Source organism: Chlamydotis macqueenii, chromosome W, assembly GCF_036417535.1.
Source record: "Chlamydotis macqueenii isolate bChlMac1 chromosome W, bChlMac1.mat, whole genome shotgun sequence".
Lineage (NCBI taxonomy): Eukaryota > Metazoa > Chordata > Aves > Otidiformes > Otididae > Chlamydotis > Chlamydotis macqueenii.
Genome location: NC_141592.1, coordinates 46638707 through 46710795, shown reverse-complemented (window position 1 = coordinate 46710795; position 72089 = coordinate 46638707). Strand labels below are relative to the sequence as shown.

Below are 72089 nucleotides of genomic sequence, written 5' to 3'. Positions count from 1 at the left end.
CTCGCTGTTCAGTGCTGCTCTGGTACTCTCTGTCTTGGGCTGATATTATGGTAATTGCAGGCTTGGGTACAAAAAGAGGGATTCAAATGGGACTAAGAGGAGATTGTAAAGTAGATTATAGGAATCTGCCTGGTTATTTGAAACGTGCCTTAAAATGTAGCACACAATATTTTAAATCTGAAAGGTTCTGGGTGGACATTGTGTTCTCCGCAGTTTGATCCGGGCTTTTCCCTCTGCAGTGCTGCAGGGAGAGTGATGGAGCTGCTTGAGCAGGGCACGTGGATGGCATGTCTCCTGGGTGATGGATGTAGTGCATTGGACAGGACTTCTTTTTGCTTTTTTTTAAGTGAATTATGGACTCTGCAAGATGCCTCCTATCTGAAGCTCTGCTTTAGGCAACGGAGGCGCATGTGAGCGTGGTGGGACATGGGCGCTTGCGCAGCTAAGCCGTCAGGATGGAGGTTTGTGAGCATGATAAACCTAAACTGGTGCAAAACCATCATTCTCTTTGCAGTGTCTTATCTTTTAAATTATTACATTATGTCTAGTGCATCCTGTAGACCAGGAATAAAACTCATACCTGCAATCTTGGAAGGTCAGACTTGCCAGGAAACCAGTCTCTGACTAGCCATCTGAGTTTCTTTACATAAGTGTGTGCTTGTGTATGTATAGACATATATAGGCTTACATATTTTTTTTAAATTGAATTATTTATTCTTAAACCAAACTAAATTAAAATCACATCATAGAAAAGTGAGAATAATAATGCAGATGTGCATATTATTTTAATTTCTCTGGTTTTCTTTCAATGAGAGTGTCTTCTGTGGGAGTAAGAAAATCAAACAGGTAAAACTTTCTCTGTGAAAGATTGCTTGGAAACAGTTGATGTGACTTGCAACATCACTGAGAAAAAATATGCTGAGTAAATAATTTGCTGGAGCCACTGAGCAGTTGCTGCTGTGTGAGCTTGTCTGGTGTTTGGTGGTGTCCTGGTTTCAGCAGGGATGGAGTTAATTTTCTTCTCAGTAGCTGGTGTGTTTTGGATTTTGTGTGTGAAGAATGTTGATAAAAACACTCTGATGATATGAGTTGTTGTTAATGAGACCAAGGACACTGTCTGGCTTTCCAAGTCTCGTTAACGTCTCATTAACGTGCAGATGCGGGAAGCTGGGCGAAAGACAGACAGAATAATTGATCCAAACTGGCCAAAGAGAGTATTCCATGCCATAAACGTCATGCTCAGTATATAAGTGGGGGTTGCCCATGGGAGGGGGCATTCTGTTCGGACATTCTTTTCTGGCATCCATTCCATTCGGGTATCCGTTCAGGCACCCTTGGCATCCTTTTCTTCTCTCTTCCTTGCTGGCATCGTTCCCTCTACCTTGCTAGCTTGCTCTCCCCCTTTGCTTGCTGCTCGGTGTTGTTCCTGTGATCGCTGCTCAGGACGGGCTGTGTCAGTCATTCGGACATCGGGTATTGAGAAATCATACATTGTTCATTTTGTATATTTTGTATATATTAATATCCTTATATTCTGTTAGCTTTGTAGTTTTTAGTATTTTTAGTAAACTGTTTTTATCTCAACCCACGAGTTTTCCTTTCTTCCCAATTTCTCTCCCCCGTCCTGCTGGATAGGGGGAGGGTGAATAAGAAACTGTGTGGTGATCCAGGCTAAACCACCACAGGTGGAGAGTCATCTCCAAGTTTTGCAAGAGTGGCTTCATTTTCATGCTTTTATATATGGCTGTGGGATAATCTTCTTGCAGTTTGTGTGGCAGAGCAGAACTTGATTAGCTGACTCTAATTAAACTGCTTCTTTGAGATCAGACACTGCACTGGGGTAATAAACCCTTCAGAAAAAGTGTTGCTGAAATGGTGCTTGAGACTTTTTTTGGGGCCACAGGCAAATAGTACAAACTTGGAGTGAGTATGTGAGTGGGCTGGTAGTGTCAGCTTCTCCCTTGCTGTGGGATTTCAAATTGCAGCGGTCCTCCGAGAGCAAACATTTTGTCCTTTTCGTGAGGACCTGGATAAGGTAGGCTGCAAGATGTCCCATGTTTTTATAGGACAATCGGAGCAAGGACATAATCAGGAAGCACGAAGTCACCTTGGATAGCTCTTCTCCAGTGCAGAAGGCAAGGTCATATATATATATATATATATATAAACACAGAAATATACACATATATACTTGTGGTGGTTTAGCCCGGATCACCACACAGTTTCTTACTCACCCTCCCCCTACCCAGTGGGACGGGGGAGAGAAATTGGGAAGAAAGGAAAACTCGTGGGTTGAGATAAAAACAGTTTACTAAAAATACTAAAAACTGCAAAGCTAACAGGATATAAGGATATTAATATATACAAAATATACAAAATGAACAATGTACAATTTCTCACCACCCAATGTCTGAATGACCGACGCAGCCCGTCCTGAGCAGCGATCACAGGAACAACACCGAGCAGCAAGCAAAGGGGGAGAGCAAGCTAGCAAGGTAGAGGGAACGATGCCAGCAAGCAAGAGAGAAGAAAAGGATGCCAAGGGTGCCCGCAAAGAATGCCCGACAAGAATGTCCGAACAGAATGCCCCCTCCCATGGGCAACCCCCACTTATATACTGAGCATGACGTTTATGGCATGGAATACTCTCTTTGGCCAGTTTGGATCAATTATTCTGTCTGTCTTTCGCCCAGCTTCCCACATCTGCACGTTAATGAGACGTTAACGAGACTTGGAAAGCCAGACAGTGTCCTTAGTTTCATTCACAGCAACTCGTATCATCAGAATGTTTTTATCAACATTCTTCACACATGAAATCCAAAACACACCAGCTACTGAGAAGAAAATTAACTCCATCCCTGCTGAAACCAGGACAATACTATATAATATAAAATGTATAAAATGTGTATATTTTAGCTTTATTTGTGGTCCAGAGCACACTGGGAAGATGCAGTGGAGGTGACTGAATGGGATTGAGTAGATGGCAAGGAATAAAGGCACAAAATCTAAGATTCTCTGTTAAATGAGAAAAAAAAATGAGGCAATTAGGTTTTTAATTCTCTAGGCTTCTAGTATACCATTGCTGTATAGAGACAGGGTGCTGGGGCAGAACTTAGACATTTGCTGGTGTAGTGAAGTTGTCCTGTGCTTTCTTGCCTACCTCGAGCTGGTAGTGTCCATGAGATGGGACTGGAGGCATCGTCACAGGTGGCTGTAAAGCTCTTCTGCATCCTGTGTCTAGTGTTGTCCTGGCATCAGGAAATGCCTATTTAAAAAAAAAAAAAAAAGGAGACAGGGGAGGGGGAAATCCATGGGTGGGCGGGGCAAAGGGCTGCAGGGGTGTATAACAAGATCTGATCCCTTTTTTGAGAAAAAATAGTTGGCAAAGCATCTGAACACTTACTATGATTAGGGCATGTGTTAAAACTCCCCTTTAAATGAAAAGTTCACCCAAAAAGGATGCTTTGCAGCAAGTTGTTTTGCAAAGAGTTACTTTGCAGCACTTGCATGTAAAACAGCTTAAAAAAAGGCAAGTGGTTAAAATTCATGTATGACAGCCTCTAATTTTTCGGGTGACCAGCTCTTTAGAAACTCCCTGCATACCTAGTATGAGCCTAAGTGCACTCAGTTCATTGAAACAATATTGTTTGGGGCAAAATACACAGAATGAAGTTGATTTGCTCCAAGTGCTGCTACTGGAGGTGATGGAGTAAAATATTGGGGTGGTAGAAGGATGGATCGTTTAGTGATTGCTAATAGCTGAGACTGTGTGGTTGCAAGCAATTTGTGCTTTGGGACATGCATTCCCTGCAGGGCAATGCAATGGTCTTCTCCTCTGGTCTTGCTCTCCATCCTCCTGATGCTACCTGGTGAGGTGCACTGAGTGTTGAGTGTTTACACCTTTGGGTGCTGTAGAAGGCATTTGCGCATTTGCGCTCCTGAAAGCTTTGGGGCAACAACCAGGAATCCCTTGGAGAGCCAGCACAGCCATCCATGCCCTGATTGCTTCTTGCTTTTCTTAGAGGAACAAAAGATCCTTTGTGTGCCCAAATCCCATTGGTGGCTCCAATTTCTTTGTGTGTCATCACACAGGCAGAAGCCTGGAGTCCAGCAAAAATTCCCCTTGAAACTTTATTTCTGCTGAAGTCAGCCCAACTAGCAGCTTTCCATGCATGATCAGGGATTGTTTCTCACTGCTCACCCTGAACCACGTTCCTCTTGATTCACATGTCCCTTTAGTTGTTGCCAGCTCCATGGACGTGACTGAAGTTTGCACAGTGACAGTGCAACACCGACTTCCCATTCCCAGCCTTTTGTGCAAAAACTTACAGTGAAAAAGATCTCGGATAATAAAGGACTTGCCAAAGCCTCCAAAGAAGTGTGTGTACTGGGTGACAAAGTAAGTGCTGTGCTTTTTTATTTAGTTGTGCATCCATTGGGGTGATGCTGTAACAGATGCATGATGCCTGCAAAGCTGTTGCATGTGGTCAGACAAAAATATCTTGATTTGATCTGTTGTGATAGGACAAGGCGTAATGATTTTAAAATAGAGGGAGGTAGATTCAAACTGGATGCAAGGAAAAAATTGTTTACACTGAGGGTGCTGAAGCACTGGCACAGGTTGCCCAGAGAGGTGGTGGATGCTTCATCCCTGGAAACATTCAAGGCCAGGTTGGACGGGGCTCTGAGCAACCTGATCTGGTTGGAGATGTCCCTGCTCCTTGCAGGGGGGTTGGACTAGATGACCTTTGAAGGTCCCTTCCCACCCGAATGATTCTATGATTCTATGATCTATGTATAACTGCTAAATTGGAAATGCAGAACGTTTTAATGTTATCCTGACAAGAGCATGAAAGGGCTCTACAGACCTTAACTGACCCTTGCAACGTCAATGGGAAAACAAGTGTTCTGGTGACCTGTTGGTTGAACAGCATTTTTCTCCTTCCCAGCATGAAGATCTCCTCGCAATGTTGTTATTTTACTACTTCTGCAACAACTAAGAAATGCAAGAGTGATTTGGTGGACAAGTTCAGCTCCTGTGTATCTGCAGCACAGGTATCACATGTGGCTCAATCAATGCTGGGCAACCCTCAGTATCTGCGATTCAAACCAGGGATTGCACCTATAGTGTGATTCCTAAATTACAAGTTGTATGGAAATAGTCTGTGTCTTGTAGAGTTACAGGTGCCGGTTGGGCTGTGCATGGCCACAGCCGCTCTCTTTTCTGCTGTGGGGTGCAAGGCTGGAGCTGGAAAAGAGCAGAAGTTGTGGCACCGATAGAGGTAGGGAGGGGTACGGGCACGGTGGGAGACATCTTTTGATAGCATTTCAAATCTCAGGCTTTACAAGAGAATTTAAAACCATACAATGAGAGAGTGGGTAGGAGTTAAAGGAGAGGTTAACCCCCGACAGAGATGGAAGAGGAAAAAGACTGGTGCAATAAATAAGGCTGAATGCTGTGTGACATTAAAGACAGGGAAGAGTTTAGGTCTCCTGGTGAATGAGGCTGCGTTGGGGATTTGCAGTGAGCTGCAGGGACCGATCTGTGCTGCAGCTCAGCAGGGCTTTGCAGCAGGTGCTATCTCAAAACTAAAGCTCTGGTCTAAAAAAAAGGGTCAGAAGAAAGAATACTTAATAGCCTTCAATTTAGGAAGGGGAGAAATCGAGGGACATCTCTTCTGCTTGGAGTTTAAAGTGGGATGGGGAGGAGGGGAAAAGGTTTTGGAAGAGCTGTCCCATAAACATGCCGCTGCTGGTATTAGACCTCAGGGTTTGCAAAAGCAGCGGGACACAGCTTCTCCAGGGATGATATAATGAAAAAAATATATATTGGAGAGACTCAGGATAACATTTCCCAAGGAATGGAGGAGAGACCTTCTAGTCTTATTTGCTCTGCTATGGGAGAGGACAGAGATGCTCTGAGGATAAGTGGCCAAGTAAATGATCCTCTTTTTTAGTTTCTTTTTTTTTTTTTCTTTTTGGCAATTTGGAATAAGAACCATGCTATTTTCTAGCAGCTTTAATCATAAATGAGACATCCGTTATAGAAAAATCATAAATACTCATAATGGGACAGCACTGGCATGGGAGAGCTTAAGGTACAGAAAGGTCAGTGCTTGACTAAGAGTAATGATCATGTGTCTGTGTCCTGGTTTTGGCAGGGATGGAGTTAACTTTCCTCTCAGTAGCTGGTATGTTTTGGATTTCGTGTGTGAAGAATATTCATAAACACCCTGATGATACCAGTTGTTGTGAATGAGACCAAGGACACCGTCCTGCTTTCCAAGTCTCGCTAATTTGCAGATGCAGGAAGCTGGGAGAAAGACAGACAGGACAATTGACCCAAACTGGCCAAAGAGAGTATTCCATGCCATAAACGTCATGCTCATGGGGGCAGGCAAGGGTGGGTATCTGCCTTCCTGGCATCCATCTTTCCTGCTCGTTTTGCTGGCATCCTCCCCTCTACCTTGCTGGCTCCCTTTTGCTCCTTTGCTTGCTGCTCGGTTTTGTTTCCGTGATCGCTGCTCAGGACGGGCTGTATTGGTCATTGGGACATCGGGTGGTGAGAAAACACATATTGTTCACTTTGTATATTTTTTAATATCCTTATATTCTGTTATTATTGTAGTTTTCCCTTTTTATTTTAGTAAATTATCTTCATCTCAACCCACGAGTTCTCCTTCCTTCCCAATTCTCTCCCCCATCCCCCTGGGGAGGGGGAGGGTGAGCGAGAAACTGTGTGGTGATTCGGGCTAAACCATCACAGTCTGAAATATTACCGACTTGGAAAGAGTTGTAATGGGCTATATCAGTCATGTAATTACTGCTGTGGTGCAGGAGAACTGCGACCACGACACGGTGGAGTTCAAGATCCACGGGGCAGCAAGGAAACTATGCAGCAAGTTCTCTGCCCTGGACTTCAGCAGGGCAGACTTGGGCCTCTTCAGGGATCTGATGGGCCAAGTGCCATGGGAGGTGGATCTGGAGGGAAGAGGGGCCCAAGAAAGTTGGTCTTTATTCAAGGAGCACCTCCTCCAAGCTCAGCAGAGGTGCATCCCAACGAAGAACAAGTCGGGCAAAAAGGCCAGGAGGCCCACGTGGATGAGCAAGGAGCTCCTGGACCAACTGAAAGTAAAGAAGGAGGCCTATAGAGGGTGGAAACAGAGACAGGTAGCCTGGAAGGTCTACAAAGAGGCTGTGCAAGTGGCCAGAGATCAGGTGAGGAAGGCCAAAGCCCTGACAGAATTGAATCTGGCCAGGGATATAAAAAGCAACAAGAAGAACCTTTATAGGTATGTAGGGGACAAAAGAAAGTCCAAGGAAAATGTGGGCCCCCTCCGGAAGGGAACTGGTGTCCTGGTTACCCAGGACATGGAGAAGGCTGAGGTCCTCAATGACTTTTTTGCCTCAGTCTTCACCGGTAAGAGCTCTTGTCCCACCACCCAAGCCATAGAAGGTGCAAGCAGGGACTGCGAGGATGAAGAACCGCCCACTGTACTCGAACAGCAGGTTCGGGATCATCTGAGGAACTTAAAGGTGCACAAGTCCATGGGACCTGATGAGATCCATCCACAGATCCTGAGGGAACTGGCGGATGAAGTTGCCAAGCCACTGGCCATCATATTTGAGAAGTCGTGGCGGTCTGGTGAGGTCCCCGATGACTGGAAGAGGGGGAACATAACCCCCATTTTTAAAAAGGGGAACAAGGAAGACCCGGGCAACTACAGGCCGGTCAGCCTCACCTCTGTGCCTGGCAAGGTCATGGAGCAGATTCTCCTGGAAACCATGCTAAGGCACATGGAGAGCAAGGAGGTGGTTGGTGACAGCCAACATGGCTTCACCAAGGGCAGATCATGCCTGACCAATTTGGTGGCCTTCTATGATGGGGTGACAGCATCGGTGGACAAGGGACGAGCAACTGACATCATCTACCTGGACTTGTGCAAAGCTTTTGACACTGTCCCGCACGACATCCTTCTCTCTAAACTGGAGAGACATGGGTTTGATGGACGGACCACTCAGTGGATAAGGAGTTGGCTGGATGTCCACACTCAGAGAGTGGTGGTTAACGGCTCAATGTCCATGTGGAGACCGGTCACGAGTGGCGTCCCTCAAGGGTCCGTGCTGGGCCCAGCCCTGTTCAACATCTTTGTCGGCGACATGGACAGTGGGATAGAGTGCACCCTCAGCAAGTTCGCCGATGACACCAAGTTGTGTGGTGCCGTCGACACGCTGGAAGGGAGGGATGCCATCCAGAGGGACCTTGACAGGCTGGAGAGGTGGGCCTGTGCCAACCTCATGAAGTTCAACCAGGCCAAGTGCAAGGTCCTGCACCTGGGTCATGGCAATCCCAGGCACAAATACAGGCTGGGTGGGGAATGGATTGAGAGCAGCCCTGAGGAGAAGGACTTGGGAGTGCTGGTGGATGAGAAGCTCAACGTGAGCCAGCAATGTGCCCTTGCGGCCCAGAAGGCCAACTGCATCCTGGGCTGCATCAAGAGAAGCGTGGCCAGCAGGTCGAGGGAGGTGATTCTCCCCCTCTACTCTGCCCTGGTGAGACCCCACCTGGAGTACTGTGTCCAGTTCTGGAGCCCCCAACACAAGAAGGACATGGACCAGTTGGAGAAGGTCCAGAGGAGGGCCACAAAGATGATCAGAGGGCTGGAGCACCTCTCATATGAGGACAGGCTGAGAGAGTTGGGGCTGTTCAGCCTGGAGAAGAGGAGGCTCTGGGGAGACCTGATAGCAGTCTTCCAGTACCTCAAGGGGGCCTACAAGAAAGATGGGGAGAGGCTGTTCAGTAGGGCCTGTTGCAATAGGACAAGGAGTAATGGTTTTAAAGTAGAGGGAGGTAGATTTAGATTAGATATTAGGAAAAAATTTTTTACGATGCAAGTTATAGAACACTGGCACAGGTTGCCCAGAGAGGTGGTGGAAGCCCCATCCCTGGAAACATTCAAGGCCAGGCTGGATGAGGCTCTGAGCAACCTGATCTAGTTGGGGATGTCCCTGCTCCTTGCAGGGGGGTTGGACTAGATGACCTTTGAAGGTCCCTTCCAACCCTAACCATTCTATGATTCTATGATTTGGGGCCAAACTGGTACTTTTAGGCTTTTTCCCAGCAACTGAGTTTCAAGCCCATATTTTCTCTCTGGCTTCTTGCTAAATCCCAGGGGTGTGTGAACTAATTAACTCCGAAGCTGCGTGGGAGGGACCCTGGGAGATACATCGTGCCTGGTGCATCTTCTCAAGTAATACCTTGAATGGGCCGTGCATGACTTAATATCCCCTGGGAGCATCTACAATAGCAGACTCTGGCATTGCTGAAGTGGGATATTGCTGTCTTCTTTCTCTAGTTTGTTGCATTAAGGTGTGATGTTATCTTTACAGTTGTGATGGTACCGGGGTTGGGAAGGGCTACAGCAGCTCTAGGGCAGTTCTGGCCAAAATTTATTTTGGAGCTGTGGTGTGGCCCATGTGGCTGTAGGTTACTGGTGAAAAAAAATCATTCTTCTCCCCCATCAGTATAAGCCACTGTATAAAAAGAATCATCTACCTGCAAAAAAGAAAAAAAAAATGTTGTATAGGGTAATCCATGCTGTTTATGAAAGATACAGTGTAAAAAAAAAAAAAGACCCAGATGAATATATAGTGCTTGAAAAGCCATCCTTATGTTGCTGTTGGCTTCAGCAGCTGCAGCATCAAACATGCATTTGTGGTTGACATTTGATAATGCAAACAAAGTATGTCCTTAAACACTCTTGTTTGACTGGATGCTAAATAATATCTTCTTGGATTTCTCTGAGGGAAAAGCCCAACTACCCCAATGTTGTGTTGTCATATTTGTGTTGTCTGGTGACCCAGGCGTGGTGTTCTAAAAACCCAAATTAAAGCCAACAAATAAAACAAGCTCCTGCTGCTCTCAGCAGCAATGCTACTCCAAGTTCCAGTTATCCCACAGAAATGGGAATGACTCCTGGCTTTGGAGGCTGTTTCAGAGACTGCAATGCTCTGAGTTTTATCTTCACGATGTGCAACTTCTTGTTATTCATTTGAAGGCAGTGTTAGACAGTCTCAGTTTTTTATCGCTATCATTAGCACTTAGGGGGATGCAATCCAATGATCATTAAATTATTGCATTCTTATATATCGCTAATGACACAATATAATAGCTATTCTCATTTTTAGCCTGCACAGCACTGTCAGTATGGAAGCATATTAGAGTCTATTGTGCATCGTGGCTTTATGGGTGTTCTTGTTGTGGTCAGGCTAAATTCAAGCTACAGTACTTAAAGCATTTTTAATCTTCAGATTACTTTATGAACACTAATCCTCCAAGCATCCTGAAAGAAGTATGTTAAATATGATTTCCATGGTGGAAATGCAGAGAGACTCACTGACTTGTTTCACTACGCGGAGAATTAGTGTCAGATCCGGGATTAGAGCTGGAGTGACCCCTGATCATTATTCACAGGGTCTGGCTCTGCCCTCATTTGCTTTGGATGCTTTTCCCTCTCGGAGGAGCCGTGTTTTTAGTGCAGCTGGTTTTGCTCTCACTGCTGAGATCAAGATGAAGTTGTGCAGCAATTTGCTTAAGCTGCTGGTGCAAGTGATGATGGTTTTCTGAAGAGAGGACTGTGAAAACAAGTCCTATAAGTTCTAGGTCCCTTCTAGTGGCTTTATATTTATTGCTCTAAAGAAAGCTGATATTGGAAAAATTCTGACTGTGATTTAGTTCTGGAGAAGATTTGGGGTATGTTTTTCTTCAAATACTCCTGCTTTCAAACAGTGTTGGTGAAGGCTAAGGATCTTGAATGTCTACATGTGCACCAAGATATCTCTATCCCTTCTCATCAGACAAGGAGGTGGTGGGAACCATTACTGTCCTTGGGTTCAACCCCTTTGCTATTGGCATGGCCTGACCATCCCTTTTGCAACCCTCAACTTCAGAAGTGCTGTTGCCCCTTGCATTGAAGAAATAATCCTAGGTTTTGTTTTCATTCGACTTCTGCTCCTTGATGGCTTTGTAAGCGTCTCAGATGGATGGAGGCTGTAGCTGAGATGATAATACTAATCTTCCAGGCTGTAGATCTTCCCAACTAGCAGCTCTAATTGAAGAAACAAAAGTACTGCAGACCCATGGAGGTGAAGGTTGGGGAGTTGCATCTTTAAGTGCCTCACACCTAGTTTTGAGCTGTAGCAATGGCACATGGCGGGGACAGAGTCTTGAGCCATCATTGAAGCCTGATCTGCATTGCACACCCCGTGTTGCTGGACGGACATCGAGCACATTGTGTGCTGGTGTGTGTGCATCGCATGAGCTGTGTTTGCAGCAGGGAGAAGAGCACTGATGCATGTCGTAGCAGCATAACAAACCATGGTGGCAGCCCTGAGGTGCGCAGGAGCTGCATAAGCCCCAGGAGGAGATGTGACAGCATTGCCATGCTGCAGCAGAGCTGGTATTCACCCATAACATTTCATTTTATCCAGGCTTTATTTCCATAATAATTTCCTTCTGCGCTGATGCTGCTAAAATTGACTATATTTCAAGCAGCTGTACTGCATATCGCACCTGCACAATGGCCAAACATTTCAGTATTTTTTTTTTTATTCCCTGCTGAATACAAATGAGTCCTGCTTGGTTTTAACCATTTCTGCTCACTGAGCAGCCTGTTTGCTACCAGTTGCTCTGCTGAGTTCACCTGTCTTTCCTTCTGGGCACCAGCAGTTGGTTAACTGGTACACTGAAGAAGGGAAAGTCTCTGCAGCCTTTATTCCTGAAGGCTTTTATTCCTGCAGTCGGAAAGAATTGGCTGAACATGCTTTTTTCCACAAAAAAAACCCAACAGAAGAGATATGTTACTGCAAATGCAGGAGCTTGAGGGCCTTGCTGTCTTGCTTGGAAGACAGCAGCTTTTTATTTTATTTTATTCATACAGTACAACTCCAGAAGTTTTCTTGTGCCATGGAGAACCCACCTGGCTCATTTCGTGTAGGAGCACATCAGCTGTTAGCACAAATTGTAGAGAAACTCTGGAAAAATGTGACCTGGCAGAGTGGCTGCAATAGCAGTAAATGGTTTTGGCTGTGTATTTTATCGCTAGGTTCAGTGTCTTTTGGAGAATGATGGTACTTTAAAAAAAAAACAAAAACAAGCCAAAGGGAGGAATAAACTACTCAGGATGCCACATAAAAGGCAGTTTGTGATGGGACCTGAAGCCCGTGGAGACTGTGGGTCTGGAGAGCTCTTTGACTGGGCTCCCTGGTGGGTTGGTCTCTGCCTCCTCCATCTAGGCACACCCCAATAGCTGATATGGAGAAGTTATGAAAGAGGTCAAAATTGGTAACAAGAGGTCTTAATTATGAATATTAGAGAGAAAAAATACAGGTTACAAAATACTACCTGAAAGGAGGTCATAGGGAGGCGGGTGTTGGTCTCTTCTCCCAAGTAACTAGCGATAGGACGAGAGGAAATGGCCTCAAGTTGCACCAGGGGAGGTTTAGGTTGGATATTAGGAAACACTTCTTTACTGAAAGAGTGGTCAGGCACTGGAACAGGCTGCCCAAGGCAGTGGTGGCGTCACCATCCCTGGAGGTGTTCAAAGAACGTGTAGACATGGCACTTCAGGACACAGTTTAGTAGGCATGGTGGTGTTAGACTGATGGTTGGACTTGATGATCTTGGAGGTCTTTTCCAACCTTAAAGATTCTATGATTACCTTGTAACAGTGCTGACTGGATGCCAAGTAATCCATAATTCCTCCTTTTTGAGCTTTATTGGCTTCATTCAACTGAGGAGTCTCTCCCAGACTCGTGTAGCTTTAATCTTCTGGCTTAAGGAAAAAAAGAGGGGGGAAATGTTTCCTGCAATGTGCCACTTGGGCAGCACTTGTCATGCTGAGAAGGATAAGAAGGAATAATTCTCAAGTAACTTTTAGGCAAGTGTAGCTCTAAGCCAAGCCACCTTTGTGTTTGCAGAGCTCCTTTTGCAGGGTCAGAGCTTGCTGGAGGAGATCTTGATTACTGCCTCACCTCTGATGAAGGATAGTCCATTCATCCGTGCTTGCAGCCCATGCCAAAGCCTCTCTGCTCCTTCCTTTGTAGCCGACAAGTTTTATGCATTGCATCCTACTGATGGCCAACATGGGACATTCACTGCTGGAGCTCAGCAAGTGGTTGTCCACAAAGCTGATCAAAGCAGAGGTGGAACTTCTTACCTGTTTTAACCAGAGATAAACCATGATATATCACTGCAATCGCCTGTACTGGAAACTGCTGCCATGGGTTTATCCAGCATGCTTCTGGTTTTGGTGCTTAGTCTTCCCTCCTCACTTTGGAGCTGGCACTGTTTTTTCTCCGTTGGGTTCATGTGTCTGGTGGCTCATGCTACAAAAAGAGTTTATCCTACACCTCAGGGTAGTTTAAAGGTGTGAGACTGGTGCATTGACAGCTACATGCCTGGATCCTGCCTGCAGGAGAGTCACAGTGGCTTTGCCAAGACATGTGGAGGACATGCGGCCATGACTTAGAAAGTTCTCAATTGGATGTGCAGGCTGTCCCCACCCAGGCTGAGTCACCAGAACACTGACTCCCAGCTTTCTTTCGGTTCCCTGGGTGAGGTAGTGCTTGGTTTACGGCCAGTATTTCTGCATTAACTGCCTGATAGCTAGAGTGGTTGGAGATTTCTCTTGCCATCATGGTGGTTAATGCCCAGGAGAGTGGTGGAGCTGGTCAGGGGATGGTTAAGATGTACTTTGTGAATCAGTGCCTGAAAAATATAAACATGGCTGGAAATTAGAATCATAGAATCATAGAATCATAGAATGGTTAGGGTTGGAAGGGACCTTCAAAGGTCATCTAGTCCAACCCCCCTGCAAGGAGCAGGGACATCCCCAACTAGACCAGGTTGCCCAGAGCCTCATCCAACCTGTCCTTGAATGTTTCCAGGGATGGGGCATCCACCACCTCTCTGGGCAACCTGGGCCAGTGTTCTACAACCCTCACTGTAAAAATTTTTTTCCTAATATCTAATCTAAATCTACCCCCCTCTATTTTAAAACCATTACTCCTTGTCCTATTGCAACAGGCCCTACTGAACAGCCTCTCCCCATCTTTCTTGTAGGCCCCCTTGAGGTACTGGAAGACTGCTATCAGGTCTCCCCGGAGCCTCCTCTTCTCCAGGCTGAACAGCCCCAACTCTCTCAGCCTGTCCTCATAGGAGAGGTGCTCCAGCCCTCTGATCATCTTTGTGGCCCTCCTCTGGACCCTTTCCAACTGGTCCATGTCCTTCTTATGTTGAGGGCTCCAGAACTGGACACAGTACTCCAGGTGGGGTCTCACCGGGGCAGAGTAGAGGGGCAGAATCACCTCCCTCAACCTGCTGGCCACACTCCTCTTGAAGCAGCCCAGGATGCGGTTGGCTTTCTGGGCCGCAAGGGCACATTGCCTGCTCATGTTGAGCTTCTCATCCACCAGCACTCCCAAGTCCTTCTCCTCAGGGCTGCTCTCAATCCATTCCCTGCCCAGCCTGTATTTGTGCCTGGGATTGCCATGACCCAGGTGCAGGACCTTGCACTTGGCCTGGTTGAACTTCATGAGGTTGGCACGGGCCCACCTTTCCAGCCTGTCAAGGTCCCTCTGGATGGCATCCCTCCCTTTGAGCATGTCGATGGCACCACACAGCTTGGTGTTGTCAGCAAACTTGCTGAGGGTGCACTCTATCCCACTGTCCATGTCGCCAACAAAGATGTTGAACAGGGCTGGGCCCAGCACAGACCCCTGAGGGACGCCACTCGTGACCGGTCTCCAGATGGACATTGAGCCGTTAAACACCACTCTCTGAGTGTGGACATCCAGCCAACTCCTTATCCACTGAGTGGTCCGTCCATCAAACCCATGTCTCTCCAGTTTAGAGAGAAGGATGTTGTGTGGGACAGTGTCAAAAGCTTTGCACAAGTCCAGGTAGATGATGTCAGTTGCTCGTCCCTTGTCCACCGATGCTGTCACCCCATCATAGAAGGCCACCAAATTGGTCAGGCATGATCTGCCCTTGGTGAAGCCATGTTGGCTGTCACCAACCACCTCCTTGTTCTCCATGTGCCTTAGCATGGTTTCCGGAGAATCTGCTCCATGACCTTGCCAGGCACAGAGGTGAGGCTGACCAGCCTGTAGTTGCCCAGGTCTTCCTTGTTCCCCTTTTTAAAAATGGGGGTTATGTTCCCCCTCTTCCAGTCATCAGGGACCTCACCAGACCGCCACGATTTCTCAAATATGATGGCCAGTGGCTTGGCAACTTCATCCGCCAGTTCCCTCAGGACCCATGGATGGATCTCATCAGGTCCCATGGACTTGTGCACCTTTTAGTTCCTCAGATGATCCCGAACCTGCTCTTCGAGTACAGTGGGCGGTTCTTCATCCTCGCAGTCCCTGCTTGTGCCTTCTACGGCTTGGGTGGTGGGACAAGACCTCTTATCGGTGAAGACTGAGGCAAAAAAGTCATTGAGTACCTCAGCCTTCTCCATGTCCTGGGTAACCAGGACACCACTTCCCTTCTGGAGGGGGCCTACATTTTCTCTGGACTTTCTTTTGTCCCCTACATACCTGTAGAAGCTCTTCTTGTTGCTTTTTATATCCCTGGCCAGATTCAATTCTGTCAGGGCTTTGGCTTTCCTCACCTGATCCCTGGCCACTCGCACAGCCTCTTTTTAGACCTCCCAGGAGGGGAGGTCTCCATTAGCTCACTGGTCCTCTCCTGCTGGAAGTGTTGGAAAGTTACGTGTTTGACTTGACTGACATCTTTTTCCAAACCAATTATCTTGAGCCTAGAAGGAATTAAGATGTACTTGCCTGGAACGTAATGGTGTGGTGTTGCAGTGTGCTTGTATTTTTGTTTAAAGTGTAAGAGCAATGGCAATCAGTTAGCCTCTGTTCTCATCTTTCACTGGTATAAACTTGAGCTGAGTATCTTAAACTGAAATGATAAAAGTATGAAAATAAAAATAAATCATAAAAATATCATATTTCCTGATGTCAAGAGAACTGCAAGGTGTAAATTTATTGTTGCACTCGTATGTAGGATTTTGTGTGCCTGCATTCAGCTGTGATTCATGAAAGCTAGACAGAGTCTGGGAAGTTTAATTTGATCTTATTTAAAAACATACTCAATTGCATACTTACAGCTTACCCCAATAGCTCTGATATTTGGGGAGCTTATATCAAATTCTGCAGTGAAAACTGTCTCCTTTCCAAAATTCATGGTCAAATTGTCGAGGTGCCAAGTTTGTTGTGTGCCGGCGGTGCCCTGGGGAGCGGATCCCGGCACTAGCAGACCTTTGCCTGGAGGGATGTAGTTCTCCTGAAAATGAGCTCCTCTTATTGCTTTGGCCCTTTCTCTGCCTTGCAGCTCAAGCACATTAAACTAATTAATTATTGGGATGTGTCTAGTGAGTACCATGTTGTGCACCCGTGCTGGGAAGGACTGGGTATTTTAATATAGCCATGATAACTTGTGCAAGGTTGTTTTTTTTTATGTGAATGATTAATTTTGCATGTAGAAAAAGGCATTTGGATGAGTCTTGTGCACTGTGCAAGTCTCAAAAGCTACGCAAGATGATACACCCTCAACTTCCCCATGCAAAGTCCTGTGCACCAGCCTGAGCACGGGGCATCGGTGGCTGCTCCTATCGCAGCTGGAGAAGGGTTTGCAGCAACCTCTTGGTGCCAGGATAATGCTTCCCACTCCTGCAAAGCATTTTCATACGTACAGATAAAAAGGTCTGGTGTGTATTTGCTTGAATTTCGTTATCCTGGTGCTGGTACATCTGTATCCTTTTGTAAGCAAATTTGGATTTGCTTGGAGAGGGCAAGGCTGCCTGAGCCTTCTGTTAATGCGCAAGTCCTTAAAAACTTTGTTTTGCAGACCTTCAGGAGCTGAACAAACTTTACTTAGTCATGTCTACCAGGAATGGCTTTTAAACTCTTCATCCTCTTTTTCTTTCCTGCCTCAGTCCCAGAAGTACTGCTGTGCTTTGGAGCACTGTTCTGGTTTTATTAAGTTGGGGGGGGGGTGTGGGGCTTCTGTGAGAAGCTGCTAGAAGTTGTTCCCCTTTGTTCAGTGGACTCGGCCAGGCCTAGGGTGGACCCGCTGCTGGCCAGGGCTGAGCCAATTGGTAGCAGAATGTTCCCTGGTAACGCCTCTGCGATAACGTATTTAAGAAGGGGAAAAAAAAAAAACAAAACAGAAGAGAAGATGTGAAGAAGCTGAGCGGGGGCAGAGAGGGGGAGGCGCGGGCCTCGTGGGCCTTGCAGGCCTCACCCTCTGGCTTCCTGCCGGGCGGCTGCCTGGGCCCAACTTGGTCCAGCCCAGCTGCAAGAAGTGGAGAGGAGATGAGATGTGAAGAGAACCTGAGAGGCATCTGCCAGCCTATTGTGAAGAATTTTCTTGTGAGAGGAACGGCTGCAGATGCCAAGGTCAGTTCAGAAGGAGGGGGAGGAGTAATGCTGCTCCTGGCAGAGATTCCCCTGCAGCCTGTGGTGATGACCATGGTGGAGCAGGTTGTCCCCCTGCATATTATCTCTCCCTATTCTCTCAGAGGGTGGGGGGAGTGAGAGAGAGACTGTGTAGTCTGGTCCCGATCAGGGCTAAACTATGACAAGCAGTGAGTTATAATTTGGCAGGATTTGGGGATGAATAGATGTTGTGAGTCGGATGTCAGAGACATGCATTGTATTATTGTTGTCAAAGTTTTAACCAACTCTTGGAATATATGTGAAAATACTGATGTTTATATAATTGCATAGGAAATAGAATTATTTCTATTTCCTAATTTTAGGGTGATTGATATCACAGCTTCAATATTTTTAACATATTTTGAACGTAGAGGAGCCTTTCTGGGTATCTGTGTTTTAATAGCTCAGCAATAGGCTACTCGAGCAAGTTTCACAACTAATTGCCTGTGTTTTCTTGAGCAAGATCTCAAATGCTTGAGTGAAGGCGTTGGAGGGAAAAAAAAAAATATTAGAAGCTGATGTTCAGCCAATGCCTGTTAATAGTTCTCCAGACAAATGTCCAGCAGCAGAGGTTTGATATTGCGACGTTATAAGGAATGGGCTTCCCCATGCTGGGCTACGTGCTCCAGTGGTGAAGAAAGCAGCAGCGCTTCATGCAGGGGTTCATCTCCCACTGTCTCTGCAAGCCCTTGGAGATGTTCACTGTCCTTTATGTTTTAGCTGAGAGGTATCACAATTGTGTATTATTCACCATTTCTTTGGTGGAGTCCAGAATAAATCCAGCATCCATAATGTAGGTGGCAACAAGGTGAGGGAGTGAGACACAGACATGTGAAGATGGAAGATCGTTGCATGATGCAAACGAGCTGTTAACAAGAAAACGGATTAACTTACAAAAGCTTTTCTCTTCTGCAACAGGGATGAGAAGAACCAGTCTGTCGCAGTTCAGCCCCGATCAGGACCAGACTACACAGTCTCTCTCTCACTCCCCCCACCCTCCAAGAGAATAGGGAGAGATAATATAAGAAAAAAGGCTCGAGGTTTGAGATAAGGACAGGGAGAAAAACCTTAAAGTTACCATTACGGGCAAAACAGACTCAACTTGGGAAAAACTATTCATTTATTACTACAAACAGCAGGATAACGAGACAGAGAACAAGATAACCTCCATCCACCCCTCCCTCTTCTCAAGCTTAACATTATCTCTACTACCTTCCCCTCCCAAGCGGCACAGCGGGGAAGAGGGAATGGGGATTGCGGTTAGTTCATCACACGTTGTTTTACGCTGCTGCTTCATGGTCAGGGGAAGAACTCCTCACATTCCTCCCCTGCTCCATCATGGGGTCCCACCCATACGCCACAGTCCTTCATGAAACTGCTCCGGCGTGGGTCATCTCTTCCACGGAGCGCAGTCTCTCCAGAACGGCTGTCCCAGCGGGCCCTCCATGGACCACAGCTGCCTTCAGGCATCCACCTCCCCCGATGTGGGGTCCTTCATGGGCTCCAAGTCGATCTCTGCTCCTCCGTGGACCTCCATGGGCTGCAGGGGGACAACCTGCTCCACCATGGTCATCACCACAGGCTGCAGTGGAATCTTGGCCAGGAGCCCCATTACTCCTCCCCCTCCTTCTGAACTGACCTTGGTGTCTGCAGCCGTTCCTCACAACAGGCTGGTAGATGTCTCTCAGTATCTTTTTTTACATCTTATTCTCTTCTCATCTCCTCTCCACTTCTTGCAGCCAGGCCGGGCCGAGTTGGGCCCAGTCGGCTGCCTGGCGAGAGGCCAGAGGGTGAGGCCTGCAAGGCCCATGAGGCCTGCGCCTCCCCCTCTGCACCTCTGCCCCCGCTCAGCTTCTTCACATCTTCTCTTTTTTTTTTTGTTTTCCCCTACTTAAATACGTTATCGCAGAGGCGTTATCACGGGACATTCTGCTACCAATCGGCTCGGCCTTGGCCAGCAGCAGGTCCTCCCTAGGCCCGGCCGAGTCCACTGAACAAAGGGGAGCAACTTCTAGCAGTTTCCTACAGAAGCTACCACCTTAGGCCCCCCTCACTAACAAAACCACAACACAGTCCATCATCGTGTGCGGGGAGTCAGGTGCTGGAAAGACAGTCTCTGCCAAATATGCCATACGCTTCTTTGCAACCGTTGGTGGTTCTGCCAGTGAGACCAATATTGAAGCCAAAGTCCTTGCCTCAAGCCCAATTATGGAGGTAAAAGCCACATGATTTCCTTTGTCCTGCTTGCAGTGATCACTGTTTCTCTCCAGAAGTCACAAAAACAGTGTGAGCCGTAGGTGCTTGTGAGCCAGACCTGATTTGCAGCCTCACAGCAACCCTGAGCTGGTCTGAAAACACAGAAATATGCTGATAACCTCCATTTAGCCCACCCCAATTGCTCCTGTGTTTGATGGTTTTGAAGCTGAGCCCGTGCATCCCCAGCGCAGCTCCAGGAGCTGGGCGTTGACGAGGCTCTGGAGTGAAGAGCCTGAACGGTGCTGCTGGCACTGTTAGTATGGTATCATCTTCATCTTCCTCCTCCTTTTGCCACCACATAATACCTCCTAATATTTTTCTTTAATTGTACAAGCATGAAATAGAAGAGAAAGGGATTAATCTATTTGAGATACTTCAATGCAGTTTTATTTTTGTTAATTTTCTGTTGCTGTCAATCATATAGGGGAATAACAAGTCCCATTATAGTGAAATCCCTGCTCTAACAGAAAAAAAATTCCTTTTACAAAAAGGGAAAGCTGCTTCGTTTCATGGCACTATGACCAGACGGTGAAAATAAACGTCTGAGTGCCTAAATCTCATTTTCCAAACAGGTTTTGGAGTCCTAATAACTTCGTTTGCAAAATATCGAAGTCAGTGTGAAGATAAGATTGGGGCTTTTCCAAAGTCAGTTAAGCCCTCCAGACTTGTGTGACTTTCTTTTAAAGGCAGGAGCTAGCAGTGCTGCTGTAGTGGAGCATAGTGTTGTCCTGCGCTTAACTTGAGGCTTGGCTTAACCTGCAGGGAGGCTTCCCACCACAATGCCTTGTGGCCAAATAGACATGGCCATAGACATGGAGGTGGTGGCTGATCCGGGATGAAAACCAAGCCCACCCAAGCCTGAGAGGCAGTGTGCATGGTCTGGCATCGTGCTGCCTGATGTGGGGTGAAAACTGGAATGGTAAAACCTGTGGTGGTGCAGATGAACAGTAAGAAAAGCCATGCAAGTGTACGGCTGGCAGAGGACACTCGATCTATCATAGTGTGGGCTTCAAGCTGTTTTCCTCCTCCTCCTGTGCCTCTGTGAAATGTAGCTGCAATATCTGGGAACACTTAAAAGCATCCAAGAGAAAATTCATAGTGCACACTGTTCTCCTATATCACTCTGGAATTTTATTGCTCTAATTTTCTTACCTGTGTTCTGGATGTAATTTCTAAGTGCTGGGGCCAGGGAACCTCTCTGTCTTTATTGGAAAGAGCGGGGCATTAGCTAGCAGAGGAGTTGGGGTGGTGGTGGATGGATAGGACAGGGAGCAGGCAGGGCTTGCTCTGGGTGTGATGCTGAGGCTGTCAAGCCAAGGAGCCCTCAACCCTTAATGGAGCAGTGGAGCAAACGAGGGGGTAAGCAGCAAGGAGCAGCTTTGCACGTGCAGCAGCCTCTTTGGTGTAGGCAGCACCGTCCTGCACAGAGTAATTCCCTGGAGAGATGGGGACTCTGCTACACGCAACTGGAGGCATCAGGTAATACTGTGATTCTTGCTAAGCATGCGTGCTTGGAGTGCTCCCCAAAAGCTGTGCCTTAGGTAGAGGTGGTCTGCAAGGAGAGCCTGGGAAAGGCAGCCAGCCTTCGAGAGGTGCCCAAGGGCTCTTTCCTGTACATGTCTGTTCCCTTCCGTCACTTCTCCTGTGCTTGCTTGAGGCTCATCATCGCAGGACAGGGAAATGGTAGTAGAAAAAAAGCTGGTGTAGCCGTGAAGGGGAATATTGTCTTTCTCTGGCCGCCACTCATCACCAGTCTCCACATGGACATTGAGCCATTGACCACCACTCTCTGAGTGTGGCCATCCAGCCTGTCCTGGTTTCAGCAGGGATGGAGTTAATTTTCTTCTCAGTAGCCGGTGTGTTTTGGATTTTGTGTGTGAAGAATGTTGATAAAAACATTCTGATGATACGAGTTGTTGTTAATGAGACCAAGGACACTGTCTGGCTTTCCAAGTCTCGTTAAGGTCGCGTTAACGTGCAGATGCGGGAAGCTGGGCAAAAGACAGACAGAATAATTGATCCAAACTGGCCAAAGAGAGTATTCCATGCCATAAACGTCATGCTCAGTATATAAGTGGGGGTTGCCCATGGGAGGGGGCATCATTTTCAGTTATTCCTTTTCTTGTCGGGTATCCGTTTGGGCACCCTTGGCATCCTTTTCTTCTCTCTTGCTTGCTGGCATCGTTCCCTCTACCTTGCTAGCTTGCTCTCCCCCTTTTGCTTGCTGCTCGGTGTTGTTCCTGTGATCACTGCTCAGGACGGGCTGCGTCGGTCATTCGGACATCGGGTGGTGAGAAATTGTACATTGTTCATTTTGTATATTTCGTAGATATTAATATCCTTATATCCTGTTAGCTTTGTAGTTTTTAGTATTTTTAGTAAACTGTTTTTATCTCAACCCACGAGTTTTCCTTTCTTCCCAATTTCTCTCCCCTGTCCCACTAGGTAGGGGCAGGGTGAATAAGAAACTGTGTGGTGATCCGGGCTAAACCACCACACAGCCAATTCCTTATCCACTGAGTGGTCCGTCCATCAAACCCATGTCTCTCCAGTTTAGAGAGAAGAATGTCATGGGGGACAGTGTCAAATGCCTTGCACAAGTCCAGGTAGATGATGTCCATTGCTCGTCCATTGTCCACTGATGCTGTTACCCCATCATAGAAGGCCACCAAATTGGTCAGGCATGATCTGCCCTTGGTGAAGCCATGTTGGCTGTCACCAACCACCTCCTTGCTCTCCATGTGCCTTAGCATGGTTTCCAGGAGAATCTGCTCCATGACCTTGCCAGGCACAGAGGTGAGGCTGACCGGCCTGTAGTTGCCTGGGTCTTCCTTATTCCCCTTTTTAAAAATGGGGGTTATGTTCCCCCTCTTCCAGTCATCGGGGACCTCACCAGACCACCATGACTTCTCAAATATGATGGCCAGTGGCTTAGCAACTTCATCCGCCAGTTCCCTCAGGATCCGCGGATGGATCTCATCAGGTCCCATGGACTTGTGCACCTTTAAGTTCCTTATATGTTCCCAAACCTGCTCTTCCAGTACAGTGGGCGGTTCTTCATCTTCGCAGTCCCTGCTTGTGCTTTCCACAGCTTGGGTGGCGTGAGAAGAGCCCTTATCGTTGAAGACTGAGGCAAAACCACCTGGAGTACCACCCCACCTGGAGTACTGTGTCCAGTTCTGGAGCCCCCAGCACAAGAAGGACATGGACCAGTTGGAGAAGGTCCAGAGGAGGGCCACGAAGATGATAAAAGGGCTGGAGCACCTCTCTTATGAGGACAGGCTGAGAGAGTTGGGGCTGTTCAGCCTGGAGAAGAGGAGGCTCCGGGGAGACCTGATAGCGGTCTTCCAGTACCTCAAGGGGGCCTACAAGAAAGATGGGGAAAGGCTGTTTAGTAGGGCCTGTTGCGATAGGATGAGAGGTAATGGTTTTAAAATAGAGGGGGGTAGATTTAGATTAGAAATTAGGAAAAATTTTTTTACGATGCGAGTTATAGAACACTGGAACAGGTTGCCCAGAAAGGTGGTGGATGCCCCATCTCTGGAAGCGTTCAAGGCCAGGCTGGATGAGGCTCTGAGCAACCTGACCTAGTCAGGGATGTCCCTGCTCCTTGCAGGGGGGTTGGACTAGATGACCTTTGAAGGTCCCTTCCAACCCTAACCATTCTATGATTCTATGATTCTATGACAAAAAAAAGTCATTGAGTACCTCAGCCTTCTCCATGTCCTGGGTAACCACGTCACCCATTTCCTTCCGGAGGGGGCCTACATTCTCCTTGAACTTCCTTTTGTCCCCGACGTACCCGTAGAAGCCTTTCTTGTTGTTTTTGACATCTCTGGCCAAATTCAATTCTGTCAGGGCTTTAGCCTGCCTCAACTGATCCCTGGCCACTCACACAGCCTCTCTGTATTCCTCCCAGGTTTCCTGTCCTTGCTTCCACCCTCTATAGGCTTCCTTCTTTACTTTCAGTTTGTCCAGGAGCTCCTTGCTCATCCATGCAGGCCTCCTGGCCTTTTTGCCCTACTTGCTCTTCATTCGGATGCACCTCTGCTAAGCTTGGAAGAGGTGCTCCTTGAATATGGACCAACTTTCCTGGGCCCCTCTTCCCTCCAGGGTTGCATCCCATGGCACTTTGCCCATCAGATCCCTGAAGAGGCCAAAGTCTGCCCTGCTGAAGTCCAGGGCAGAGAACTTGCTGCATAGTTTCCTTGCTGCCCCGTGGATCTTGAACTCCACTGTGTCGTGGTCACTGCAGCCAAGGCTGTCCTTTAGTTTCACATCCCCCACCAGCCCCTCCCTGTTGGTGAGTACAAGGTCCAGCATGGCACCCCTCCTTGTCGGCTCCTCTATCGCCTGCAGGAGGAAGTTGTCGTCCACGCATTCCAGGAACCTCCTGGACTGCCTGTGCCCTGCTGTGTTATCTCTCCAACAGATGTCAGGGTGGTTGAAGTCCCCCATGAGGACTAGGGCCTGTGACCGTGAGGCTGCTCCTATCTGCCTGTAGAGGGCCTTGTCTGCTCTGTCCTCCTGGCCAGGTGGCCTGTAGCACACCCCCAACATAACATCCCCTGTTCCTGCCCTCCCTCTAGTCCTGACCCATAAGCTCTCTGTCAGTTCCTCCTGCATCCCCAGGTGGAGCTCCATGATCTCCAGCTGGTTGCTGACATAGAGAGTGACACCCCCTCCTCTTCTCCCCTGCCTGTCCTTTTTAAAAAGCCTATACCCCTCCATGCCAACACTCCAGTCATAGTAGTCGTCTCACCACGTCTCCGTGATGCCAACAGGGTCATAGCCCTGAATGTGTGCACGCATCTCTAGTTCTTCCTGTTTATTCCCCATGCTATGTGCATTGGTATACAGACACTTAAGCTGGGATCCTGACAAAGCCGACTTGCTGGCTGGAGCAATAGGAATTCCTTTGGGCTGCATTCTAGGTTCTCTCGTACTTACCTGTGATCCTTCCCTGGCCTCTGGGCACTTGGTGCTGGCACTGGCGCCATGCTGACAGTGGTGGGCTGGACTGTGCTCCCCCTCCCCTGGCAACACTATTTTAAAGCCCTCCAGACGAGTCTGGCAAGCCTTTGGCCAAGGGAAATCATGCTGGAGATGTCAGAGTTTGCTGGAGGGGCCAGGAAAGATACTTGAGCACAGCTGGAGTTGAAATGCAGCGTGTCCCAATGACCGATACAGCCCATCCCGAGCAGTGATCACGGAAACAAAACCGAGCAGCCAGCAAAGGAGCGAGAGGGAGAGAGCCAGAGATGCCCCTTCCCGGGCAACCCCTGCTCATATACTGAGCATGACGTTTATGGCATGGAATACTCTCTTTGGCCAGTTTGGGTCAATTATTCTGTGTCTCCCTCCCAGCTTCCTGCACCTGCATGTTAGCGAGAACACTGGCACAGGTTTCCCAGAGAGGTGGTGGATGCCCCATCCCTGGAAATGTTCAAGGCCAGGCTGGATGAGGCTCTGAGCAACTTGTTCTGGTTGGGGATGTCCCTGCTCTTTGCAGGGGGGTTGGACTAGATGACCTTTGAAGGTCCCTTCCAACTCTAACCATAAGTACCCTGATGAAAGGGTTAGTATTCATTCAGAATAGCCAGCCCATCTAAATAAATTCTGGTGTAAATATAAGAGATTAGCTACATAGTACTTGATTCACACTTGCATATATACAGTTCCTACTAGCACCATCAAGAATTTATTGTGTCATTTATTACTGCGATGGGCATGCAGCCAGGAATAAAAAAAAAGGGAGAAAAAGGTATCTTTATGTGCCAAAAATGAATGGCAATATGTTATTAGGCTCTCAGACCTAAAAAAAAAATCTGGAATCCACAGCCCCAAATTACCATCCGTTAGCTATGTAAAGCTATATTTTATTTATGACAATTAAATACCTGATATTTGATTGCTGAATAACTCAGCAGAAAAAAATATCTTGACAAAATGTGGATTACGATTAGACAATGGGTTATTAACATTTATGCTGGGATAATTGTACAGTCCATTATTCCAATAAAATATTTCAGCAAACTATACTGAATTAAAATATACTGATGATATGTATATAAATATTTCTCTTAATAGAGGACATAAATTCTGCTACTGTTATAGAATTTATATATTAATAATGGGAATGAAAAGATGGAGGTAAGGGAAAAAGTGTTGGAAGAAGTTATAATATATGCATATAGCTTTTCTTGGCAAGCTTTGAGGAAATATTTTTACAAAGGATTGTAATGATTTTTCAGTAGTTATATGCATAAACTCTTTGGGGGCTTTGATCCTGGATTGCTCCACACCAACATAAATATTACAGTCACAAACTGTGACTACGAAGCTCTCTATAAGAAAACTTAGACTAGCGATGCATATGTTTTTCCACATTTCTCAACTTTCTTGACACTTCCTTGCAATTTCTATGAGCAGCAAAGGTACAGGCGGTGTTCATTATCATAGGGGAGTATACAGCAACTGATAATAAAAGATCAGAGCATTGAAAAGTAAAATACACTTTGTAGTAGCTTTATTCATGGTTTCTTTACCTAGAACTAAAGAGAAGCTGTTCCAATTAATGTGGGTGGTTTGGTTTTTTTTTCTGTTTTGTTGTTAGAGCTTTTGAATTTTTCTGGTAACGAAGAGATACTCACAAATTATATAAAGTATAATCAACAGCAAAGTTGAACTGAGATTAGAAAACATTGTAAATATTTTAGTTTTGTGAGCAAAAGAATGACCATTATGTAGGTCCTCTTGCCACTGAATGAAACTGATTCCATTATATTGTACTTTTTTCTGCACTGTGTGACCTTGAGTTTGCAAAATGAGATGTATCCACTTTCCCCATTTCAGAATTGAATAAAAAGAAGTCTTCCATGTATTCCAAGAAATCTTCCAAGATCTTAACTTCCAGATTGAGGGGAAAAAAGACATAAAATAAAATAATTTGCACAAATTTTTACCTCTTTCAATTAAACAACTTTTTTAAAAAAAAAAGTCTTCTCATGTAAAGTATAAGATTTTTGGTTGAAAAATTATCTTTTATTTCACTGATTGCTCTAATGACTGATCATCTGCTCTCTTAAAAGTATATGTCTTATTTTCTTTTTGGCTTTTTACTTGGACTCAGTTTATCTTACCTGAGACCTGCAGTTATATGAGACCGAAGAGGTTATTTTCTGCTCTTGAAGGTAACTGCATTTTCTAATCAAGTCAAGAAATTCCTTAAATATTAATACTGATTTACTTAATTGCACTCAAAGTAACAGATCTGCATCTCTGCTACTGATTCCGTCAGTCCTATGAAAAACAAAACTACTGAACGCTGTGGGAAAAGATGCTAGAGTTCTGTAGGATAGGGAAAACTGATCTGAGTCAGAACTGTGCAGTTTTTAAATGCAAAAAGTTACTGCTAGGCCATTGAAAAACATGATCTTAGACCCATATTAGTATCTGAGGCATATGAGGGGTTGTTTTGTGTTTCTTTTTTAATATTTTGTGGTTTGTATTTGTCCAATAATAAGGTTAACATTAATTGCTGATAAAAGGCTGGCATTAATTACATAACAATCACATAATGTGTCCCATTTTTCTTCCAGTAAGACTGACTGAACATGGTACATTTGGTCCTAAAAATGTGATAACTATGAAGATTTAGGTTCCTATTTCTTTGAGACACAATGTACTCTTGAGTGTTTATGATCATGTGCCTTGCCTGTATTCACAGAGTAGGGCCAGACAGGAAAGGATAGTGCCTGAGCCAGGATGGGGAACAGAAGCAAAAGTCTGGAGAAGAGGAGGCTCAGGGGAGATCTCATTGCACTGTATAGCTTCCTGAAGGCAGGTTGTGATGAACAGGGGTTTGGCCTCTTCTCCCAGGCAACAAGCAGGACCCGAGGAAATGGCCACAAGTTGTACCAGAGGAGGTTTAGATTGGACGTGAGGAAAAACTTTTTCTCCCAAAGAGTGGTCAGGCACTGGAATGGCCTGCCCAGGGAGGTGGTGGAGTCGCCGTCCCTGGCAGTGTTCAAGAGGCGGCTTGATGAGGAGCTACAAGATATGGTTTAGTAGCTGTGGCAGCAATGGTAGTGGGAAGACGGTTGGACTAGATGATCTTATAGGTCCCATCCAACCATGTGATTCTATGATTCTATGATCCTATGATTCTAAAATGGACTTTTCCTGCTAACTAGTTTGAAAAAAACTGTGCTTGTTCACTGTGTGATGGCTACTAATTAGTACATCTACTGCAGTGTACTAAAACGGCTTGGATTCTGGAATTGAAAGCACCATACTTAGTTGACACATCATCTAATAAAAAGATAATAATAGAATCATAGAATAGTTTGGGCTGGAAGGGAGCTTTAAAGGTCATCTAGTTCAACCCTTCTGCAAGGAGCAGGGACATCTTCAGGCAGCAGGATTGCCACGACTTCTCAAATATGATGGCCAGCAGCTTGGCAGCTTCATCTGCCAGTTCCCTCAGGACCCACGGATGCGTCTCATCGGGTCCCATAGACTCATGCACGTTCAGGTTCCTTAGATGGTCTCAAATCTGCTCTTCTGCTACAGTGGGCAGTTCTTTATTCTCCCAGCCCCTGCTTTTGCCTTCCGCAACTTGGATGATGTGGATAAGTTAAAGATCTCAGTGCTTCATTGTTCATGTGTTTAATAAGATGAATATTTAGCTGATACAATTTTTCTATCATGACCAATGAAGCTCGTGGAAAGCCATTTTTGCAAGTACCTGGTAAAGACATTAAGCATTCTTGCTTCATTACTCACAAAGAAGTTATCAGCCATATTCAAATTCAGATAGTTTTCTTGAGATAGCAAGTTCCAAATAAGGCATTTATAAAATGAAATGTCTGCCTCTTGTTTAAATAGGATTAAAATTCTAAAAGTAGATCTGAGTGGCTCTAACCAAGACCCCTGGAGTTTGCCAACCCTTCTGGGGTCCTACATCAGATGTCCACAAAATGTCTTTGCGTATGTAGGACAATGTATAGCTGTATAGTCAAACACTGTAGTTTTTAAGGGCACCACAGATAACTTCTGCTGTGCAAATCCTCCTCGCATACCTAATAGGCTCTTATCCAGTGCTTTTGAGGGTCCCGGTTCATTTCCAGTTGAGCATATTACATGGGGTAGGAAATTTAAGGGCTAAGCCTTGATAACAGCTCAGTATTAATGGTTTAGACTTCAGTGCCTTAATGAAAGGATATGACTTGAAAAAATAGTTCAGGACACAATAAGCAGTATTTTTCCTTTTGAGAATATCTCATCATATTTACTGGGAACCAAGACTTACATCTTCATGCATTTGCAGCAAGTGGCTTTAGTTAGCTGGTGGAAGACTTGATCCAGGGACGTAAGGGATATAAAAACTTAAACGCTTGTGGTGAATAAGAGCACAATGTGCCTTTCATTAAAGTCTTTGTAACAAGGATGGGCAAGTTAGTGGATCTAAGCAGACAGTTTCTATTTTCCAAGTAAGTCATCCTGTGAAACTGCCCTTATGCTACTTTGTTAGATGGCCCACTGTTGTGGTTTAGCCCGAGTCACTACACAGTTTCTCACTCACCCTCCCCCTACCCAGTGAGATGGGGGAGAGAAGTGGGAAGAAAGGAAAACTCGTGGGTTTAGATAAAGACAGTTTACTAAAATAGAAAAGGAAAACTACAATAATAACAAAATATAGGGATAATATATACAAAATGAACAATGCACGATTTCTCACCACCTGATGTCCCAATGACCGATACAGCCCATTCCAAGCAGCGATCACAGAAACAAAACCAAGCGGCAAGCAAAGGAGCAAAAGCGAGCTAGCAAGGTAGAGGGAACGATGCCAGCAAGCAAGTAAGCAAAAGGGACGACACGGAAAAAATAGAAAATGGATGCATGCCCCCTCCATGGGCAACCCTCACGTGTATATATATCTAAAAATCCTCACTTATAGGATTTTTAGAAAGGACAGGAAGGGGAGACGAGGAGGCGGTGTCGCTCTCTACGTCAGCAACCGGCTGGAGTGCGTGGAGCTCTGCCTGGGGATGGAGGAGGAGCTGACAGAGAGCTTATGGGTCAAGATTAGAGGATGGGGACGGACAGGGGACGTTACGGTGGGGGTCTGTTACAGGCCGCCTGGCCAGGAGGACAGAGCAGACGAAGCGCTCTATAGCCAGATAGGAGCAGTCTCACGGTCACAGGCCCTGGTCCTCATGGGGGACTTCAACCACCCTGACATCTGTTGGAGAGACAACACAGCAGGGCACAGGCAGTCCAGGAGGTTCCTGGAATGTGTGGACGACAACTTCCTCCTGCAGGCGATAGAGGAGCCGACAAGGAGGGGTGCCATGCTTGACCTTGTTCTCACCAACAGGGAGGGGCTGGTGGGGGATGTGAAACTAAAGGACAGCCTTGGCTGCAGCGGCCATGAAACGGTGGAGTTCAAGATCCATGGGGCAGTGAGGAAACTACATGGCAAGCTCTCTGCCCTAGACTTCAAGAAGGCGGACTTGGGCCTCTTCAGGGACCTGATGGGCCAAGTGCCATGCGAGTCGGCCCTGGAGGGAAGAGGGGTCCAGGAAAGTTGGTCTATATTCAAGGAGCACCTCCTCCAAGCTCAGCAGAGGTGCATCCCGATGAAGAAAAAGTCGGGCAAAAAGGCCAGGAGGCCCACGTGGATGAGCAAGGAGCTCCTGGACCAACTGAAAGTGAAGAGGAAAGCCTATAGAGGGTGGAAGCAGAGACAAGTAGCCTGGGAGGTCTACAGAGAGGCTGTGCAAGTGGCCAGAGATCAGGTGAGGAAGGCCAAAGCCCTGACAGAATTGAATCTGGCCAGGGATATAAAATGCAACAAGAAGAGCTTCTATAGGTATGTAGGGGACAAAAGAAAGTCCAAGGAAAATGTAGGCCCCCTCCGGAAGGGAACTGGTGTCCTGGTTACCCAGGACATGGAGAAGGCTGAGGTACTCAATGACTTTTTTGCCTCAGTCTTCACCGATAAGGGCTCTTGTCCTGCCATCCAAGCTGTAGAAGGTGCAAGCAGGGACTGCGAGGATGAAGAACTGCCCACTGTACTCGAAGAGCAGGTTCGGGATCATCTGAGGAACTTAAAGGTGCACAAGTCCATGGGACCTGATGAGATCCATCCACAGATCCTGAGGGAACTGGCGGATGAAGTTGCCAAGCCACTGGCCATCATATTTGAGAAATCGTGGCGGTCTGGTGAGGTCCCCAATGACTGGAAGAGGGGAAACATAACCCCCATTTTTAAAAAGGGGAACAAGGATGACCTGGGCAACTACAGGCCGGTCAGCCTCACCTCTGTGCCTGGCAAGGTCATAGAGCAGATTCTCCTGGAAACCATGCTAAGGCACATGGAGAGCAAGGAGGTGGTTGGTGACAGCCAACATGGCTTCACCAAGGGCAAATGGTGCCTGACCGATTTGATGGCCTTCTATGACGGGGTAACAGCATCAGTGGACAAGGGACGAGCAACAGATATCATCTACCTGGACTTGTGCAAGGCATTTGACACTGTCCCGCACAACAGCCTTGTCTGTAAACTAGAGAGGCATGGCTTTGATGGACAGACTACTCGGTGGATAAGGAGTTGGCTGGATGGCCGCACTCAGAGAGTGGTGGTCAACGGCTCAATGTCCATGTGGAGACCAGTCACGAGTGGCGTCCATCAGGTGTTGGTGTTGGGCCCGGCCCTGTTCAACATCTTTGTCGGCGACATGGACAGTGGGATAGAGTGCACCCTCAGCAAGTTCGCCGATGACACCAAGTTGTGTGGTGCCGTCGACACGCTGGAAGGGAGGGATGCCATCCAGAGGGACCTTGACAGGCTGGAGAGGTGGGCCCGTGCCAACCTCATGAAGTTCAACCAGGCCAAGTGCAAGGTCCTGCACCTGGGTCATGGCAATCCCAGGCACAAATACAGGCTGGGCGGGGAATGGATTGAGAGCAGCCCTGAGGAGAAGGACTTGGGAGTGCTGGTGGATGAGAAGGTCAACATGAGCAGGCAATGTGCCCTTGCGGCCCAGAAGGCCAACCGCATCCTGGGCTGCATCAAGAGGAGTGTGGCCAGCAGGTTGAGGGAGGTGATTCTCCCCCTCTACTCTGCCCTGGTGAGACCCCACCTGGAGTACTGTGTCCCGTTCTGGAGCCCTCAACATAAGAAGGACATGGACCAGTTGGAGAAGGTCCAGAGGAGGGCCACGAAGATGATAAAAGGGCTGGAGCACCTTTCCTATGAAGACAGGCTGAGAGAGTTGGGGCTGTTCAGCCTGGAGAAGAGAAGGCTCCGGGGAGACCTGATAGCCAGTCTCTCTCCATATATAAAGGAGTCCTGTAGGGAGTGCTGTGAGCAGGATGGGTAAACAGGGTGTGGCATGCCAGTTTGTGTGGGCAGGGTATGCAGGGAAGGTTCTGACCCAGGGCACTTGCTGTACCTGAATCTCAAGGTAATATGGTGGGCACTCACCTGAGAGCAAAGGCTGCAACTCCAGCTGGGAGGCCTGCACCAGTTACCCCAGTGGTGGCAGATGCCTCTGTGCAGATGGAGCAGCTGAAGGGAGAAGCTGCAGTGCAGACCTCAGACTGCAGGAAGTGCCTGGACCCTTCTCCTGGGGCAGGGCCAGGCAGCAGTCCTGCCTGCAGAAGGTGTGCCCAGCTGGAGGAGCTCCTGTGGCAGGTGGCTGAGCTGCAGAAGGCTGCATGACATCAGGGAGGCTGAGAGGGAGCGGGATACTTGGTTCCAAGCACAGTCTGCACTGGAACCACAGCCCCTGGCCAAACAGCTAAAAACTCCCCCACTGACACATGCAGAGGGTAAGCAGGTAAAAGATACGGAGGAGTGGAAGCTCGCAAAGGCAAGGGCCAGCAGGAGGAAGAGACTTCCACCAAAGCCTGAGGTGACCTTGCAGAACTGCTTTGCCGCTCTGCAGGCTGAAGAAGTAAGACCCAGCACATCAGGAGAGACACTGGAGTTGAGCAAGGCAGCCCGGGCTGCTTGCATAATGACCAGTGCAACCAAGAAGAGGCGACGGGTGGTAGTAGTGGCCAGCTCTCTTCTGAGAGGTATGGAGGCACCTATTTGCCGACCCGACGTGCTCTCTAGAGAGGTGTACTTCTTACTGGGGGCTCGTATCAGAGGTGTTACTAAGAGACTACCAAACCTCATACAGCCCATGGACTATTATTCACTGCTGCTGTTTCACATGGGTGCCAGTGACCCAGACAGGAGTAGCCCGAGGCGCATCAAGGACTACAGGGCCCTGGGAGTAATGGTTAAGGACTCTGGGGCGCAGGTAGTCTTTTCATCTGTCCTCCCAGTCAAAGGGAAGACGCAGTCGAATCTGGCAAATCAAAAAATGGCTAAAGGAAGGGTGCCACAGGCAGGGCTTTGGCTACTTAGACCATGGGACTTGCTTTGAGAAGCCTGGTCTACTAGAGGCAGATGAGGGACACGTAACTGAGAAGGGGAAGAGTGTCTTTGGACAAAAACTTAACAGGCTCATCAAGAGACCTTTAAACTAATGTTGCTGGGGGAGGGGGAGCACAATCCAGCCCACCACTGTCAGTATGGCGCCAGTACCAGCAACAGGTGCCCAGAACCTGGGGAAGGATCGCAGTTATGAGAGAACCTAGAATGCAGCTCAGAGGAACTCCTATTGCTCCAGCCAGCAAGTTGGCTTCATTGAGGTCCCAGCTTAAGTGCCTCTATGCTAACGCATGTAGGATGGGGAACACACAGGAAGAGTTAGAGATGTGTGCATGCATGCAGGACTACAATCTTGTTGGCATAACAGAGAGATGACTCCTATGACTGGAGCGTTGGGATGGAGTAATATAGGCTCTTTAGGGAAGGACAGGCAGGGGAGATGAGGACGGAGTATCGCTCTCTATGTCAGCAACCGGCTGAAGTGCATGCAGCTCTGCCTGGTGAAGGATGAGGAGCTGACAGAGAGGTCAGGTTTAAAGGGAGAGCAGGGACAGGGGACATTACAGTGGGTGTGTGCTACAGGCCACCTGGCCAGGAGGACAGAGCGGATGAGGAGCTCTACAGGCAGATAGGAGCAGCCTCGCAGTCGCAAGCCCTGGTCCTCATGGGGGATTTCAACCACCCTGACATCTGTTGGAAAGACAACACAGTAGGGCACAGGCAATCCAGGAGGTTCCTGGAATGTGCGGATGACAACTTCCTCCTGCAAGTGATAGAGGAGCCAATGAGGAGGGATGCTGTGCTGGACCATGTTCTCACCAACATGGAGGGGCTGGTGGGAAACGTGGAGCTCAAGGGCAGCCTTGGCTGCAGTGACCATGAGATGGTGGAGTTCAAGATCCTCGGGGTCATGAGGAGGGTGCACAGCAAGCTCTTTGCCCTGGACTTCAGGAGGACAGACTTTGGCCTCTTCAGGGATCTGCTGGGTAAGATGCCATGGGATACAGCTCTGGAGGGAAGAGTGGGCCCAGTAAAGTTGGTTAATATTCAAGGATCACCTCCTCCAAGCTCAGCAGAGGTGCATCCCGATGAAGAGGAAGTCAGGCAAAAATTCCAGGAGGCCTGCATGGATGAGCAAGGAGCTCCTGGACCAACTGAAAGTAAAGAAGGAAGCCTACAGAGAGTGGAAGCAAGGACAGGTAGCCTGAGAGGATTACAGAGAGGTAAGGCAGGTTAAAGCCCTGACTGAATTGAATGGGACCAGGGACGTTACAAGCAACAAGAAAAACTTTTGTAGGTACGTTGGTGATATAAGGAAGTCCAGGGAGAATGTAGGCCCTCTCTGGAAGGAAATGGGTGACCTTCTATGATGCAGTTACAGCATTGGTGGACAAGGGACTGATGTCATCTACCTGGATTTGTGCAAAGCATTTGACACTGTCCCGAAATACATCCTTCTCTCTAAATTGGAGAGAAATGGATTTGACAGATGGACCGCTCAGTGGAATAGGAATTGGCTGGATGGCTGCACTCAGAGTAGTGGTCAATGAGTGATGAGTGGCATTCCTCAGGGGTGGGTATTTGGACTGGCCCTGTTTAACATCTTTGTCAGTAACGTGGACAGTGGGATAGAGTGTACCCTCAGCAAGGTTGCTGACAACACCAAGCTGTGTGGTGCCGTGGACATGCTGGAGGGGAGGGATGCCATCCTTAGGGACCTCAACAGGCTGGAGACATGGGCCGGTGCAAACCTCATGAAGTTCAACCAGGCCAAGTGTAAGGTCCTGCACATGGGTTGGGGCAATCCCAGGCACAAATACAGGCTGGGCGGAGAATGGATTGACAGCAGCCCTGAGGAGAAGGGGGTACTGGTGAATGAGAAGTTCAACATGAGCCGGCAATATGTGCTTGCAGCCTAGAAGGCCAACCGCATCCTGGGCTGCATCAAAAGAAGCGTGGCCAGCAGGTCAAGGAAGGTGATTCTCCCCCTCTACTCTGCCCTGGTGAGACCCCACCTGGAGTACTGCATCCAGCTCTGGAGCCCGCCAACCTAAGAAGGACATGGACCTGTTGGGGTGAGTCCAGAGAAGGGCCACGAAGATGATCAGAGGGCTGGAGCACCTCTCCTATGAGGACAGGCTGAGAGAGTTGGGGCTGTTCAGCCTGGAGAAGAGGAGGCTCTGGGGAGACCTGATAGCAGTCTTCCAGTACCTCAAGGGGGCCTACAGTAAAGACAGGGAGAAACTCTTCAGCAGGGCCTGTTGTGATAGGACTAGGGACAATGGTTTTAAAGTAGAGGGAGGTAGATTCAAATTAGATATTAGGAAAAATTTTTTTACACTGAGGGTAGTAGAACACTGGAACAGGTTGCCCAGAGAGGTGGTGGATGCTCCATCCCTGGAAACATTCAAGGCCAGGTTGGATGAGGCTCTGAGCAACCTGATCTAGTTGGGGATGTCCCTGCTCCTTGCAGGGGAGTTGGACTAGATGACCTTTGAAGGTCCCTTCCAACTCTAACCATTCTATGATTCTATGATTTTATATTACAGAAACTTTTATCACAGTCCCTTCTGTGTTTAACATGCTTTATTAGCATATCCATCCTGAGCTGAGACGTGCTTTGGCAAGTCCAAGGTCTAACTGCTTCCAATAATACAGATAATAATACACCAGCAGTTCTTAGTAATTATAATTTTGAACAGTCTTGCACCTTTTTCATAATTGTTTAATAAATATTTCAAGCATGACAATTCTTTCATGAGCTCTTCATGTATACTAATCCAAATCAAATCCCCAGATCTTAGTACAGTATTTTACTTTTATGAAATGCGAAGTTGTTTGAGAGAAGTACCAGACTATTTAGGTGCAAACTAAATACTGTAAGAGATGTCAAAGCCCATGTGGTGTTTTAGCCTGAGTCACCACACAGTTTCTCATTCACCCTCCCCCTACCCAGCGGGACAGGGAAGAGAAATTGGGAAGAAAGGAAAAGTCGTGGTTTGAGATAAAAATAGTTTACTAAAATACTAAAAACAAGCAGCAAGCAAAGAGGGGGAGAGCAAGCTAGCAAGGTAGAGGGAACGATGCCAGCAAGGAAGAGAGAAGGATGCCAAGGGTGCCAGAATGGATGCCCCCTCCCATGGGCAACCCCCACTTATATACTGAGCATGATGTTTATGGCATGGAATACTCTCTTTGGCCAGTTTGGATCAATTATTCTGTCTGTCTTTCTCCCAGCTTCCCGCATCTGCATGTTAACGAGACATTAACGAGACTTGGAAAGCCAGACAGTGTCCTTGGTCTCATTAACAACAACCCGTATCATCAGGGTGTTTTTATCAACATTCTTCACACACGAAATCCAAAACACACCAGCTACTGAGAAGAAAATTAACTCCATCCCTGCTGAAACCAGGACAGCCCATTACAGAAGTCTGTGCCTGCTCCTGTCTGAACTGCTATTAAACTGCTATTAAAGCATCTGAAGAGTAGAACCAGAAAGGCTTTCTTGGGCATCAGGTCTGGTGCTAATGCAGCAGGAGTGCTGTCCTGCAGAGGAGAATTTTGCACCATTTCCTCATTCAGTCCGTGCTTCCAAGTGTCTATCATGTCTCAGTTTCTAATGGGGTCAATGATTGTTCTGCTAGCTAGAGGCAGCAGATGGAAAGAGGCAGGCTTTTTTTTTTTACATATAGCTTCTGCTGAAAGCCAGGAAAATTTACTACATATTAGACAATGCTTACCACGGCATATTCATTCCTATTAGATCTGAATATGCTATTGCAATTATAAATGGAGTTGCTGATCTTTAGGAGATTAAAAATAATTACAAATTACTTCAGATGACATCTGAGTTTGTTTTCCTTATGTAAACACATTATTTTAATACTGTGCTTGCTTTGGTTTGGCTAGTGTTCTCTTGTAGGATTTGGAAAGTGTCCTGGTTTCAGCTAGGATGGAGTTAATTTTCCTCTCAGTACCTGATGTGTCCCCTGGGGAGGGGGAGAGTGATTGAGCAGTTGTGCTGATTGTAGCTAAACCAGGACAGAAAGTTTTGGTTTACTCAGTAAAAAACAAATTATATTTTGCCCTTATCCCTGATTTATGAGTTCTTTACATTAAAACAACGAAAGTTAGCATATGTTCCTCTGAACTCTTTAGAGAATAATTGAAGATAAATGAAAAATAAATAAATGAAAATTCTTGATGCAGGGTTGGAAACTACATTATCTGTTTTAATTCAAGATCAAGAGATTCAGTATCTGGCTACAGGAAAGCACTCTGGTACCTGTCAGGGTTCTCCGTTTTCCACTTGTGAGCTTCTGCAGTAAAAAGTCATGGCACTTGCATAAGGGGAGTGTGGGAAGGGGAAGATGGGAAGCAGAGGGCAGGATGCAGTCCTGATCCCAGTAGAAACACTGGTGCAGACAAGACAGGGATGCATGGTATGGATGTGCCCATGTCCCTTTCCTGTAAATCTCATCCTTGGAGGTGATGAGAAGGAGCTTCTTTTTCTTCAGTTCTCACTGTGGAATTAAATTCTGGATCCAGAAGCAGGATTAAGTCTTTTTAAGCATATATTTTTTTTTAATTGGTAAAAGTGCTTTCAGGGTCACGTAACAGAAAAGTTTCTGTGTTGAGTGGGCACCCTTTAAACGTGCCGGTGTCCATGAAAGACACTACAAATAAAGATTAGTTTTGTGACTCAGCACCAGAAAGAGGAGATAAGTATGTCGTGAATTGTCTGATGCAGAAGAAAATGCATGTGCCTATTTTTATGCACTCAGTTGCACACTAGAAATCGTAGTAACAGTGTACAGAAGGGTACACAGTATTTCCCATGCATAAATTTGGAGTTGCCTATTAAAAGCATGTGATCCTAAAGGGAAGACAAGGAGAATGAAAAACAACAAAGCATAAAATGTGTTCTGAATATACAGTTATGGACTTAATTCCAGTTGGTGCACTGGTGATTTAAGAAGGTAGATCTTGTTAAAGCTGTGGGAAATACTCAAGTTAAACTCTGCACATCATGGCAATGCTAGATCATTGTTTTGCTTTTTTTTTTTAGTGCCACTTGAACAAAAAAAAATTGTACCATTTTTTTTTAAAGCAGCACAAATATCTGTCTAAACTTCTAAACTAGTTTTGGACTGTTGCTGTTGTCTATCAAATACAGTAAGCAAATACTTATAATGTTTTCTCAAAAAAATTGTCTTGCAGGCAAGCCAAAGGTGGAATACTGATTATTTTTTTTTCTAATGTCTTACTGCCTGAAAAATTGAGTCTCCTCCTCAGTTGCAAAATAATCTTCTGAAAATGTAATGTCCATATAAAGCCCTCTTTTGATGAAGAGTCTTTATGTAAGAGATTAAATGGAAATGGGTATTGCAAAAAATAAAATTGTTTATTCATAAGCTGTTCTAATATTGCATCTTTGCTTTTAAGCAGGCTTGTCTGTGTCATATATTAGTGTTTGAAATTACTTATAAATTGAGAGATAATGAAATATAGTGTAGATATGGATGCACAAAATGTTGAATTACACTTGTTCAATTTAAATTAAGTGTCTAACACTGAAGGAACTTAGTGTTTGATATTTTTAGTTATTAACAAGAGTTTTCCTCACTTTGGGACTAAACTACTGTGATACAAGATTGTTAGAGATGAGTGGAGTTAAAAACTAGTGCAAAATGTGGAGTATGACACTATAAGTACAGGTACAGACTTCCCAGTAGCTCCTGGGCTGAGTTCGAGGTAATGGTTTTTATCTTTTTTTCTCTGTCTCTTTCATGATACCCTCACAGTCCTGCTCAGCGGTAGCACTGTATCCTCAGCCAGCCTTGGTAGGAGTAGAGCACTGACTGAGTTTCCCTAAGAGGATTTTTATCTCCCAGCTTGTTCTGCTTGTTAATTTTCTTGTGAATAACTCCATTTATATTTTCCCTCCTTTGTGAAAAGAGAAACTCTGTGGTTGGTAGAGAGGATGCTAATAAGGTGGCTAAAGCACATACAGTTGCAAGTCTTATGAGCTGATCATTGCATGTTTGTATGCTCTGATCACTGTAGTACATTTGAAGCAATGGACGGTGCCTTCCTAGAAGGCTAAACTATTCTGTAGATAAAATAAATACTTGTGTGATTATATATATTGAAAGGAAAAACCACATTCTTTGTAATTAAGTTTTCATTTTAGCCTGGATTGTTTCAGCCAGTCATTAGCTAACTGCGCAACTGAAAAACTATTTAATATTTATTTCTGTGATCTTGTGAATGTCACTTACATGTATTAAAAATAAGTTTATTTCATAATAAGGATTTTTTTTCTTGTACTAAATTGAAAATCAGGAAGCAAAGATGGGTCTGCGTGTATTAAAAAAGTAAGAAAGAGTAGAACTACTTAAAATCATTTGAAAAATATACCTGATGATAGCATTATGCTATGGGAGTTGGACAACAGATTATTTGGGAAATACAGTGGCTAGTACAGGCATCCACAGTCCTTGAAACAAAAATCTAGTGACTCATTGTATCACTCATTGCTAGAAATTGTATTAACTCTTGGGTATTTATGAAAACACCAGTTTTCATAATCATCCGCATTTCACCAAGAGTAGAAAGTCTCCCATCAGTAGCATTTGGAAATAAAATAATTCATGCTTTGTAGCATCTGGCACAAAATAGATTCACTACAGAGAGAAATGCTGTTAATATTATCTGTGGGCGGCTTAATATATAACAGACCTTGAAAGGAATTAAGAGGCAATGACATCTGTAGACCTGTTGAGCAGAACTGGAGATGGCTTGCTTTGCCAGTCTCTAACACCAGATATGTTAATAATATTGATACTTACAGCAATGTGACAAACTTTGAATGTGAGAAAGAGGTTAATACCCTTCCTGAGCCATTATTTAAAGTTCATGACTGTCCTATTTTTAGGCTACCATGTGAGAAGACGTTCACTGAAAATAGATACAAATCATGTGTCCTTGCAGAATATAGAACATAAAGACATTTCATTTCCAAAGAACATAACTGGGACTGGGAGCAGAATCTTTTTTCCTCTCACCTTTTTGCTTGTAGATTATAACTTCAGTTATACAAGCATACACTCTTACATGAGTTATATTAACCTCTAAATATTTAACTGAAATTAATTTGAAATAAGTTATAATGGGGCATGTTAATTAGTTAATTTTGATTTTTTTAACATACATTTGTACACATATAGGTATGTCCCTGTACATATATACACATATGTGTGGGACTCCATATATGTATGTGTGTATATATATAAACACACATAAACAGGCTTTCAGGCACACGCATACAAATGCATGTGTCCAAGATGTGTGTGTGTGTGTGAAAAATACTATATAATACTCTGTCGATACTTTTGCATAGTACTGTGTAAGTACATACATTGTATTATGTACTCCGATATGGTCTTTATGTTTGTCACTGTTACAGTATATCTCAACACAATTTCCTATGCCACCAGACTATGTTTATAATATATTACCTTACAATTAACTGTACTGACAAGGATTTTAAGGTCTCGCCTATGATATAAAATCAATATAGATAAATGTATTCATAAAAGTAGAGGTTAATATAGTCTTAAAACCATTTGAAAATATTTCTGAATAAATTATAGGAGCATATTTCTTATGGAACTAATACTCAGCCTATATTTAATTCATAAGTGAGTAACGTACATATAATTAAATGCTATTAATGGTTAAATAAATGTAAAACTTTGGGCAAGCAGATGAACTGAAATTGTTTTAAAAAGAATATTTAACTGATGTAAAGAATGTGGCACTGCATATGCATCTGCATACTGTGGCTAGAGAGTCTCATACACAGATGCTAATGACAGTTCTGAGCATCCTGCTGTCATCAGACCCCTTGCTTTTAGCACATGTTTAGTTCTGGAAAGAAAGGACAAGCACAAATATTTAAGGCCTTAGTGATTGCATGCAGAGAGCAAGCACAGCATAATTACTAAATGTAGATGATAGAAAGCTACAGGTATCTCCCCTGGCTTCTTGAATGTATTATTTACATAGCCACTTGTCCTGGTTTCAGCAGGGATGGAGTTAATTTTCCTCTCAGTAGCTGGTGTGTTTTGGATTTTGTACATGTGCAGAGCGAGGAGGCAGAGGCAGCTCCACCCAGGTATTTCGGGAGCCATCTTGTGGGTGTTGTTTGGAACTATACCTGTTGTTTTGTTCCAGGAAGCCAGGCTGCGGGGGGAACATCTGTTTACAGCTTTCCCCAACTCGCCAAGGCAAGCGCTATGCGCTTACAATGGTGGAAGCCACCACTGGGTGGCTAGAGACATATCCTGTACCCCATGCCACTGCCCGAAACACCATCCTGGGCCTTGAGAAGCAAGTTCTATGGCGACATGGCACTCCAGACAGAATAGAGTCAGACAATGGGACTCATTTCCAAAACAACCTCATAGACACCTGGGCCAAAGAGCACGGCATCGAGTGGGTATATCACATCCCCTATCATGCACCAGCCTCTGGAAAGATTGAACGGTACAATGGACTGCTGAAAACTACACTGAAAGCAATGGGTGGTGGAACCTTCAAAAACTGGGACAAATATTTAGCAAAAGCCACTTGGTTAGTCAACAGAAGATAGTCTGGGTTATTCCTCCCCTGGGCAAAGGCAAACCCACCCAATAGTGTTGCTTTTGGTCAAGGACCCAGGTGTACTTGGTGGATGATGCAGGAGGATGGGGAAGTCCGATGTGTACCTCAAGCAGATCTGATTTTAGGTGAGAACAGCCAATAATTTGAACTGTATACAATCATTTCTGTAGTTCTTTTATGTCATATCAAAGGCACTGCAGCAAGAATCACCCTGATCAGTGAAGAACGAGGTTGCATGAAATCGAGTGAGGTGCAGCAGTGATGGAACAGGAACTGGTGCCCAGCAACTTCCTCGAGATCAACATCTTCAACTTGCAGACCATGGACAAGATACACCAGCCACACCAGATATACCAACTGCAAGCTCCAGATGCACCATGCAACAACCCCACACTACATACCATCTCTCCTGCCCTGAAAGACTGTTATGACAGATGGAGCCCAAAGTCACGGTCTAAATGAACTCAACAGACTTGGGAGGGATAGCCCACAGATTGAGGGAATGATATCTGTGTGTACATATATATATATATATATAAATAAAATCATGATGTAGATGGTATGAAATAAGGGGTGAATACTGTCCTGATTTTGTCAGGGATGGAATTAATTTTCCTCTCAGTAGCTGGTATGTTTTGGATTTCATGTGTGAAGAATGTTGATAAAAACACCCTGATGATACGAGTTGTTGTTAATGAGACCAAGGACATTGTCTGGCTTTCCAAGTCTCGTTAATGTGCAGATGCGGGAAGCTGGGAGAAAGACAGACAGAATAATTGATGCAAACTGGCCAAAGAGAGTATTCCATGCCATAAACATCATGCTCAGTATATAAGTGGGGGTTGGCCAGGGTGGGTATCTGCCTTCCTGGCATCCATCCCTCTCTCTCGCTTGCTGGCATCATTCCCTCTACCTTGCTGGCTCCCTTTTGCTCCTTTGCTGCTCAGTTTTGTTTCTGTGATCGCTGCTTGAGACAGGCTGTATCAGTCACTGGGATACTGGGTGGTGAGAAAACGTACATTGTTCATTTTGTATATTTAATATCCTTATATTCTGTTATTATTGTAGTTTTCCTTTGCTATTTTAGTAAACCGTCTTCATCTCAACCCATGAGTTTTCCTTTCTTCCCAATTTCTCTCCCCCATCCCGCTGAGGAGGGGGAGGGTGAGCAAGAAACTGTGTGGTGACTAGGGCTAAACCATAGTACCTGGCTGCAAGAAAGTGGAGAGGAGATGTAAAGAGAACCTGAGAGACATCTGACTGAGCCGAATGTGAAGAATTTATTTTAAGAGGAATGGTTGCAGACGCCAAGGTCAGTGAAGGAGGAGGAGGAGGAGTAATGCTGCTCCCGGCCGAGACTCCCCTGCAGCCTGTGGTGACGACCATAGTGGAGCAGGCTGTCCTCCTGCAGCCCATGGAGGTCCATGGAGGAGCAGAGATCCACCAGCAGCCCGTGGAGAACCCCACGTCAGGGCAGGTGGATGCCTGAAGGAGGCTGTGGCCCATGGAGGGCCCCTGCTGGGGCAGCCAGTTCCTGAGGGACTGCACTCTGTGGAAAAACAACCCACGCCGGAGCAGTTCACGAAGGACTGTAGCTCGTGGGAGGGACCCCACGCTGGAGCAGGGGAGGAATGTGAGAAGTTCTTCCCCCAAGGAGGAAGGAGTTGCATAAAGCTACGTGTGATGAACTGACCATAACCCCCATTCCCTCTTCCTCTCCCTGTGCCATTCAAGGGGGAAGTAGGTAGAGATAATGTGAAGCCTGGGAAAAGGGAGGAGTGGAGGGATGTTACCTTGTTCTCTTTCCCATTATCCTGTTTTGGTTTTAATAATAAATGAATAGTTTTCCCCAAGTTGAGTCTGTTTTGCCCATAAGAGTAACTTTAAGAATCTCTCCCTGGCCTTATCTCAAACCTCAAGCCTTTTTTCTCATATTATCTCTCCCTATTCCCTCGGATGGTGGAGGAAGTGAGCGTGAGACTGCATAGATTGGTCCCGAGTGGGGCTAAGCTACAGCAACTGTGCTCAGTTTTGGGCTGCTCAGTACAAGAAGGATGTTGAGTTGTTGGAGAGTGTCCAGAGAAGGGCAAGAAAGCTGGTGAGGGGTCTGGAGCACAAGTCTTATGAGGACCAACTGAGGGAACTGCGATTGTTTAGTCTGGAGAAGCGGAGTCTGAGGGGAGACCACATTGCTCTCTACAACTACCTGAAAGGAGGTTGTAGGGAGGCGGGTGTTGGTCTCTGTGGTGGTTTAGCCCGGATCACCACACAGTTTCTTATTCACCCTCCCCCTACCCAGTGGGACGGGGGAGAGAAATTGGGAAGAAAGGAAAACTCGTGGGTTGAGATAAAAACAGTTTACTAAAAATACTAAAAACTACAAAGCTAACAGGATATAAGGATATTAATATATACAAAATATACAAAATGAACAATGTATGATTTCTCACCACCCAATGTCTGAATGACTGACGCAGCCCGTCCTGAGCAGCAATCACGGAAACGACACCGAGCAGCAAGCAAAGCGGGGAGAGAAAGCTAGCAAGGTAGAGGGAACGATGCCAGCAAGCAAGAGAGAAAAAAAAGGGTGCCAAGGGTGCCCAAACAGATACCCGACAAGAATGTCCGAACAGAAAAGGATGCCAGAAAATGATGCCCCCTCCCATGGGCAACCCCCACTTATATACTGAGCATGACGTTTATGGCATGGAATACTCTCTTTGGCCAGTTTGGATCAATTATTCTGTCTGTCTTTCACCCAGCTTCCCGCATCTGCACATTAACGAGACTTGGAAAGCCAGACAGTGTCCTTGGTCTCATTAACAACAACTCGGATCATCAGAATGTTTTTATCAACATTCTTCACACATGAAATCCAAAACATACCAGCTACTGAGGAGAAAATTAACTCCATCCCTGCTGAAACCAGGACAGTATTGCTGGAGCTGACTAGCCAATTCATCCATTGTTGGTCCCTCTCCATCTTTACAACTCAGTACTGCCAATGGATTGGGATATGATGACGGTATGCTCTGTAGAAACTTCCGCCACATGAGTCGTGTGCACTGGACTTCATCTGGATCTTTGGGTGACTCCTTGCTGTCTAGGTCACTATAAATGGCTTCCAGCATGGCTAATTCCCTTAGGTATTGGATACCTCTCTCTATGGTGGTCCACTTGCCTGGGTGATAGGTAACATCTTCCTTGAAGTGATATCTTTCCTTCATACTTGACAGGAGTCACCTCCAGAGGCTGAGAGCTTGTGCACCCTCTTCCAATCACTTTGTCAATTCCCCCTTCCCTAGAAAGAGATACCAGCTGTTTGGCTTCCTTACCCTCTGATTCCAGGCTACTGGCCCTTTTATCCCAGCATCGGAGCAGCCAGGTGACAAGGTGCTCACCTGGATGATGGCCAAAATCTTTTCATATGTCTCGCAACTCATTCAGGGATAGGGATCGGGTGGTTTCAGTCTCGTTTATGAGTTCTTCTTCTTCCTCCTCTGCTCGTGATGGTCCTGGTCTTTCTTCATCCCTTACTAAACAAGTTGACTTTCGCTTCCAAGATGTGATGGTTTAGCCTGAATCACCACACAGTTTCTCACTCACCCTCCCCCTCCCCAGCAGGATAGGGAAGAGAGTTGGGAAGGAAGGAGAACTCGTGGGTTGAGATGAAGACAATTTACTAAAATAAAAAGGGAAAACTACAATAATAACAGAATATAAGGATATTAAAAATATACAAATTGAACAATATGTGTTTTCTCACCACCCGATGTCCCAATGACCGATACAGCCCGTCCCGAGCAGCGATCACGGAAACAAAACCGAGCAGCAAGCAAAGGAGCAAAAGGGAGCCAGCAAGGTAGAGGGAACGATGCCAGCAAAAACAAGCAGGAAGGATGGATGCCAGGAAGGCAGATACCCACCCTCGCCTGCCCCCACTTATATACTGAGCATGACGTTTATGGCATGGAATACTCTCTTTGGCCAGTTTGGGTCAATTATTCTGTCTGTCTTTCTCCCAGCTTCCTGCATCTGCAAATTAGCGAGACTTGGAAAGCAGGACTGTGTCCTTGGTCTCATTAGCAACAACTCATATCATCAGGGTGTTTATCAACATTCTTCACACACGAAATCCAAAACATACCAGCTACTGAGAGGAAAAGTTAACTCCATCCCTGCCAAAACCAGGACACAAGATTTCTTCTTCTGTTTAAGGGCGACTGATACCAAAAAGTGTTGGTTCTCTGATTTGGCTGCAGTGCCTGTCGCGGAGGCTGGAGTAGCTGCAGTACTGGTAGCTGGGGTTGGGGTAGCTGCAGTATCTGTTGCAGGATCTGGAATAGCCACAGTATCTGTCGGTTAATTTTCCCTCCCTTCTTCCTGAGGGTGCTGCATAACGCTGGGCAGTGTTTGGTAGTGTTATATGATAAAAATGATTAATCAGCATAATTTTAGAATAATAATTTTTGAAAATTAAATATCAACGTGAGGTGATTCTTGCTAACTCTAGAACTGTAGTCACATAGGTTAAATTTTATATGATATCTATTTATCCTTAGAGGGAAAAGGGAGTTTTAGAACTGTTAAGAAAATACATCATCTCGTTTGTTAGAAGTTAGCCTAGCATGTCTGGGGTAATTAAGAAAAGTGGTAGAACAAAGGTAGGCCTCAAACACCAGCTGTGAAGATAGGCCCTGAGCCATCACTTTGGAGCCAGAAAATCAAGGAGCAACGCGACCTGTTCTCAAGACCATACATGGAGATTTTAAGGAGGGGTTCGACCAGCGAATTCAAGGAAGGGGCACTCCGACAACCCCCAGGACCACCAGAAGACCCTCGACTCAAAAGACTGAGCATGCACAAGTGGGTGGGGAATATTATAATGATTTCTAGGAAAACTGATGATTATGTATTAATGTTCCAAGAATTATTAATGATTATGCATGAAATCACTAAATATATTCTGTCCAGATTTCCAGACTGGCATGCACACTAGGTGGAAGGATCCTCCGTTCATCCGGCACCGCAATAAAGAATGCCTGCTTCTTAATACTACATTGGTGTTAAGGAGTTTGATTCACGATTTCGGTGACAGTAGATACTAGCCAGTGCCCAACACAGAGCAATAAGTTGTGCTTCTTTGGAATAGCCATGGCATTTTCCTTTCAAATATTCAGTCACTTCATCAGGATTCTGTAGTTGCTCAGGAGTGAAGTTCCAGACCATTGGAGGTGAGAAGTTCTCCAGGTACCTGCCCATATTCTCCCACATGCCATGCCACCCCTGGCCATCCAGCCTCGAGGCAGATCTCTGGGTAATATTTTTAAATAGCTGTTTAATCCTAAACAAAATCTGAAACACATTCAGGAGATTTTGCAATAGGAGTATGCTGGCTTGCACATCCCTAGGATACTGAAAATTCTCAAGAGCTTATGTGACTAGCTTGAAGGAAAAAGGGAAGGTAAAAGAGTAGAGGAAAGTATCCTCCCTTGACTTCCTCATAGATTGGTTCTCCAGGGAGGGAAAGAAAAAAGTGTGATTATTAATAAGTCTTGTGAAATGGCACCCGAGGTACAGAGTTGCCATCAATGGCGAATACAAAGACCAGACTGATTTCATGACCAGTGATGTTACCATACCATAAGTCAGTAGTGCCCAGTACAACTAAATGAGAATTCTGATCCATTTCTGAGAAGTGATAAACAGCACCACAGGAAATATGTGATGCAACTGAGGCTTTACATAACACAACCATGCGGACACGTAGTACAACATTGTGACCAGGGACTCTTAAATAAAAATAATGAGCACTTGTAACAATTTCAACACAATCTGATCAGATTTGTCGTTACCTCAACCTTTCATGCCCCACGTTGGGCACCAAAAAGACTGTGATGGTTTAGCCCAAGTTACCACACAGTTTCTTGCTCACTCTCCCCCTCCTCAGTGGGATGGGAGAGAGAATTGGGAAGAAAGGCAAACTCTTGGGTTGAGATGAAGACAGCTTACTAAAATAACAAGGGAAAACTACAATAATAACAGAATATAAGGATACTAAAATATACAAAATGAACAATGTATGATTTCTCACCACTCGATGTCCCAATGACCGATACAACCCATCCCAAGCAGCGATCACGGAAACGAAACCGAGCAGCAAACAAAGGAGCGAAAGGGAGCAAGCAAGGTAGAGGGAACGATGTCAGTGAGAGAGAGAGGGGGATGGATGCCAGGAAGGCAGACACCCGCCTCCGGGCCAACCCCCACTTATATACTGAGCATGACATTTATGGCATGGAATACTCTCTTTGGCCAGTTTGCGTCAATTATTCTTTCTCTCAGCTTCCTGCACCTGCACATTAGTGAGACCTGGAAAGCTGGATAGTGTCCTCGGTCTCATTAGTAACAACTCATATCACCAGGGTGTTTATCAACATTCTTCACACACGAAATCCAAAACACACCAGCTACTGAGAGGAAAATTAACTCCATCCCTGCCAAAACCAGGACACGGGGCTGGGATGAATCGGGCCCAGACAGCTGCCTGACGGGAGGACAGAGGGTGAGGGCCGCAAGGCCCAGAAGGCTCGTGCCTCCTCATCTCTCTGCCCCTGCTTCAGCTTCTTCACATCTTCTTCTTCTTTTTTTTTACTTTTCCCCTTTTTAAATACGTTATCGCAGAGGCGTTATCATGGAACATTCTGCTACCAATTGGCTTGGCCCTGGCCAGTGGTGAGTCTGTCCTAGGCCCAGCCAAGTCCACTGGACAAAGGGGAAACTTCTAGTAGCTTCTTACAGAAGCTGCCACCGTAGCCCCCCCGCCCACTAAACAAAACCAACACAACAGTATTTGAGGTGCGGCCTCACCAGTGCCGAGTACAGGGGCGCGATCACTTCCCTACTCCTGCTGGCCACGCTCTTCCTGATACAAGCCAGAATGCTGTTGGCCTTCTTGGCCACCTGGGCACACTGCTGGCTCATGTTCAGCCAGCTGTCTACCACCACTCTTCCCTAAGCCTGTAGCGTTGCATGGGGTTGTTGTGACCCAAGTGCAGGACCCAGCACTTGGCCTTGTTGAACCTCATACAATTCACCTCAGCCCATCGATCCAGCCTGTCCAGATCCCTCTGCAGAGCCTTCCTAACCTCGAGCAGATTGACACTCGCACCCAATTTGGTGTCATCTGCAAACTCACTGAGGGAGCACTCAATCCCCTCATCCAGATCATTAATAAAGATATTAAACAGAACTGGCCCCAGCACTAAGCCCTGGGGAACATCGCTTGTGACTGGCCACAAACTGGATTTAACTCCATTCACCACAACTCTCTGGGCTCAGCCATCCAGCCAGTTTTTAACCCATCGCAGGGTACAGCTGTCCAAGCCATGAGCCACCAGCTTCTCGAGGAGAATGCTGTATCAAAGGCTTTGCTAAAGTCCAGGTAGATAATATCCACAGCCTTCCCATCATCCACTAGGTGGGTCATCTTGTCATAGAAGGAGATCAGGTTGGTCAAGCAGGACTTGCCCTTCATGAACTCATGCTGACTGGGCCTGATCCCCTGGTTGTCCTGCACATGCCAGGTGAGCACACTCAAGATGAACTGCTCCATAATCTTCCCTGGCACTGAGGTCAGGCTGACAGGCCTGTAGTTCCCCAGATCCTCCTTCTGGTCCTTCTTGTAGATGAGCGTCACCTTGGCAAGCCTCCAGTCATCTGGGACCTCCCTGATTAACCAGGACTGCTGATAGATGATGGAGAGTGGCTTGGCAAGCTCCTCCGCCAGCTCCCACAGTCCTCTCAGGTGGATCCCATCCAGCCCCATAGACTTGTGTGTGTCCAGGTGGTGTAGCAGGTCGTTAACTGCTTCCTCCTGGATTGTAGGGGGTTCATTCTGCTCTCTGTCCCTGTCTTCCAGCTCAGGGTCTGAACACCCTGGGGACTATTAAAGACTGAGGCAAAGAAGGCATTAAGTACCTCAGCCTTTTCCTCATCCCTGGTGGCAATGTTCCCCTCCACATCCAATAAAGGATGGAGATTCTCTTTGGCTCTCTTTTTGTTGTTAATATATTTGTAAAAACATTTCTTATTATACTTAATAACAGTGGCTAGATTGAGTTCTAGCTGGGCTTTTGCCTTTCCAATTTTCTCTCTGCATGACCTAACGAGCTCCCTGTACTCTTCTTGAGTTGCTTGCCCCTTCTTCCAAGAGTGGTAGACTCTCCTTTTTTCCCCTGAGTCCTAGCAAAAGCTCCCTGTGCAGCCAGGCCAGTCGTCTCCTCTCCAGTTCATCTTCTGGAACGTGGGGACAGCCTGCTCCTGCGCCTTTAAGAGTTCCTTCTTGAAGAATGTCCAGCCTTTCTGGACCCCTTTGCCCTTCAGGACTGTCTCCCAAGGGACTTTCTCAACCAGCGTCCTGAACAGGCCAAAGTCTGCCCTCCGGAAGCCCATGTTAGCAGTTTTGCTGACCCCCCTCCTTACTTCACCAAGAATTGAAAACTCTGTCATTTTGTGGTCGCTAAGCCCAAGATGGCCTCCAACCACCACATCTCCCACCAGCCCTTCTCTGTTTGCAGGTCAAGCAAGGCACCTCCCCTGGTAGGCTCACTCACCAGCTGTGTCAGGAAGTCATCTTCCACACACTCCAGGAACCTCCTAGACTGTTTCCTCTCTGCTGTGTTGTATTTCCAGCAGACGCCTGGTAAGTTAAAATCCCCCACGAGAACAAGAGCTAGCAATTGTGAGACTTCTGCCAGCCCCTTGTAGAATGCTTCATCTACCTCTTCACCCTGGTTGGGTGGTCTATAAAAGACTCCCAGCAGGATACCTGCCTCGTTGGCCGTCCCTCTCATCCTTACCCATAAGCACTCAACCTTATCGTCACCATCGTTGAGCTCTATGCAATTGAAACACTCCCTGACATAGAGTGTCCTGGTTTTGGCAGGGATGGAGTAATTTTTTCCTCTCAGTAGCTGGTATGTTTTGGATTTTGTGTGTGAAGAATGTTCATAAACACCCTGATGATACCAGTTGTTGTGAATGAGACCAAGGACACCGTCCTGCTTTCCAAGTCTCGCTAATTTGCAGATGCAGGAAGCTGGGAGAAAGACAGACAGAATAATTGATCCAAACTGGCCAAAGAGAGTATTCCATGCCATAAACGTCATGCTCAGTATATAAGGGGGGGTTGGCCAGGGCAGGTATATGCCTTCCTGGCATCCATCTTTCCTGCTTGTTTTTGCTGGCATCATTCCCTCTACCTTGCCGGTTCCCTTTTGCTCCTTTGCTTGCTGCTCGGTTTTGTTTCCGTGATCGCTGCTCGGGACGGGCTGTATCGGTCATTGGGACATCGGGTGGTGAGAAAACACATATTGTTCACTTTGTATATTTTTAATATCCTTATATTCTGTTATTATTGTAGTTTTCCCTTGTTATTTTAGTAAATTGTCTTCATCTCAACCCACGAGTTCTCCTTCCTTCCCAATTCTCTTCCCCATCCCCCTGGGGAGGGGGAGGGTGAGTGAGAAACTGTGTGGTGATTCGGACTAAGCCATCACAGTCCTTTTGGCACCCAACGTGGGGCCCGAAGGGTTGAGGTAATGACAGATCTGACTAGAATGTGTTAAAGTTGTTACAAGTGCTCATTATTTTATTTGAGTCCCTGGTCACAATGTTGTACTATGTGTTCACATAGTTGTGTTATGTCTGTCCTAAGTTGCATCACATATTTCTTTTGATGCTGTCTATCATTTGCCAGAAATGGATGAGAATTCTCATTTTGTTTTACTGGGCACTACTGGCTTGTGATATGGTAACATCACTGGTCATGAAATTAGTCTGAAATTAGTCTCCTCCAACTAACAAAAAGGAAACACAGGCTTTCTTGGGCATTGTGGGTTTCTGGAGAATGCATATTCCAAATTACAGTATGATTGTAAGCCCTCTCTATGAAGTGACTCGAAAGAAGGATTTTAAATGGGGCCCTGAACAACGACAAGCCTTTGAACAAATTAAAGAGGAGATTGTTCATGCAGTAGCCCTTGGGGCAGTCCGGACAGGACAAGATGTGAAAAACATCCTCTACACCGCAGCCGGGGAGAATGGCCCTACCTGGAGCCTCTGGCAAAGAACATCAGGAGAGACTCGAGGTCGACCCCTGGGCTTTTGGAGCCGGGGATATAGAGGATCTGAGGCCCGCTATACTCCAACTGAAAAAGAGATACTGGCAGCATACGAAGGAGTATGAGCTGCTTCAGAAGTGATTGGTACTGAAGCACAGCTCCTCCTGGCACCCCGACTGCCAGTGCTGGGCTGGATGTTCAAAGGGAAGGTCCCCTCTACACATCATGCAACTGATGCCACGTGGAGTAAATGGGTCGCACTGATCACACAGCGAGCCCGAATAGGAAACCCCGATCACCCAGGAATCTTAGAAGTAATCACAGATTGGCCAGAAGGCAAAGATTTTGGAATGCCACCAGAGGAAGAGGTGACACGTGCTGAAGAAGCCCCACCATATAATAATTTACCAGAAGATGAGAAGAGATATGCCCTGTTCACTGATGGATCCTGTCGTATTGTAGGAAAACATCGAAAGTGGAAAGCTGCTGTGTGGAGTCCTACAGGACGAGTCGCAGAAGCCACTGAAGGCCAAAGTGAATCGAGTCAGTTTGCAGAGGTGAAAGCCATCCAGTTGGCTTTGGACATCGCTGAACGGGAAAAATGGCCCAAGTTCTGTCTCTACACCGACTCATGGATGGTGGCAAATGCCCTGTGGGGGTGGTTAAAGCAATGGAAACAGAGCAACTGGCAGCGCAGAGGCAAACCCATCTGGGCTGCTGCACTGTGGCAAGATATTGCTGCCTGGTTAGAGAATCTGGTTGTAAAAGTACGTCACGTAGATGCCCACGTACCAAAGAGTTGAGGCACGGAAGAACACCAAAATAACCAAAGGGTGGATCAGGCTGCTAAGATTAAAGTTTCCCAATGGATCTAGACTGGCAACATAGGGGTGAACTATTTTTAGCTCGGTGGGCTCATGACACCTCAGGCCATCAAGGAAGAGATGCAACATACAAATGGGCTCGTGATCGAGGCGTGGACTTGACCATGGATACCATTGCACAGGTTATCCATGAATGTGAAACATGCACTGCAATTAAACAGGCCAAGTGATTAAAGCCTCTTCGGTATGGAGGACGATGGCTGAAGTATAAATATGGAGAGGCCTGGCAAATTGATTACATCACACTCCCACAAACCCGTCAAGGTAAGCGCCACATCCTTACAATGGTGGAAGCCACCACTGGGTGGCTAGAGACATATTCTGTACCCCATGCCACTGCCCGAAACACCATCCTGGGCCTTGAGAAGCAAGTTCTATGGCGACATGGTACTCCAGAAAGAATTGAATCGGACAATGGGACTCATTTCCAAAACAACCTCATAGACACCTGGGCCAAAGAGCATGGCATTGAGTGGGTATACCACATCCCCTGTCATGCACCAGCCTCTGGAAAGATTGAACGGTACAATGGACTGCTGAAAACTACACTGAAAGCAATGGGTGGTGGGACCTTCAAAAACTGGGACAAACATTTAGCAAAAGCCACTTGGTTAGTCAACACTCAGGGATCCACCAATCGAGCTGGCCCTGCCCAATCAGAACTTCTACATACTGTAGATGGTGATAAAGTTCCTGTGGTGCATGTAAGGAATATGTTAGGAAAGACGGTCTGGGTTATTCCTCCCCTGGGCAAAGGCAAACCTACCCGTGGGATTGCTTTTGCTCAAGGACCTGGATGTACTTGGTGGGTGATGCGGGAGGATGGGGAAGTCCGATGTGTACCTCAAGCAGATCTGATTTTAGGTGAGAACAGCCAATAATTTGAACTGTATATAATAATTTCTATAGTTATTATATGTCATATCAAAGGTATTGCAGCAAGGAACACCCTGATCAGTGAAGAATGAGCTTCAATAAAACCAAGAGAGATGCAACAATGATGGAACAGGAACTGGCACCCAACAATTTCCTCAAGATCAACATCTTCAACTCGCAGACCATGGACATGATACGCCAGCCACGCCAGATGTACCAGCTGCGAGTTCCAGATGCAGCATGCAACAACCCCATACTACATACCATTTCTCTTGTCCTTAAAGACTGTTATGACAGATGGAACCCAAAGTCATGGATTAAATGAACTCAACAGACTTTGGAGGGATAGCCCATAGATTGAAGGAGTTACATCTGTGTGTGTGTGTATATATATATGTATACGCATGACGTAGATGGTATGGAATAAGGGGTGGATACTGTCCTGGTTTTGGCAGGGATGGAGTTAACTTTTCCTCTCAGTAGCTGGTATGTTTTGGATTTCGTGTGTGAAGAATGTTGATAAACATCCTGATGATACCAGTTGTTGTGAATGAGACCAAGGACACCGTCCTGCTTTCCAAGTCTCGCTAATTTGCAGATGCAGGAAGCTGGGAGAAAGACGGACAGAATAATTGACCCAAACTGGCCAAAGAGAGTATTCCATGCCATAAACGTCATGCTCAGTATATAAGTGGGGGCAGGCGAGGGTGGGTATCTGCCTTCCTGGCATCCATCCTTCCTGCTTGTTTTTGCTGGCATCATTCCCTCTACCTTGCTGGCTCCCTTTTGCTCCTTTGCTTGCCGCTCGGTTTTGTTTCCGTGATCGCTGCTCGGGACGGGCTGTATCGGTCATTGGGACATTGGGTGGTGAGAAAACATATATTGTTCACTTTGTATATTTTAATATCCTTATATTCTGTTGTTATTGTAGTTTTCCCTTGTTATTTTAGTAAATTGTCTTCATCTCAACCCACGAGTTCTCCTTCCTTCCCAATTCTCTTCCCCATCCTGCTGGGGATGGGGAGGGTGAGTGAGAAACTGTGTGATGATTCGGGCTAAACCATCACACAGAGCCACCCCACCACCTCTCCTTCCTTGCCAATCCCTTCTGACGAGCTTATAGCCATCCATTGCAGTACTCCAGTCATGAGAGTTGTCCCACCACGTTTCTGTTATGGCGACTAAGTCATAGCTATCCCGCTGCACAATGGCTCCTCCAGCTTGTTGCCCATGCTGTGTGCATTGATGTAAATACACTTGAGTTGGGCTATCGATTTTACCCCCAACCTTGGCGCGTCACCCCTAGGCTCATCTCTAGTGAGTCTGGTTGTATCTCCTTCCCCTTTCAAGCCTAGTTTAAAGTCTTCTCAATTAACCCTGGTCTTAAGTGCCACCTGCCCAAGATAGTGTTTAGTAAATGGAATCATAGAATGGTTTGGGTTGGAGGGGACCTTAAAGATCATATAGTTCCAACCTCCCTGCCATGGGCAGAGATACCTTCCACTAGATCAGGTTGCTCAAAGACCCATCCAACCTGGTGTCGAAGACTTCCAGGGATAGAGCATCCACAGCTTCTCTGGGCAATCTATTCCAGTTGTCTCACCAGTTAAATCCAGTTGTCTCACCACCCTCACAGTAAAGAATTTCTTCCTAATATCTAATCTAAATCTACCCTCTATAACTAACTAGTATTAGTGAATATAACACACACACACACATACAAATGGGAATAAAGATATTTCGTTACTTGGGGACAGAAAATTGAAATAGTAATTGTTAAATACATTTGCAAATTGCAGTTTATATTTTTTTCTGTTAATAAAAGGGAACAGTCTGTATAGCAACTGCTGTATTGTAGAGTACTAATTCCATATCATCTTCTGTAATAAACTGTGAGTGTGTTTTTTCTAAGAGCATTCAGGAAATTTCTTCAGAAGTACAGTTCAGAAGGGAAAACCTACAAGAAATAGAGGTTGGTCAACTGCCCCAACCTTTAAGTACTTGTCTGAGTTATTAAGACTTCTCAGGCTTTTGAAATTAGACCGGCTATCTCACAATTACAGACTGTCTTAAAACATTGTCTGTATCTCTGTTCTCATTTTGATGCTTCTCATCACTTTCCCAGTTGGAAACCAAAATTAAGAGGTGTAGAACATTTCAGAACATTAAAGAAGATTAAAGTTTGTTCTGGTTTTGTTAGTGAGGGGGGGGCCTAAGGTGGTAGCTTCTGTAGGAAACTGCTAGAAGTCGCTCCCCTTTGTTCAGTGGACTCGGCCGGGCCTAGGGCGGACCTGCTGCTGGCCAAGGCCGAGCCAATTGGTAGCAGAATGTCCCGTGATAACGCCTCTGCGATAACGTATTTAAGAAGGGGAAAACAGGAAAAAGGGGAGAAGATGTGAAGCAGCTGAGCGGGGGGCAGAGAGGGGGAGGCGCGAGCCTCATGGGCCTTGCAGGCCTCACCCTCTGGCCTCCCGCCGGGCAGCCGACTGGGCCCAACTCGGCCCGGCCTGGCTGCAAGAAGTGGAGAGGAGATGAGAAGTGAATAAGATGTAAAAAGGATCCTGAGAGGCGTCTGCCAGCCTGTTGTGAGGAACGGCTGCAGACGCCAAGGTCAGTTCAGAAGGAGGGGGAGGAGTAATATGGCTCCTGGCCAAGATTCCTCTGCAACTCGTGGTGAAGACCATGGTGGAGCGGGTTGTCCCCCTGCAGCCCATGGAGGTCCACGGAGGGGCAGAGATCCACCTGCAGCTCGTGGAGGACCCCACGCCAGAGCAGGTGGAGGCCTGAAGGAGGCTGTGGCCCGTTGAGGGCCCGCTGGGACAGCTGTTCTAGAGGGACTGCACCCCGTGGAAGAGATGACCCACGCCGGAGCAGTTTCACGGAGGACTGTGGCCCGTGGGAGGGACCCCACGCTGGAGCAGAGGAGGAATGCGAGGAGTTCTTCCCCTGACGATGATACAGCGGCGTAAAACAACGCGTGATGAACTGACCGCGACCCCCATTCCCTTTTCCCCCCCCGTGCCGCTCGGGAGGGGAAGGTAGTAGAGATAATGTTAAGCCCGGGAAGAGGGAGGGGTGGGGGGAGGTTATCTTGTTCCCTGTCTCATTCTCCTGCTAATTTTAGAAAATAAATGAATAGTTTTCCCCAAGTCGAGTCTGTTTTGCCCGTGACGGTAACTTTAAGGATTTCTCCCCGTCCTTATCTCAAACCTTGAGCCGTTTTTCTTATATCATCTCCCCCTGTTCTCTCGGAGGGTGGGGGGAGCGGGAGAGAGACTGCGTAGTCTGGTCCTGATCAGGGCTGAACTACGACAAAGTTAAATTCCCTTTAAAAAATATCCCAGTTTAGGCATGGATGAACAGTTGGGTGAATGAAAGGGTGAATAGATAGTCTCTATTTTCTTTCTTTCTTTCCTTCTTTTTTTTTCTCTTGTTTAATCTTTTAAATATAATAGAAGATCCAGAGAGGAGAATCATGAGAGGCACAGAACTGTTCTCCCTTAAGCTCAATTAAATCAACTAACAAGGTGGGAAAAGATGGATATCCTTCATCAGAATGACTTTATCGGAGGTTTGGTTGAACTGTATATTCTTAAAAGGATTATCCTGTCTGCATTTGAAATTAATGCAATAATAATTCTGAAGCATAAAAAAGCATATAAGGAGTTGAATAGAAAATTCTAACCAACTAGGAAATTATAGAAAAGTATGCAGAAGGCCAACATTTAATCAACAAAACCAAGAAAACATAACTGATCAAATCTATATCCTATCTGCTTGCAAATGCATAAAAAAGATTGCTTTCTCTTAGGAGACAGGAATACTAGCCAGCATATGTACTCTTTAAGACTGACTTGTCTTAAAATGAGATGAATAGAGCAAGACAGGAGAAAGAAAAACAAAAGAATCTGCTTCCATGAACCTGTTTCCACTCAGTCCTGGTAGAATCCAAGAAGGAGATATCATTCAACATTTGTCTGGAAAGCATATTTATTCTGCCCTTCCTTTTGCCTACCTCCTTTTGTCTGTCTCATCTCACAGTTGACTAGAAAATTTTCTGCATCTGAGTGACCTCTATGCAGGTATTCTGGAGGTCTTGGGGACCTTGGGGATTTGAAAGTGTAAATATACAGGCTGTCCATTGGTTTTGAAGACAACTAAGATCATGTGGACTGTCTTTACACTAGAGATAAGAGTTTTTTTCAGATTTTTTGCTTTGTCTATTGCCCTGGTTCTGGCTAGGATAGGGTTATTTTTCAAAGGAAGCTGGGAGGGGACACAGCTGGGATAGCTTACCCAAATTAGCCAAAGGGATATTCCATACCATATGATGTCATGCTCATTATATAAAGTAGAGACAGGGGAGAGGGTTTTTTTTTTGCTACTCAAGAGTGAGCTCGACTTCAGGATCTACTGTGAGTTATTGTACCATGAGTCATGTACTTAGTATATTCTGGTTTGGGTTGGTTTTTTTTTTCCCCCTTGTTGATTATGCTTCCTTTGCTGTTTTGTTATACATTTTTTATCCCAACCCATGAGTTCTGCATTTCTTTTTCTCCCAATTCTCCTCCCCATTCCACTATGAGGGCAGGATGGGGAGAGTGAGCAAGCGACTGATGTTTAACCTACGGAGTGAGACTAAATCACAACAGTTCTTTTTGATGCCCAATGTGGGGCACCAAGAGTTGAGATAATGAAAGATCTGATCAGAGTGAGTTGAAACAAAATTTTAAACGCGCTTATAAATAGTCATTGGTCACGATGTTGCTTTGCTTGGTCATGTGGTTGTGTTATGTACACTGTTATATGTACTATATATTATTCCCTGTGGTGCTGTTTATCACCTCAGGGAGAACGATGAGGATTATCATTTTGCTATACTGTGAGATATCAACTTATGATATGATAACTTCAATGGCCTTAAAGATAAGTTGCTATCTGTATGTGGATCATTTCCTCCACTCTTTAACCTCCCCTTTCTCCTTCAGGCTAGTTACAACAGTTTTTGAGAACTCTGAACGTCCAGGAGATGTTCAAGCCAGCATGCTTTTATTGCTTTTTTAGGAATACCACCCAGAGATCTGCCTTGAGGATGGGTGGTCATGTGTGGCATGGCACGTGGAGAATATGGGCAGGTATCTAGAGAATTTCTTACCTCCAATGGTCCGGGATTTCACTCATAAACAGCTACAGGACCCTGATGAAGTGACAGGCTATTTGAAGGGAAAATGCTGTGGCTATTTCAAAGAGGTACAACTTGCTGTACTGTGCCAGGCCCTGGCTAGTATGTACCAAACACTGCTCAGTGTTATGCAGCACCCTCAAGGGACAAAAAGGGAAACCAGACCAAAAGGCACCATGGCTACTCCAACTGTGGGAACAGAGAGTGCAGCACAGCTGTCTGATATTGAAGAATTTGAGGTATGTCCTTGAACACCACTTGCTCAATAACAAAAAACAGCAATTAGAACAAGATAAGCAAATACCAAAGGCAAAAATAGTAAAGACAACTAAAAATCTATAACCAATCCAAATGAAGTTTAAGGCGTGTGAACAGTATATTGCTACCAATTGAATTAGATGATTAAGCGCGTGCATTCCGTATGTAACTGAGAAAAAATATAAAAGACTTAGGCTGACGGACAATAAAGGGCTCTGGTACACCATCCATGGAGTCCGTGCCCTTATTGCAACATCCAGCCCTGGTGACAAGGACTGCAGCTACTCCAACCCTGGTGATAGGCACTGCAGCTGAACCAGAGAACCAACCCATGCCGGTATTAGTCACACCTATACACAAGAAAAAAATCTTGGAAGCGGAAGTCAGCTCATTTACTAAGGGATGAAGAAGCTTTCCCTAAGAGGGAGCAGGAGGAAGAAGCATATTACCCTGTTAGCAAGGAGGCAGACTACTCTGAAGCAGGGCCATCACTAAAACAGGAGGAGGAAGAGGAAGAATTCTCCACTTCCCCCCTGAGGAAGAACTCAATGGGAGGGCTCCTCCTCTTCCTTGGAGGAAGAGGAAGAACTCATAAACAAGATGGTAACCACTTTATCTCTATCCAAGAGCTGTGAGATATGCAAAAGGATTTCAGCCATCATCCAGGTGAGCACATTGTCACCTGGCTGCCCCGATGCTGAGATAACAGGGCCAGTAGCCTGGAATTAGAGGGTAGAGAAGCTAGGCAGCTGGGATCCATTTCTAGAGAAGGGGGCATTGACAAAGCAATTTGAAAAGGAGTACAAGCCGTCAGCCTCTGGAGATGACTCCTGTCAGGTGTGAAGGCAAGGTATCCTTTCAAGGAAGATCTAATATACCACCCAGGCAAGTGGACCACCATGGAAATAGGTATCAAGTACCTATGCTAGAGGTCATTTATGATGACCTGGACAATGAGCAGTTATCTAAGGATCCAGATGAAATCAGGTGCACGTGACCAATGTGGTGGAAGTTTGTTTGAAGCACATCATCGTCCTATGCCAACTCATTGGCAGTAATGACCTAGAAAGACAGAGAGGGATAAATGGTAGATGAATTGGCTGGAAAACTCTGGCAATACAAAGAAAGTCTCTCTTCTTTCCTACAGGCCAGAGTCTTGGCTGCAGAGAAACTGTCCTGGGAGTTCCAGCAATTCAAAGAGGATATATCCTATTCCCCATCTGTAAGGACCAGTATCTCATCTATTAGGAGTAAACACTTCCCTGCTCAAGAGAGATGGTACACAGGGCGAGGTACCCTGTGGCTGATCTTGCATGACCGAGGAGAGGACATGAGGAAGCGGAATGGGAAACCTACCTTGACCCTAGAGGCAAGAGTACCCAAGTTGTGAGGAAAAACAATCAAAAATGGGGGTTCTTCCAGGAAAGTTACTGCTACAGTCTCCAGTGGGCAGTTCCCCAGACAGCGTAGAAGGGCTTCTGATTCATATTTACAAGGAGTAGCAAATACTATGACCGGGATTAGAGGGGTCCTGCCTCCAGCCGGGTGGAGGAGAGGGACAACCAGGTTTACTGGACTGTGTGGATTCAATGGCCTGGCACATCAGACCCACAAGAGTATAAAGCTCTATGAGACACCAGTGCACAGTGTACCTTAATGTCATCAAGCTGTAAATGGGCAGAGCTCATCTGTATTTCTGGAGTGACAGGAGTATCCCAACAACTAACTGTATTGGAGCTGGAAGTGAGCCTAACAGAATGAGTGGCAAAAGCATCCCATAGTGATTGGCCCAGATGCTCCGTACATCCTTGGTATAGACTATCTCAGGAGGAGATTTTTCAAGGACCCATAAGGGTATCGATGGACTTTTGGTATAGCTGCCTTGGAGATGGAGTAAATTAAACAGCTGGCCACCTTGCCTGGTCTCTCAGAGGACCCTTCCATTGTGGGGGTGCTGAGGGTCAAAGTACAACAGGTGCTGCTGCTACCACCACAGTGCACCGGCAGCAATATCACACCAACTGAGACTCCCTGATTCCCATCAATAAGCTGATTTATTGACTGGAGAGCCAGGGAGTGATCAGCAAGACTTGCTCACCCTTTGACAGTGAGAAAATCAAGTGGAGAGTGGAGGTTAACAGTGGACTATTGTGGCCTGACTGAGGGTACACCACCACTGAGTGCTGCTGTACCAGACATGCTAGAACTTCAGCATGAACTGGAGTCCAAGGCAGCCAAGTGGTATGCCACCATTGATAATGCATTCTTCTCCATCCCTTTGGCAGCAGAATGCAGGCTACAGTTTGCTTTCACTTGGAGGGGGGTCCAGCACACCTGGAATCGACTGCCCCAGGGGTGGAAAGACAGCCCCACCATTTGCCCTGGAGTGATCCAGACTGCACTGGAAAAGGGTGGAGCTCTGGAACACCTGCAATGCATTGATGACATCATTGTATGGGACAACAAAGCAGCAGAAACTTTTGAGGAAGGGGAGTGGAGAAAATAATCCAAATCCTTCTGAAAGCTGATTTTGCCATAAAATGAAGGAAAGTCAAGGGGCCTGCACAAGAGATCTAGTCTTCAGGAACCTGTCGTAGTTCAGCCTCGATCAGGTCCACACTACGCGGTCTCTCTCTCACTCCCCCCATCCTCCGAGAGAATAGGGGGAGATAATATAAGGAAAAAGGCTCGAGGTTTGAGATAAGGACAGGGAGAAATCCTTAAAGTTACCATCACGGGCAAAACAGACTCGACTTGGGGAAAACTATTCATTTATTACTAAAAATAGCAGGATAATGAGACAGAGAACAAGATAACCTCCCTCCACCTCTCCCTCTTCCCAAGCTTAGCATTATCTCTACTACCTTCCCCCCCGCCCCGAGAGGGACAGGGGGGAAAGAGGGAATGGGGGTTGCGGTCAGTTCATCATGCGTTGTTTTACGCTGCTGCTTTGTTGTCGAGGGAAGAATTGCTTGTATTCCTCCCCTGCTCCATTGTGGGGTCCCTTCCATGGGCCACAGTCCTTTGTGAAACTGCTCTGGTGTGGGTCATCTCTTCCATGGGGTGCAGTCCCTCCAGAACAGCTGCCCCAGTGCAGGCCCTCCACAGGCCACAGCCTCCTTCAGGCATCCACCTGCCCTGGCATGGGGTCCTCCACAGGCTGCATGTGGATCTCTGCTCCTCCATGGACCTCCATGGACTGCAGGGGGACAACCTGCTCCTCCATGGTCTTCACCACAGGCTGCAGGGGAATCTTGGCCAGGAGCAGCATTACTCCTCCCCCTCCTTCACTGACCTTGGCATTTGCAGCCATTCCTCTCACAAGAAAAATTCTTCATAACAGGCAGGCAGACGCCTCTCAGGATCTTTTTACATCTCATTCACTTCTCATCTCCTCTCCACTTCTCGCAGCCGGGCCGGTCTGTGTTGGGCCCAGTCGGCAGAGGGTGAGGCCTGCAAGGCCCACAAGGCTCACGCCTCCCCCTCTCTGCCCCTGCTCAGCTGCTTCACATGTTCTCTACCTTTTTTTTTTTGTTTTGTTTTTGTTTGTTTGTTTATTTATTTTTTTTTTTTCCCCCTTCTTAAATATGTTATCACAGAGGCGTTATCATGGGACATTCTGCTACCAATTGGCTGGGCCTTGGCCAGCAGCAGGTCTGCCCTAGGCCCGGCCGAGTCCACTGAACAAAGGGGAACGACTTCTAGCAGTTTCCTACAGAAGCTACCACTTTAGGTCCCCCCTCACTAAACAAAACCAGAACAGAAGCAAATACTGTGGACATTGTCAAATTCCAATGGTTGTGGTCAACACAATAACAGCTATTTCTCCACCAACTAACAAAAAGGAAACACAAGCCTTACTGGGTGTTGTGAGTTTCTGGAGAATGAACATTCCAAGTTATAGTATGATTGTAAGCCCTCTCTATGAAGTGACCTGAAAGAGAAATGATTTTAAATGGGGCCCTGAGCAACAATAAGCCTTTGAACATATTCAACGGGAGTTAATGCATTAGCCCTTGGGACAGTCCAGACAGGACAAGATGTGAAAAATGTGCTTTACCTTCCAGCTGGGGAGAATGGCCCTACCTGGAGTCTGGCAGAAAGCACCCAGGGAGACTTGTTGTCAACCCCTAGGCTTTTGGAGCAGGGGATACAGATGATCTGAGGCCTGCTGTGCTCCAACTGAAAAAAGGTACTGGCAGCATATGAAGGAGTTCGAGCTGCTTCGGAAGTGATTGGTACTGAAGCAAAACTCCTCCTAGCATCCCGACTGCTGGTGCTGGGCTGGATGTTCAAAGGGAGGGTCCCCTCTACACATCATGCAACTGATGCCACGTGGAGTAAGTGGGTCGCACTGATCAGAGTGGGCTTGATTAGGAAACCCCAGTTGCCTAGTGTAGTGGTTTAGCCCGAGTCACCACACAGTTTCTCGCTCACCCTCCCCCTCCCCAGGGGGACGGGGGAGAGAATTGGGAAGGAAGGAGAACTCGTGGGTTGAGATAAAAACAGTTTACTAAAATACTAAAAACTACAGAAATAACAGAATATAAGGATATTAATATATACAAAATATAGAAAATGAACAATGTATGATTTCTCACCCCTGATGTCCCAATGACCGACACAGCCTGTCCCGAGCAGCAAGCAAAGGAGAAGAGAGCAAGCTAGCAAGGTAGAGGGAATGATGCCAGCAAGCAAGAGAGAAGCATAGGATGCCAAGTGTGCCTGAATGGATACCCGAATGGAATGGAATGTCCCCTCCCATGGGCAATCCCCACTTATATACTGAGCATGATGTTTATGGCACGGAATACTCTCTTTGGCCAGTTTGGGTAAATTATTCTGTCTGTCTCCCCCAGCTTCCCACATCTGCACGTTAACAAGACTTTAACGAGACTTGGAAAGCCAGACAGTGTCCTTGGTCTCATTAACAACAACTCGTATCATCAGAGTGTTTTTATCAACATTCTTCACACACAAAATCCAAAACACACTGGCTACTGAGAAGAAAATTAACTCCATCCCTGCTGAAACCAGGACAGTATCCATCCCTTATTCCGTACCATTTATGTCATGCTTATAGATATACACACAGATATCATCTTCTCACTCTATGAGCTATCCCTCCAAAGTCTGTTGAGTTGATTTAGTCCATGACTTTGGGCTCCATCTGTCTTAACAGTCTTCCAGGGCAGGACAGATGGAATGTAGTGTGGGGTTGTTACATACTGCATCTGGAACTCGTAGCTGGTACCTCTGGTGCAGCTGGTGTATCATATCCACGATCTGCAAGTTGCAGATGTTGATCTCGAGGAAGTTGTTGGTTGCCAGTTATGACTCCATCACTGCTGCACAGCGCTCGGTTTCAATGAAGTTCATTCTTCACTGATCAGGGTGATTCTTGCTGCAAAACCTTTGATAGAACGTAAAAGAACGACAGACATGATTATATACAGTTCAAATTATTGGCTATTTTCACCTAGAATCAAATCTCCTTGAGGTACACATCAGACTTCCCCATCCTCCCGCATCACCCACCAAGTACATCCAGGTCCTTGAGTGAAAACAATCTCATGGATGGGTTTGCCTTTGCCCAGAGCAGGAACAACCCAGACTGTTTTCCCCAACATATTCCTTACATGAACCACAGGGACTTTATCCCCTTCTACAGTACGTAGAAGTTCAGATTGGGCAGGGCCAGCTCGATTGGTGGATCCCCGAGTGTTGACTAGCCAGGTGGCTTTTGCTAAATGTTTGTCCCAGTTTTTGAAGGTCCCACCACCCATTGCTTTCAGTGTAGTTTTCAGCAGTCCATTGTACCGTTTAATTTTTCCAGAGGCTGGTGCATGATAGGGGATGTGATATACCCACTCAATGCCATGCTCTTTGGCCCAGGTGTCTATGAGGTTGTTTTGGAAATGAGTCCCATTGTCCGATTCAATTCTTTCTGGAGTGCCATGTCGCCATAGAACTTGCTTCTCAAGGCCCAGGATGGTGTTTCGGGTGGTGGCAGGAGTACAGGATATGTCTCTAGCCACCCAGTGGTTGTGACGCGCGGATCAAACTCTACAACTCGGAGAGAGTTATAAAGCAGGCATGTTTATTTGGCGCCGGGTGCATGGGGGATTGCTCCTCCGACAGCACATTTTACCAAAAATTTATCCGGTGCAGGTATACATATTCATAGGATTGCACAATACAGACATACATATGCATAAGTGAGGCAGGGTTATTAAAAAACCACTTGCATTAGCATTTCAGATCTGTCTCTGGTGGTTGTTTACTTCTTCAGGGGTCTTATCTTCCTCTAGATGAACTTTAGTCATTCACCCATGCTCTCCTTTCACTTGCTGATTTCAGCAGTTTCCCAACTTCTGACCGATTTTTCGGTGGAACTAACATTCTGTTCTTTGCTAGACATATGACAAATACCAGTTTCTTGACACATACCAGTCCCTGATAAGCTTAAGTGAGTTTCAAGGCAAACAGGATTGTTAGGCATTCTCTAGCAGACAGTTAGTCTCCTAAATCAAGCAATATTTAGCAGACAGTTAATTCCCTGTATCAATTCCCCCTTTTTCTTTCTCCTAAGCAAATTCTTTTGCTGTTAAAAGTGGTTCATTATATTTCATTACTGTTTTTAAGGCCCTTATTTGTTCAGCAAGCTTCTTCAATTTATACCAAGAGTTAAGATTTACTACCGTTAACATTGCCATGAGTATCAGTAAAAACAATATTGGGTGGGTCAGTATGTTTAAGATCTTGGTAGCAGATGAGGAATAACCCATGAACACATCTCACCAATAGTGCTGTCCATCTGACTTCACTCATTCTGTTATTTGGTGTATTCTTTCTGAATCATGTTGGATAGTAATAGAAGTCTTTCGGCCACTTTCCTGGACTTGCTTTATCAACCTCTTTAAATTCTCATGATGCAGAAGTTCCCTTACCAGAGCAAGGGAGCAGGTTGTCCCTCTGCAGCCCATGGAGGTCCACGGAGAAGCAGAGATCCACTTGGAGCCCGTGAAGGACCCCACATCAGGGGAGGTGGATGCCTGAAGGTGGTTGTGGCCCGTGGAGGGCCCGCTGGGACAGCCGTTCTGGAGAGACTGCACCCCATAGAAGAGATGACCCACGCCGGAGCACTTTCACAAAGGACTGTGGCGTAGGGGTGGGACCCCACGATGGAGCAGGGGAGGAATGTGAGGAGTTCTTCCCCCGACTATGAAGCAGCGGCATAAAACAACATGTGATGAACTGACCGCGACCCCCATTCCCTCTTCCCCCCTGTGCCCTTTGGAGGGGGGAAGGTAGTAGAGATAATGTTAAGCTTGGGAAGAGGGAGGGGTGGAGGGAGGTTATCTTGTTCTCTGTCTCATTATCCTGCTGTTTGTAGTAAAAAATGAATAGTTTTCCCCAAGTCGAGTCTGTTTTGCCCATAACGGTAACTTTAAGGATTTTCTCCCTGTCCTTATCTCAAACCTCGAGCCGTTTTTCCTTATAGTATCTCCCCTATTTTCTCAGAGGGTGGGAGGAGTGAGAGAGAGACTGCGTAGTCTGGTCCCGATCAGGGCTGAACTATGACAGGTGGGCTGCAAATCTTGAATCAATTCATGACTAGATCATGTCAATTTATAGGTAAGGACAGGAGCAGTATAATTAAAATCACATCCTGTGAGACTAACAAATTACAGATGCAAATATTTGAATGGCTACTCACGTCCACTATTAGGTCATCAACTTGTACAGAATCACATAGGGTCCTCAAGCAAACACATCCCATATCTTTTTAAATTACAGTGGTTTCTAGGGTCTCATTGGGGTGTATCTCAAAATGACAAACATTTTGTTCCGTATCCAGACAAATATCCTGCCCTTTTATGGTATTACCTTCACAAATAAATCTCTGCTGATCTCGCAAAGCACAGGCCTCGACATCAATAACATCAATAATTTGCCATTTCTTCCCCCTTTTTCATAGCCCATACCCTATGTTCTAAGGGATAAAGTACAGTTCCATGGTGATTTAATCCTAGTGCAACAATCGGATATATATTGTACACCAAGGCTTTATATACAGTTAGTACAAAGGCTGTGGCTGTGTTGTTAGTAGGGTCAACGGTAAAATTAACTTAGTGCCACCATGATTGGAATTTCCTTTCAAATTCAGTTGCATTATCCCAAATTACCTTTTGGATTTCTCTTGGCAGGATTCCGTCCTCTCCTTCCCTGATGATTGCAGCTGCTATTGACTGTATCCATAATTGGGCTTGGATACAACTGAGTGCTTTAAAAACATTAGTTTGTACTATGTCTAATGCATCTACAATTAATTCATTATCCTTTTCATTAAGCTTTTCCCATTGTGGTAATGCATTTGCCATAAGCCATTGACTGTTTCCTAAAGTGAGGAGAGAAGATCTTAAAGGGTATTGTATTTTGTTCAAATCACTGATTGCCGTGGTGAGTTTGTTCTTTATTATCTCAGTATCTATACTATTCAGAACTTCCAGTCTTGTTCCTAATGCACCAGTCAAATCTCTCTTTTTTCTCATCTGGGTTCTATTATATACCCATGTCATCCATCCCGCATATGAGGGTTTTAGAAATGGTGTGCAGGCCGGTTGAATGGTGGAGATATTGTTCTGCCTCGATAGTTCAACTTGTTTAAGAGACCACGTTGGATTAAATATTACCTGCTTTAGAAACATTAGTTTGAACTAGGTTGCATCTACAATTAATTCATTATAGCAATTTTTGCAATAAAATGTGGTCCTCTGTCTGAGGAGGTTGTTGCAGGAACCCCGAATCTCAGTACAATTTATTCTAGTAATGCTTTAGTTACCTCTCTAGCTTTATTGGTTCAGCAAGGAAATGCTTCTGGCCAGTCTGAAAAGGTGTCCGTTAGGACTAATGGATATCAGCACCCCCCTTTTCTTGGGAGTTCTGAGAAATCAATTTGCCATTGCTGCCCTGGATAGTTTCCTTTCCCTATTTGTCCGAGTTGGGCTTTAGGCCTTGTCTTAGGATTATTCTGCAAACATATTTCACACTACTATGTCACTTATTTAACAATAGTGTAGAGGTTCCGGGCAGCTATACGCTGATTCAAGTATTTATACAATGCTTCAGCTCCCCAATGGGATTTTCTGTGTTCTGCCATAACTACGGCCCACAATAATGCAAATGTAATTATAATTCTGCCTCGTGGAGTCTTTGCCCACCTACCCTTCTCTATTTCTCCACCTAACTCTTCAATTAATTTTCAATCCTCTTTGGAATACTTGGGTTCACAATCAATTTGTATTTTACAATCTGGGACCAAAGACTGCACCTTTAATTTGCCCCTTTCAGACGCTCTTTTGGCTTCCCGATCCGCCATAGCATTGCCCAATTCCTGAGCGGTATTTCCTTTCTGATGAGCCTTGCAATGCATGATAGCCACCTTTTCAGGTAGCTGCACTGCTTCCAGGAGCCTCAGAATTTCTTCAGCATGTTTTATATGTTTCCCTTGGGTGGATAGGAGTCCCCTTTCTTTCCATATCACCCCATGGGCATGGACTACCCCAAAAGTGTATTTGGAGTCTGTCCAGATGTTAATCTTCTTGCCTTTAGCTAGTTCCAACACTCGGGTTAAAGCTATTCTTTCCGCCTTTTGTGCCGAGGTATTTGGGGCAAGGGCTGCAGATTCTATTACCTGATCCATAGTGGTTACCGCATACCCTGCTTTGCGGATGCCTTGTCGAACAAAGCTGCTTCCCTCTGTGTACCAAGAGTCTTCAGCATCTTCCAGTGGCTCCTCTTTCAGGTCCGGTCGGCTGGAATAGACTGCTTCAATCGTTTCCAGGCAGTCATGCGATACTGGTTCTCCTGTGGTTCCGCTGAGGAAAGATGCTGGGTTGACAATGTTAGTAACCACTATTTCCACATCATCCTGTTCCACTAGAACGGCCTGGTATTTATCTCTGATACTGTGGATACAGTATGAGATATCAACACCATCATCTTTTGGCCTAATGCCAATTTATGTGCTTCTTGGATATTTAGCACCAATGCTGCTGTCGTCCTTAGGCAGCTAGGCCAACCTTTACTTACTTCATCAAGTTGTTTGGAGAAGTACACCACTGCCCTTCTATATGGTCCCAAGTTTTGGGCTAGGATTCCCAGGGCTATTCCCTGCTTCTCGTGAGAGAACAGCCAGAATGGCTTAGTAGTATCTGGTAACCCCAAGGCAGGGGCAGCCATTACTTTCCTTTTCAGTTGCTGGAATGCTTTTTCTGCCTCTCCATTCCAGGTGAGGTCTTTTGGATTACATTTCAACAGTTCATAGAGTGGCCTTACCAAGAGTCCATAGTTATATATTCATAGGCGACACCATCCTGTCATTCCTAAAAACGTGTGGAGTTCTTTAGCTGTCTGTAGTCGAGGAGTCTGACAGATGGCCTCCTTTCTTGCTGTTCCTAGGGTCCTTTGGCCAGCAGTTATCTCGTATCCGAGGTAAGTCACCTGCTGCTGAGCTACTTGTGCTTTCTGTGGAGAGACTCGATAGCCATTAAGTCCACAGAAATTTAGCAGACTGACTGTCCATATTATACATAGTTCTTTCGTTTCAGTGGCTATCAATAGATCATCTACATATTGTAATATTACTCCATTTCCATGTGGTCGCTCCCACCGTTCCAAGTCTTTAGCTAACTGGTTTCCGAAAAGAGTGGGGCTATTCTTAAACCCCTGTGGTAACACAGTCCATGTCAGTTGTGTCCTTCTTCCAGAATCAGGGTTTTCCCATTCAAATGCAAAAAGCAACTGGCTTTCTGGGCTCAAGGGTAGGCAAAAGAAGGCGTCTTTCAGGTCCAGTACGGTAAACCAGGCCAATTCAAGTGACAATTTAGTTGGCACAGGATACAGATCTTCAACAATTTTATTAATAGCTCTGAGATCTTGTACTATTCTGTAACTACCATCTGACTTTTTGACTGGTAGAATGGGAGTTTATGCTCCGACTCACACTCTGTTAACAGCCCATGTTTGATAAACCGGCTGATTATTGGTCAAATTCCTTCCTTATCCTCTGTTCTGAGGGGGTATTGCCTGATTCTTACAGGCCATGCCCCTGGTTTGAGTCTGACTACTACTGGGGAAACGTTTTTCGCTTTTCCTGGTATTTCTGAGGCCCATAACCCTGGATATACTTGGTTCTGGATTTCCTCAGGTATTCCTGAGTTAACAGGAGTATCTATATCTATGAGGGCCAGACTCAGAAGTTCAATTAGCTGGTCATTTCCCACTCAGAGTTCCACTTTTCCTTTTTCAAATTTTATTTCCGCCTTTAGTTGTTCCAATAGGTCTCGCCCTAATAGGGGACCTTTCCAAAGGTCTCCCAGGTCCCACACCTCTAGATCTCTTACTCTCTTGTAATGCTGCTACCAGCATCTGTTTATCTTTCCTCTGATCCTCCTCTTCTCTATTGCTAAACACTCTCCAAGCTTTATCTAACAGTGTCTCCAAATTTCTGCTCTCTGTCGGTCTTAATTTCTGGAACTTCCTTCGAATATCACTTTCTGACTGTCCTATAAACAGAGACACTAACTGCTGTACTCCTATTTCCCTGGGTCCAGAGGAGTGTGTCGCCTCCCTCTGACCCCACCCCCTCCCTGAGGGGTGCCTGCACCACTATCTGTTCTTTCTTACTTTGGGTGCAAGAGGATACTGGACTATCTGGAGGGGCTTCCAAATCGGAACCTTCATTTCCTCGTTGTTGTGCTCCTACCGGTGGTTTATAATGCTCCGGCAGGTCTCCCATCCCGGGACCCCTTATTTTCCCCAACTTTGTACATCTCTGCCCTGTGCTGCATGCCGAGCAACACCTTTTCTTCTCCAAAGCCATCCCCATTGGGTCCTGTTGGGGTGCTAATCCACAGTCCGTTTGATATTCGGGATGATTTTGGAGGGTGAAAAAAACGTGTCCGCATACGAGACCGCATCCCATTTCCCTTCTTTTTTCAAAAATGACATCAATTGCAACAAGGTATATTATTCTGTTAAAGGGCCATTTCTCCTCATCATCTCATTTTACAAAGGCCACCACTGATTGCAGTACTTTATTAAAGTCTTTTTGTTTACACTTCCCCCTGCGGCTCTCCTATCTCCTTCCAGTGAGCTAAAATGCAGCCCAGAGGGCTCCTTTTCACTATTCTGCCACTTTGTTTGCCTCCCATAACACTCTGCTTATTCTTCAGCCAAAGAATACAACCTGATTAAACTGACAACAATAATACCTTATCCAAGGCCAAAGATACAAGGGCGTACTCGCCCCACAGTGAACGTACCTCAGTTTAAGACAAGTGTCGAGACAAAATTCCTGTCTCCCATTAAAAGAAATAACATACTTATGACATTTCAAACACTTAGTGCAAACAAATAAGCAACAGTGGACAGGCACTCGTCCGTGCTCCACACCAAATAAACCCAGCACTACTCTGCTCTACACTTCCTCCCATATACCAGTGGCATTCTTACTGATTCCTTACACCTTTTAAGTTCCCACCGAATACCTGCTTAAGCTGGCCTGAACGCTCGATCCTATCCCAGTCAGACCAGTTCCCTTGACATTCACCACACAAAAATCATCCCCAAACCGTACCTCAACGTTCTGTTTACAGTCAAAGAATTCAAAAACATATATTGGATTGCATGAAAAATCCTTATGCACATGTACAGGACAATAAAGGGTTAACAATCTGTTCGACTAACGCGCTTTGTCAGTCCTGGCCGCAGATCAGGACTCCACACTCGCTCCGCAGTCAGACTGCGTCTCACTCACTCAAACACTCACCCAGCTTACTTCAGACAGCAACATAAAACATTAACAATAC

At 46.0% G+C, this 72089-nt stretch overlaps 1 pseudogene; it reads right to left on the bottom strand.

The window, feature by feature from the left end:
• Positions 1 to 44043: 44043 nt before the first annotated feature.
• On the bottom strand, positions 44044 to 71017 carry LOC147596755 (uncharacterized; annotated as a pseudogene).
• Between the last annotated feature and the right edge of the window lie 1072 nt (positions 71018 to 72089).